Here is a 69,215-nt window from a genome sequence, read left to right on the forward strand (position 1 = left end):
AGGCTCGAAGGCTCAACACTTGACCTGCTGGCCGGCAGCATTGCTTCCACAGAGGACAGAACCTGAACAGCAACTAACTGGATGACAAAACACAGGGCGCGCCACAGCCGCAGCTCCTGGCAGTGCCCTCTTCGCTTTTCCCAAAGAGCTTTGCTGCCGGCAGAGCAAATGCCGCGGGGGAAGGCACGCTGGGGGGCTTTGATGCCAGCTACAAGGCTACCTTCTCCCTGATTTTCCCATGTCAGGTCGACACAGAGAGACTGGAAAAATAAAATAAAATAAAAGCCTCCAAGACGAACTCCCCACCCGGCCCTGCTCTGAAAGGGCAAAACCCTTCGAGATGCACAAGGATCGTGATTGTCTGCAATGTTGCTAACATTTCATCTTCCTCGAGACCTTGTTCATTTATCAGGATTCTTAAAACCCTTTTGTTCTGGAGCGGCTGGTGAGGACAGAAAACATTCTCTGTAACATCAGAGCACAGCTGTTCAGCAACAGAAAGACTTAAGGGGAAATCACTGGGAAAAAAAAAAACGGAACGGGTTGAGGGGGGCGGCGGGGAGAAGGCCAGAGACACACAAATACGGGAACAGTAAGTGGGGGGCTGAGGGGTAGCCTCGCAGGCCAGCACTGGCCACCACCAACAGCAGAGTCCCTATAAGCACAGAGCTCATGGCAGGGCTCCCCATCCCATCCTCGTAGGGTTCCCAGCAGTATCCCCTGATGCCCCAGCCAGGATCCCTAAAAATGCCTGACGTAGCAATACAGTTTTCAGTAACATTTTAAGGGTCAGTGTGGCTGAGGGGGCAAAATATAAGCTAGTGGAAAATTGTGCCCATCCCCTCCCCAGACCATCAGGAAATATTTTCTAAAAAGGGCTTTGATTGCTCCTGAAAAATCCAAGACGGAGTGAGGGGAGCCACGTTTAGGTGGGGCCGTGTGAGGTCACAGATGACAGGTCTGGAATCCAGGACTCACTTGTGGCTCTTTATTCTTTATAAGAATCCTTCAGCACCCCCACGCACTTGGCCAAGGAGAATCACACTATGCTTATAAAATGCAGGAATACAAGCATGTTCTTTAACATCTTACGGAAAAGCCAAATCCTTAAAAGGGGTGAAAGAGAGAAACTAAAAACTTAGAAAAATTTATCTTTGGAAAATCGACTCAGGATGTCGACTCCAGCCGCTGGGATGCAGGACACAGGTCAGACACTCGCCCCCAGGAATTCCACAGAAGTTCTCATTTCTTATTTTATTTTATTTTTATTTGAAAAGGAGAAAGAATGAGTTCTTCTACTTATGGCTTCACTCCCCAAATGCCTGGAACAGTTAAACCCGTTGGGTCAGGGCCAGGCAGAAGTCAGGAGCCAGAAGCTCCATCTGGGCGTCCCACATGGGTGGCAGGGACCCAAGGATATGAGCCATCATTGCTACCTCCCAGGGAGCTGCATGAGCAGGAAGCTGCAGGCAGAAGTGAGGTCCCTAACACGGGACATGAGCATCCCAGGAAGCGTCTTCACTGCAGAGCCAAATGTCTCCCATGGGCTTTTCCAGTAACTTCACGGGCGTACATGAGAGGCCTCGCACACACGGAGTCCTTATAGGTGAAACTGTCCGATTTGGGAATCGCTTTGAAGTCATCCAAACAGAAGGAGGAGACTGTGCTTACATATAAAAGATGACTGGCCATAGATGATGCTAAAAATTGTCAAAGCTCGGGGCTGCCTCTAATGGCTAGCTCATCCTCAGCCTGCAGCACTGGCATCCCATATGGGCACTGGTTTGGGTCCTGGCTGCTCCACTTCCAACCAAGCTCCCTGTTAAAGGCTTGGGAAAGCAGTAGAGGATGACCCAAAGCCTGGGGACCCTGTACCATCATGGGAGACACAGAAAAAGTTCCTAGCTCCTGTCTTCGGGTCAGCTCAGCTCCAGCTGTTGCAGCCTATGGGGAGTGAAGATCTCTGTCTCTCCTTCTCTCTGTAACTCTGCCTCTCAATAAATAAATCTTAAAACAAACAAATAAACAAACAAAACCTGCAAAAGCTGAGTGAGTATGTGTCCCAGAGTGGTACAATATTCCCTACTTGTGTCTCAAGTTTTCTGTAGCAAAAGGGAAAAGCAATCCAAACACTTCCAGGAGGGGCTCAACGGGGAGACAGCCGTGGTGGCAGCTCAGGGTCCAGCAGGGTCCAGCAGGAAGGCCTGCCCAGGAGCCCGAGATGGCTTAGATGCAGGAGAAAAGAACTGGACAGCCCACCATGGACAAAGCCGTGACACTCAGCAAATCACCTCACGTCTCCAGACCTGTTTGATGTGAGCACGTCTCTGCTCAAGTTTGAAGTGAGGCAGCGAGACGCACAAGTCCCTGACGGTGTTACCATGATGCGCTGTTTAGGGACATGTTACAGAACTTTCTGATCGAAGCTTGAAAAGAACTTCAAATAGTTCATGAACTAGAATTAAGAAGGCAAGTTAACATTGGTGCACAAGGCTTTGGAAAGCCTTGCATAGTTTGTTTTTTTTTCCCCCATAATAGACATTTTTAAAGGCCATTTTGAAGACCCCCTGGTATGTATGGATTCCAACCCCTTTTTTTTTGGCACCCAAACAAATGTGTTCTTGAATTTCATTTCCCACCAACTTTTGGAAGCCCCCCTGTGTTCAGATCTCACCTTCCACTCAACGAGACCATTACGATGTATCAGAAAGGCTCTCTGAGGCTGGAACAGCAGAGCAGCCTAGCTAAGAGCCCAGCGTTTTGTGAAACCCTTCTTCCCCAATTCATCTGTGGCTTCCAAGCCGAGTGGCTTGCTATGGTAAAAGGTCAACTGACTCGAACTTTCAGAATTTGAGGAAATGCTTCCAAACTCCACATTTATGAGTTGAATATTCACTTGAGAAAAAAAAAATTCTTTAGGTTAGTCACAAAATCAAGGGTGCTCTCTCAAAACCAGGACCCTACGCTCCCCACTTAGCAAGCAAGACATACAACGTCACGGGTGATCTTGCAGGGTTCTGGTTGAGTGCCAGGGCTCCGGGGGGCTGGAGAGGTGGGCAGAGGGTATCAAGCCCATTCAAATGCCCTGGCAGCTTCTGGGACACACATTTTCTTTGCTTTTTAATGGATGCTTCCACTTTAAAAAAAAAAGTTAGTATTCCTTGGGGCCGGTGCAGTGGTGAGCACGTTAAATCCTTCACCTGTGGCACTAGCATTTCATACGGACGCCGGTTCATGTCCCGGCTGCTCCACTTCAGAACCAGCTCTCTGCTTGTGGCATGGGATGGCACTGGGGGGGGGGGGCAGCCCAAAGCCTGGGGACTCTGCACCCATGTGGAAGAAGAGGCTCCTGGCTCCTGGCTAGCCTCCGCTATGGCCATTAGTGGCCATTTGAGAAGTGGGTCAGTGAATGGAAGATCTCTGAACTTTCCTTCTTTCTGTAACTTTGCCTTTCAAGTAAAAATAAATAAATCTTTTTGATCATCCAGCTGCTGATTCATCCCCCCAAATGGCAACAACAGCAGGGGTCGGGTGATGCCAGAAGTCAGGAATAGAATCTGGGTCCCCCCCACCCCTAAGAGAGGGAAGACTCCAGGTTACTGCAGCCATCGTTGCTGCTTTCTGGGGTCTTCACTCCTGGAAACAGGAGTGAGGACTTGAGCCAGGCATCCAACCCCAGCCCTCTAAGGTGGGATGCTGGTGTTCTAGTTGGGAAAATAGGATCGGCAGGGACCACTCATTTCAGTAACAACTTCATTCATGGCTCCATCCAAGCAGAACCAGTTCCTCACTGTTCTATCTCTTTTTTCTGCACCCCAGGTGAACACACCATACAAATGGCTCATCTCAGGCCTGATGCTGAAGCTGTGCCTTTTCATTGAAAAGTCAAATTTACAGGGCCCGGCGCGGTGGCGCAAGTGGTTAAAGGTCCTCGCCTTGCACGCCCGGGATCCCATATGGGCGCCAGTTCTAATCCCGGCAGCCCCGCTTCCCTTCCAGCTCCCTGCCTGTGGCCTGGGAAAGCAGTCGAGGACGGCCCAAAAGCTTTGGGAACCTGCACCCGCATGGGTGACCCGGAAGAGGCTCCTGGCTTCGGATCGGCATAGTATCGGCCCGTTGCGCTCACTTGGGGAGTGAATCATCGGACGGAAGATCTTCCTCTCTGTCTCTCCTCTCTGTATATCTGACTTTCCAATGAAAAAATAATAAAAATAAATCTTAAAAAAAAAAAAAAGAAAAGTCAAATTTACAGAGAAAAGGAGAGACAGAGAGATTATGTTCACAAAGTCATTTTAGTGAAACTCCTGTCCCTTCTTAATTTTTCAGGCAGGGGTTGGGGAGGAAGAGGAGGTGTCAGGAAAAGGGGATGTGGCCATGGAGCCTGACCCCACCGCCCGGCATCACAGCATCACAGCTCTTTGCCCGTGCTGCCCCTCAGGCCTCGTTCTCCTCCTCTGGCAGCAACTGTCACCCCTCACCCTCACAGCCCCTCCTCCTGCAGACCTGGGGACCACTCTGGCATTGTTCCTTCCGGCCAGCGGCGTCTCTCCAAGCTGGGATTGGTACCCCAGAGATTCCATCACAATGCAGGCATCCCAGCTATGTCAGCGTGACTCACACTGCGCTATCACATCCACATGGCCCCAGCAAAGGCTGGGTTCCAGGGGAAGGCCATTTGGAACACCGCTGGGTGCCTGCTGCCTGTCAAGTCATCTTTTTTAGGGTTGGGCCAGGAAAGCCACAGCTGATGTTTTGTGGAACAATGGAGATAAGGTGCACATTGGAAGCCAGGGGGGTGGGGAAGGTTTTTATGGACACACACACACACACACACAGACGGCCAACGTTAGTCAGATTGCTTTTCTCCCAAGGAAAAAAAAAAGTGTTGTCATGTTCTTCCACATAGTTCTTTCACTGGACTTCACAGCAGAAACAACCTCCTGAAGTGGAGTGTTCAGGCTGTAGTCCTAACAGTTTCTGTGAAGCCTGCTGGGTCACTTGTAAAGCACATGGCCCTATTGAACACTCTCGGGATCCTCCAAGCCGACCACTGTCCACGCCACACTTACGTTCTCCACCCTAGACGGTGCGCTGGCTAAGTCACAGCTTGTGATGCCATCCCAAATGACAGCTCTGGCCGGTGTCTCCAATGCTCCACTTCCAATCCAAGCTCCCTCCTAATGTGCCTGGGAAGACAGCAGAAGGTGGCTCAAGTGCTTGGGCCCCTGCCACCCTTGTAAAGAATCCAGATAGAGTTCCTGGCTCCTGGCTCCCAACCTGGGTCTGGCTCAGACCTGTCTTTAGGCAGTGACCCAGCAATTGTACTTGTTTTCAAATAGATAAATACATAAAATCTTTCTGATAAAATTCTATACCCTATATTCATCACAGGCCCTGCAGAAAAAAAAAAAAAAATCTCTGCTCCCAAATGCTTTCTGGATTCTTCGATGTTCATGCCTCTGACACACATTTATTGCCACATCACTCCAAGGAGACCAAGGAGAACAAGGAGCTTGTCACACCAGCCAGCCAGCTCCCGGTTCTCTGAGCATAGTCTGCACTCTCCCGTTCTGTTCCTAGGCGTGGCTGCATCCTGCTTTTCCCCCTTTGCCTGCTTTTCATGTCGTCACCAAAAGTCCAACCGTGGGGGCAAGCCACAGTGTGCCAAGCCACAGTGTGAGGGCAAGCAGCCCAGGACTCAGAATCTCCCCAGCTGCCACCTCCTCCACGCTTCCTCAGTCACCCAGGGTTCCCTCTCTCGCATCCCCATAACAGCGAGGATGCCTCAAAGCCTCCTCGTTTACATTATAGTAAGAGTTCCGTACACACCTGCTCCCCTATACAGTGAGGTTGTGGAACATACAGCCTTCAAGATGTTTATTTTCTTTCTTTTTTAAGATTTATTTTTTTGGAAGGCAGAGTTACAGAGAGTGACAGAGCGAGAGAGCTTCCATCCATTGGCTCACTTCCCAGATGGCTGAAACGGCCAGGGCTGGCCCACGTTGAAGCCAGAAGCTTTAATGGAGTCTCCCATGTAACAGGGGCCCAAGCAACTGGGTCACCTTCCGTTGTTTCACCTAGGCCATCAAAAAGGAGCTAGTTTGGAAGTGGAACAACCAGGACACAAATCGGTGCCCATATGGATGCCAGCACTGTAGGCAGTGGCTTTATCCACAATGCCAGCCTCTTATTTTCTTTCTGGGAGCACTTAACTATAATAGAGTCAGGGCCTTGAGTTCATTCTCCCACTGACACACGGATGCGCAAATGCTTTTTGATGGCGCATGACTTTCAAAAGCAAACAACTGACGAGGAAGGGCACTCAGTTGCCCATCCTCAGAGCTGAGTGGCATTCTACACTTGCAATGAACGAAATAAATCTACACGCCCTGATATGGAAAGATTCCGAGAGGGGTTAAGCGGTGGCCTGCAGTGCCAGCATCTCATATGGGTTTGTGTCCTGGCTGTTCCACCTCAAAGCCAGCTCCTTGGTAGTGTACTTGGGAAAGCAGTTGGAAAGATAACCCAAGTCCCCAGGACCCCACCAGCCCCTTTGAGAGACTCAGGGGGAATATTCAGGCTCTTAGCTTTGCCCTGGCCCAGCCCTGGTCATTGTGGCCATTTGGGGAGCGAACCAACAGATGGAAGATCTCTCTTCTCTCCTTCAACCTGAAACTGTCTTTCAGATAAGTAAATACATCTTTTAAAAAGAACTGGAAAAAAAAAAGCTAAGTTACCAGTAGTAACATGTTTGACATGATCCTATACAGACTTTCCAACTCTCGGATTAAAAAAGAAGAAAACCATTAAGGGAAAATGCTGCGAAGTGGCTGGACAGAAGGCGCTTCACCTAAGAATGCTGGGCAAGTGAGAAATCCTAAGAAGTGAACCACACGTCCTTGAATCATTTATTTGAGGTTCATGTACGTTTCTTTTCCAGCCTCTTGTCAGTGCAAATCCTGCTTCTAAGCGTAGACATGCCGGTTAGAGTCCTGTACCATGTTTCATGAATAAGCCACTCTCCCACACCGGCTACGACCTCTAGTCTCATTTTCTTTAAAGTACACTGAGAACTTACAAATACGGATGTAGTCATTTGAATGCCTAGTGCCGAAATATGCCAGGTAGAAGCTGTGTGGTCTACACAAGTTAAATGATCTCTCCAGGCACCAATTTCTAAGTTGCGACATAGGGTGCAATTAGAGGATGTGAGGCTAACTGAGAAAACGGGGTGATTCCGCACAAACAATGCCTGTCCCAGTTGGGGTTCAGCCAATTGATGAAGCGTCTTACGTAGCTGTCACCATAGCACAGCAAGAAGGTCGAGCAGCAGCACCTCCCAACACGGGATTCTGGCTGTCTTCTTCATCTGCTGCAAGGACTCTCCACACACATACACACCAGGAAGAAACAAATGCCCTGACATGCTGTCTAACTGAATGGGAGCCTACTTCCAGGTCTTTTTCTAGGGGGACTGGCAACACCAGGTTTAGCAATTCCGTTTCTGCTCAAAGGATGTTATAATCTAATGACAAAGGGAAGATAGTCATGAAATAGAATGGGCCTGGCACACAGGCTGACCAGCTAAATCCTCATCTTGCAAGTGCCAGGATCCCCTATGGGCAGTAGTTAGGGCCCGGCAGCGTGGCCTAGTGGCTAAAGTTCATATGGGCAGTAGTTCATGTCCCAGATGCTCCACTTCCCATCCAGCTCCCTGCTTGTAGCCTAAGAAAGCAGTGGAGGATGGCCTAAAGCCTTGGGAACGGCACTGCTCTGGGAGGCCCAGAAGCTTCTGACTCCTGGTTTCAAATGGCTCAGTTCTGGCCACTGCAGCCACTAGGGAGTCAACTAGTAAATAAAAGGTCTCTCTCTGTCTCCCCTCTATGTAAACCTGACCTAAATTTCCAACTTTCCAGCTTTCCAATAAAAATGAAATGTAAAAAAAATAATGATAATGATAATGATAATAATAATAATGAAATGCGTGCCCGGCTCAGCAGTCTAGCAGCTTAAGTCCTCACCTTGCATATGCCCGGGATCCCATATGGGCACCGGTTCTAATCCTGGCAGCCCCAATTCCTTCCAGCTCCCTGCTTGTGGCCTGGGAGAGCAGTTGAGGACGGCCCAAAGCCTTGGGATCCTGCACCCGGGTGGGAGACCCAAAAGAGGCTCCTGGCTTTGGATTGGTGCAGCTCTGGCCATTACGGTCACTTGAGGAGTGAATCATCAGAGAGAAGATCTTCCCCTGTCTCTCCTCTCTGTATATCTAACTTTCCAATAAAAATAAAAAATAAATCTTTAAAAAAATCATGAAACGAATATCATTGTGAATTTTTTGGTTGTAATGACAAAAAAAAATTGACAAGGTAATTTAAATAGCAAAATTTTTAACGGGTTAAAGCGGTGGAAACTTCCAGAAGTCAGAAGGACTTCAGGAAATACTTGATCAGGCCCCTGGTTCCAGTTCCTTTGATTTTTCTCAGTTCTGCCTTACTGTGTGGTGCAAATCTGTTAAGAAATAGGACTATGAGCAAACACATAAAATTAAAGCAATAATAATAAGGTAAAACCCTGTAGCATTTAGTGCCCAGTGGAGTATCTCTCCTTTCAGCTTCATTCTCTCACGGCATATTATGCCATGGACAAATTCAAGATGAAGGATGGCAGATGCCACCAAGAAAGTAGGAAGAGTTGCTTAGGCCCCCTGCCCTGGCCTCTCTCTTTCTCTCGTTCTCTCTTTTTGCCCCTCCCCTTTCCCCAAGACCAGCAACTCAAAGGGCAAACCATGACAGAGGGAAGCTAGTAAGCATTGGGCAAGAGGTCTGGAAAGCAAAATTATGCCTCTGCTTCTGCTGTCACCTATCCCAGGGATTAAGCAGCGTTGAGTCCAGCTGACTCGCCTACTGAGACTTGAAGAAGATCTTGTCAGTCCCCTGTCCACCCCGAGATTCTGTGAAAGCAGTGCTCTCCTAACTGCACAGTGGCCTCTCTGGACAAGAAAATATTCCATAGAACCAAAGTCACGTAAAAAAATCATAAGACCTGCGAGTTGCCTTCAGACATTAGAAAAACTCCTCAGTTACCCAGAGGGTAAATTTGCAGTGTGTCAGGCTCCAGGGGACGGGAATCAGATCAATAAGCCAAAAGCACAGAGAAGGCGTTGTAGCTACTATCTTCATGCGTGTTCGCAGCCCTGTTACTAGGCGGATGTATCTCTATATTTGTTAGGCCTTCCACGTGGACAGATCTCTCATCATTATCCAATGTTCTTTCTGACTCTAGAAACAACTGCTAAAGTCTGTCCTGGCTGCTAGGAGTAGGCACCTCAACTCCTTTTTGGCTCTTACTTGCACGGAATTATATTTTTCTACCTTTTACTTTAAGCTTATTCATCATTTTTGTTTTGTTTTTTAAAGATTTATTTATTTTTATTGGAAAGTCAAACATATAGAAAGGAGGAGAGACAGAGAGGAAGATCTTCCATCTAATGATTCACTCCACAAGTGACTGCATTGGCCAGTGCTGCGCTGATCCAAAGCAAGGAGCCAGGAGCCTTTTCTGGGTCTCCCACTCAGGTACAAGGTCCCAAGGTTTTGGGCCATCCTGGGCTTCATTCCCAGGCCACAAGCAGGGAGCTAGATGGGAAGTAGAGCATCCGGGACATGAACTGGTGCCCACATGGGATCCTGACACATGCAAGGTGAGGACTTGAGCCACTAGGCTACCACATTGGGCCTGTTTATTGATCTTGGAATCTAACGTGTGTTTTGTAGACAGTGCAGAGGGATCTTTTTTTTTTTTATTATTTTCCTTTTCGTTGGGGTGTCTGGTCTATTTACAGGCAAGTTCATGACTGAAAGAGAGGATTTCTGTTTTCCATTCTGTTCTTTGTTTTCTATATATGTGGTTTTTGTTCTGTTCCTCCATTACTGTCTTCTTTCATGTTACATTCACGTTAGCGTGCCATTTTAATTCTCATGTTTCATTTCCCATTTTTTAGGTTGTTTTCTTAGTGGGTCCTCCGGGGATGACAATTAACATCTTAATTTAAGACTATCTAATTTGCATTAATATAAATACTTTCCATGCTACACAAAAACGTGAGCCCTCCATTCCAGCATTGGCAAACACATTACATCATTATAGATTGCAAGTACATCAACAATAAATAATGGCTCGAGTATTGATTTTTGTAATTGTTAGAATGGGTAAGAACTAAACTGTTATAAAACAAAACTACATTGTGTTGTCTTTTTAATAGTTGCCTCCATGGTTTCACTTATCAATGATTTTTGTGTGTGGGGGGGGATTTGAGTTGCTGTTTAGCAACTTCTTTCAGTATTTTTTTTTTTGTAGGGAGGGTGTGCTACCAACGAGCTTTTTCAGTTCTCATTCCTCTGGAAGTATCTTAATTTTATCTTCATTTTTAAAAGGACAATTTTGCCAAAATTTTAAGCTAACTCTCATCTCTCAGATTTATTTTATTTGAAAGGCAGTGTTACAGAGAGAAATTGACAGAGTGAGAGCTTCAATCTGATGGTTCACTCCTCAGATGGCTGCAGCAGCCAGGGCTGACTGCACCAGATGGAAGCCAGGAGCCAGGAGCTTCTGTTGGACCTCCCGTACGGAAGCAGGAATCCAACTTCTCAGGTCATCTTCAGGGGCATTTCCAGATGTGTTATAGGGAGCTGGGGTAGAAGTGGAGCAGCCGGGACTTGAACAGATACTCACGGTGGCAGGCAGGGGTCTAATCCACTGTGCCACACATCCTGGCCCAGACTGTCACTCTTGCAGCATCTTACACATCAGAAGCCAGAATCTGAGGGTCTCCACGGCTTCTGTTAAGAAGTCAACCTCAGCTTACTGAGGAACCCTGGCAAATCATGAAACCATGAGTTGGGTTTTTTCCTTTCTTTCTCTCTTTTCTTTAAGATTTGCTTATTTTTGCTGAAAAGGCCAATCAGATTTATGGAAAGAAGGAGAGACAGACAAACAGACAAATCTTCCATCCACTGGCTCACTCCCCAAATGGTTGCAACAGCCAGAACTGAGCTGATCCAAAGCCAGGAACGAGGAGCTTCTTCCAGGTCTCCCACACAGGTGCAGGGTCCCAAGGCTTTGGGCCATCCTCGACTGCTTTCCCAGGCCACAAGCAGGGAGCTGGAAGGAATTGGAGCAGTTGGGATATGGACCAGCACCCACATGGGATCCCAGTGTGGGCAAGGCTAGGACTTTAGCCATTAGGCTACCATGCCAGGCAGTAAAATAAACAAACAAAAATCTTTTTTTTTTTTTTTTTAAATAATCTCAGCCCAGCGCAGGAGCCTAGAGGTTAAAGTTCTCACCTTACATGAACTGGGATCTCATATGGGCACTGGTTCTAACCCCAGCAGCCCTGCTTCCTATCCAGCTCCCTGCTTGTGGCCTAGAAAAGCAGTCGAAGACAGCCCAAAGCCTTGGGACCCTGCACCCATATGGGAGACCTGGAAGGAGTTCCTGGCTCCTGGCTTCGGATTGGCGCAGCTTCAGCCATTGCAGATGCTTGGGGAGTGAATCGACAGATGGAAGATCTTCCTCTCTGTATCCTCTCTTCTCTGTATATCTGACTTTCCAATAAAAATTTTAAAAATAAATCTTAAAAAAAAATCTTACATGTCCACAGAGCATGTAAAATATATGAAGAATTCCATGGAAGTGGAAACAAAACGATTATACATTTCACTTAGCTTTATTTCAGCGCTTCTCCTGTTGCCAGGACACAGTGCTAAACTTCCTGTAAACATCTATTCTTTACAACCTCTCTACTGTGTAGATGCTGCTATCCCATTTCACAGACAAACAAGTGGAGATTCGGAGCAGAGCAATGACATATCCATTCCTCACACCATCCTAGTGAGTTCCCATTGGTGCGTGGCCTGGTTACTGAAGGCCCCCTCCCCACGCAGGGGCGGCTGGCAAAGGAGGTCACTCATCCGAGCAGAAACAAACTCCTTCCTCATGCGTTATCAGACCCACTAGTCTGTTCTCTGGGAACAAACAAATTACATGAGGAAAGACAATCTATTGTCTAATTGGCCCAATTTATGGCTGAGCAAATAGTGTGTAACTTTGGGCCAGTGCAATGGCTCACTGGCTAAATCCTTGCCTTGCAAGGCCTAGGATCCCATATGGGTGCTAGTTTGTGCCCCTGCTGCTCCATTTCCATCCAGTTCCCTGCTTGTGGCCTGGGAAAGCAGTTGAGGACGGCCCAAAGGTTTAGAGACCCTGCACCTGCATGGGAGACCCGGAAGAAGCTCCTAGCTTCTGGCTTCGGATCAGCTCAGTTCTGGCTGTTGCAGCCGCTTGAACAGTGACCAACAGAAGACAGATCTTTCTCTCTCCTGTACCTCTTCTCTGCAAATCTGTCTTTCCAATAAAAATGAATAAATCTTTATAAAATAAAAAGTGTGTAGGTTGAAGTTTCAAGAATGAAGTCAGCTTCCTGTCTAGACTGATACCTTCAGTGGATGCTTGCTCCAAGAGGCTGGGGTAGGAGAAAGCAAAGACGGCAGTCCTTGAGCTCACTGTGTACATGGTCATTGCCTTGGCGCATGCACCTGCTATGTTCTGAAGCTGCTTCGAGCTGCTTCTCATCAGCCCGCACATTGAGACAGTCCCTACATACTTGAATGAATGCGGATGGGTGAACCAGTCAGGACCCAGACACCCTGGCTCCTGGCTTTGGACCAGCTCAGCTCTGGCCATTGTGGCCACTTGGGGAGTGAATCAGTGGACAGAAGATCTTCCTCTCTGTCTTTCCTCCTCTCTGTATATCTGCCTTTCCAATAAAAATAAATAAATTTAAAAAATAAAAAAAAAAAAGAAGTGGAGCAGCTGGGATACGAATCGGTGTCCATATGGAATGTTGGCACCACAGGCAGACACAGGTCCCCGGAGGAAGATACAATAAAGAACCTAGCTCAGGGTCTATCCCATGGTAAGATGGTCACTAAATCAGCTAAGCTCAAACTTGGACAAAGATGGCTTAATTTAAGAAAGAAACCTAACCCAGAGCTGCTAGCCAACAGGGCTCCCTAGGGGTACCCCGGCTCATCACCAGTTGAATGTCTGAGCAAAGACACCTTGTACCCCCCTCAGGGACTCTCTGCGGAATTCCTCCGTGACAGTGGAATGGGAACCTAACCTGGAAGACCCATGAAGTTTCCTTAGGAACCTCCAAGCTGTGGCCTCAGCCAAGCCTTGCCTCTAGTTACCGTTGTGGCAAGTCAGCTTCTGGTCCTTTTCCTTGACACATCTACTCCATCCCAGGTCCAGTACCACCGTCACAGCACCCTAAAGAACACAGCTTTTATCTTTTGCTGCTGTTTATTTTTTCTAAGTTTGTATAGAGTCCTGTTTAGAGACTACCCCAAGTGTCCTTACTCATTCTTAACTGCAAGTTTCTCATTCTCAGGACTCACACTTGGAAAGCACGTGCAAACATGATTATGTCATGGCGAGCAGCCTCGATTCTGTTGGTGTGCACAGAGCATAAGTGAGCAGTTTCTCACAGGATCAAAGTCCCGAAAAGTAAGGCCAACTTGGGTGAGTGAGGGGAGAAAGGGAAAAGCTTTCCTTGCTTGTTCCTGGCTATTGACACAGGCTGGTGCAAGAAGGAATGTCTTGTCTCGAATACTGCAACGCTGGGAAATACGCTTTCATTAGACTTACTTGGTCTGTTTCAAAGCATGTGTCTCCATGTGCTCCAACCTGGGTTCTGTCTGAATTGTAGGAATGAGCAGTAGGTTTAATTTGATCTATCAGCAAGGATTCCCTTAGGTTCCCTGGAACCATGTGATATTCCAATATTTTGTTTCTAAAGCTCTAAAAGACTTCTGTGCTCTTCTGTTAGTTTAAGACACAGAAAACACCATTTTCCATTGGCCGACGACATGTACCAAGAACCCACCTACAAGAGGAGCTGGACGTAAGGTCTTAACCCGCGAAGAGTTATTACCTCTCAGATCCCACGGAGGTGAGAACACATACCTACGTCCACAATTTCCAAACTTTTACAGAAAACATAAAACGTATTCAAAGAAGCCACACGGCTTTGATTGCTATTTCTGGTGACAATGATTTTTCCAAAGTCACTGGAATTTTAGAGTTGGGAGTTCAAAGGAATTTTCACGATATTCATTTCTATGGTTAGGTGTTTTTGCAGGTGAGGGAACATGGACCTGAGGGACAGAGCAGCAAGCAGAAAGGAAGTGTGGCTGCTGTGCAGGTGACAACGATGTCACCTCCACGCTACTTTCTTCATGAGTTCTAGGAGGCACCCAGCCGCAGGTTTAGAGGTCTCTGGGTGATCCAGAAAAAGGGGGGGATGTACCACTGTGCCTTCACATTCCCTAACTAAGGCAAGGAAACAGTCAGGGATGCTTGGTCAGATGAAGCACGGTTTGTTCAGACGACCTGATGCTCAAGCAGGTGTTTTGGGACTGCAGCTTCTCCAAGGAAGGAGGGAAGGCTGTCTTGGGATGTGGCGGGCAAGGATATGGCTCCATGTTCGGCTACCTTAGAAGATAAACTGAGCCTCAGACGTAGTAACGTGGGACTCACGCATCCAGCCAGCCGGCTCCAACAGAATACTGGAGCATTGGGGAAATCGCTTTAAAAAACATGATGGGATCCGAGTGATGGTAACTTTACTAGAGTTTTAAGACAAATTTCTACCTCTTTGTTTTAAGGTAACTTTTGGGGGAAGGTGTGTGAAATGGCACCATAAGCTACACCTCCTGTTTTACAGTTGGCTGTTTTTTTTTTAATAATCCACAAAAGTGGGTTATTCCTCCCCATACTTTATTACCAGATAATTTGCTGCTGAGGAATGGGAACTGTATTATTCAATGCTTTCTCTTTCCCGCCTGTCTTTCAAAAAATATTTTTTATCTGCCACACGACTACTGTAACCCCAATGTCTAGCCCCATGTTTGACACGTAGGAAGGGTTTAATAAAATAAATGGAAAAAAAAATTGAAAAAAAGTCAAAGGGATGGTCCAAAGCACAGAAATCTCAGCAAAAATGATTCTTCCATTAAAACCACTTCAATTCTACCTTACAAATGCGCACCACGCCCCGACACACCCCCAGGTCTTCTTTTAACACCTGTGTGATCTCTCTGCATGGGTAACCTTGATGAACACTAGACAGCATTTCAGCTTGCACACTTGCCGACACTGAAGTCATATTCTCTGACTGGCCCGATGGCATGAGGTCCCCCTGCGTCCGGCTCTCAGCAAGCCTGCCTCTCATCTACCAATGGGAAAGACTGTGACATTAAAATCGGAAAGATTTCCACGGAATGAAGCTTCCCAGACTTGGTGAAGTCTTAAACGTCTACATGGAAGGTCGGGCTTTGATTTTTGGGCAGTTGATATGGTTTTCATCCCCCAGTGAAACTAATTTCACATTCCATTCCTGAGTTACTTCAGATTGTCGCTGGACGACAGAAAATGGCTGGTAATTACCCTACCAAGAGTGACCATATGCACTTTGCTTACGCAAAAGCAAATCTATTTTGTTAGGGCTACTTTAAATATAACATCTTACTACAAAAAAAAAAAAAACATGACAAGGACAGATATTCGTAAGAAAGGAGGGTGTAGAGAAATCTGCTATATGCTGGTTTGCTGGAATCCCACAACACAGGCTGTGAACTGATGTCTGCTATGACTGAACTTCCCACACCGAGGGACCCTGGCGAGAGCTGCCTGCAGGATGGCCTGTACAGACCTCACTGACAATCTCACTCCCACTCTCGCAAAATATCTTTTTCAAATAAAGTTTCCCAGCCCTGAACACACTGTGGTGCTGGAACGCTAGACATATAAGAGTTTGTCTGAAACCTCATGGAAGTTAATCCACACCACGTGCGTCCCAGCACCTTCGTTCACCCCAGAAAGGGTTTGGGTCCCAAGTATGCATCTGCCTGATGGAGGGACCCCCATTGGCTGCCCTGCAAAACGGAAACCTATGTGGGCACAACCAAGGGAAGCTTCTGGAAGCCAGGCAGTTGGATTCAGGAACTTCTGGCTTCCCTTTTTAACTGTTTCTCCTCCCCAATGGGGAGAGGAATACTGCTCTGTGTGTGTGTGTGTGTGTGTGTGACAACTCTACCTTCACAAGTGCTAGGTTGCTAGGTTGTCCCTTCCTAGACCACCCACCTTCACGTTTACAACTTGATCAACATTTTACAAAGAAATTACATTACACTCATTTTAAGACAGAGGAGGAGGAAGATTATCACTAAATGGGGCATGGAGGAATTCACCTCCACACATCACAACACACACACAGTTGCTCTGGGTTTATACAGTTTATGGGACCACAATGAAATTGTGACTTGAGACTACTAAGAAGAGAAACAAATTTGAATTTTCTGCCCTCACCGGACCTTCCCCAGGAATCTCCCCATCCCAGATTCGTGCTTTTCTCAACTATTTACACAACGCACAGGCACAGACTTTGCTCAAGTTCATGGAAGAGCAGATACTCTCCCTGAAAGCTCAGCATGGAGGAAATGCACTGCTCCTAGCTGAAATGCAAACTGGCAGGGGCTGCCCAGCACACCCCCTGCCCAGCACACCTCCACAAAGCTCTCGCCTGGCAGGGGCTGCCCAGCACACCTCCACAAAGCTCTCACCTGGCAGGGGCTGCCCAGCACACCCCTGCCCTGCACACCCCTGCCCAGCACACCTCCACAAAGCTCTCGCCTTCAGGTCAATCCTGAAAGAGTGGGGACCCAGTCTCTCCAGACATGTACATTTGAGAGATTTCAGAACTTTTCAAACAACCTGTTTCACATTTTAGAAATTCATTCTTTTTTTAATGCCAACTAAAGAGCACCAGGAAAATCATTTCAAAAAAATTGCAAACTTACCTCCTTGTCATGTGCCACTAGGAGAAAAAGAAAAAAAGACTCAGCAAGGAAACTATTTCTCCGTTTTTCTATTAATTAGTTTTTTTTCTTTAAGTTTGGAAAACATGAATTCAGCATATTGTGGAATCATGGTATAAATTGAACTAACAGATGCTGGTAATCTTACGCTTCAAGATTGAAACATAAAATATTAACTAAAGAATATGTATTAGAAATTTTTGCATTATTATAATTTCTAAGTGAAATACAGCTGTGCAAAACCCAAAGAACAAGAACATTCAATCACACGGGGAAGTGGTGTTTTTAAGAAAGGAAGGACATGAATTAGAATAAAAATAAGGTGTTTAAGAAACAAATGAAATTGAGTATGGCTAAATATATATATATATATCTGGTGGTGATGATATTGACATTTTACAAAGAATTCACATCTGTAAAGTGCTTCAGCTCAACCCCCACAAACTGAAATGCCTGAGCTGAAGCTGGAGAGAAACTTAAAGGACATTTTTTGTCTTTTTGGTTTCTTAAGGACTTCTTTTGACTCCCTCCTTTGGAAAATTTCTCCTCATTTGTCCTGTTTCCCTGCGTTTGAACACACAAACCAGGCATTGCAAAAGCAAGCCCCTAGAACACAGTTCCTACAGACTTAGCCTCCAGAGCAGCTGTGGCCCCTTTTATTACAATAAAAAGAAAAACAAAAATTTTTAAAAATCCATCTCTTTTCCTTTTTCTCCTTTAGAAACCAAGCAAACAAACAAACACAAAAAAAAATCCCCTGGGTCAGACTAGCTATCACGAAACGAAAAACAAATAAATAATGAGTTAAAAATAGAGGGAATATGTTAAAACGAAGAAAGAAGGTACAGCTCAAAACCAAAGTCTATCAGCTTAAAAAAATAATTATTTTCACGATGCATAACTGATGCAAACAACACTTCACCCTTTCTTGAGAAACAAGTAATTCCACCTCAAATCCACATTTCAAAGTTACCCCTGGATTTAAACACGGCCCCTTCTCTCCCAGTGGGGAAACAGCTGGGTCGCCCTGTGTGTGTGTGCCTCATACATCTCCAAAGAGGCGCCTGCTCCTATTCAAAATTGTCCCCATGGGTTTAGAAAATAAATGACACAATCCGGCTTTCACTCTCTAAATTTAAAGTTTCAGGGGTTTCTTGCCCAAGTGGACGGAGGACTCCACTGCGTGGGCTCCCTCTGCACTTGGCAGTGTTCAGTTCTGCAAGTCTAGAAGGTTCTGCGTGCGTGCAGACGCCACATGGGTAGGCAGCGATCCGGAGGGGAGTCGCCCAGAGCTTTTTTGCCCCATCTATTTGTAGAACTTTGGGCGAGGGTTATTTCTGGACCGATTTGCCCCGAATACAGCAAAATTCGTCTGCCGTCGCTCACTTGTATGCCCAATGCAACCCGTGTCGCAGTCAGATTAAAACACGCAGGTGCCACGGGAATGGAGTGGGGGGCGGGGTCGGGAAGGCACAGTCGCGCGTGGGAGACTCGGGTGGAACAGCAGCTGCAAACTTCACTTCCCGACAAAACAGAAAAGCACCTGGATGTCCTCTCCGGGACGGAGGGTAAGGAAAGGCCGGGGGCGTGGGGGTCGCGACCAGCCACCGTCATACTGACTTTGGAGGTCCAGCTCACGCGGAACTGCACCACGACCCAAAGAAACACGTTTTCTTCCCCCACCCCACCCCATCCCCCCCGGAGCCGAAAGCGGATCCCGATCTTCAAGGCGGAAAAACCAAGTCCTCCGGAGCGGCGGGGGGCAGGGAGGCTGGGGCATTCCGGGCCGAGGGGGTCGCACCCCACCACCCTCCAACGCGGCGAGCTGGCCCGGCCCGCGCCACCCCCTCCCCCGCCGCTTCCTCTCGCTCTCCCAGCCCCTTCCCCCACGTGTGGGTGACGTCAAAATTCCGCGAAAAAGCCGCGTGGTGGCTCCCCGGGCGGAGGCGCGATTCCGGGGGCGCCCGCGGCGAGGTGGGGGTAGTGGGGGGAAGCAGTTCAGGGGGTCCGAAGTGACCGCTGTGCCACGAGCCAGGCGCGCCCCCCATCCCGGATCGCCTCGGAAACTCACTTTTCTAAAGTAAATGCATTTCCAGAGCTATTTTCGGCCGCGTGAGGCGTGTCCTGAGGCTGAATCAGACAGGAAGAGGGGGGAAGTTCGGGTCTTTTTCATTTTTTTCTCCCAAGGGAGGGGAGCGAGCGGCGAGGTGGGTGAACTGACGGCGGGCGCCGGCCTCCGGAACCCACGCGGGCCGCTTCTGCAGTCTCGGGGCTGCAGCCCCTGGCCCAGCTGCAAGCCTTCGGGCCGGGCGGCCTCTGTCCCACGAGGCCCGCTGCGCCCGGGCGCGTCGGAGGGATCCGGAGCGTGCTCGCCCCGGGGATGGCACCGCCAGGCCGCGGGGGCTTCGAGTGGCCGCCCTGCCCGCCCGGCTCCAGGGTCCCCCACGTTTCCCCCTTCTTCCTGCCCCCACTGCTACGCCCTGCTTTTCCTCCCTCCGCGTAACGGCTCCATTTCTCTTTCCGTGCCTGCGTGGGACTTAACTGTTCCTGAATAGCCTTGGGGCTTGGATGGTGGGACCCGCATCCTTGACCTGGAGAAACGCTGAAGCAACTCTCCTTGTGGCCCAGTGCGGCGGCGGGGCTCGAACCCACGAGGCTCGCCCGCTTTGCGCTGGGCGCGGGGATCACCTGGCCGGCGGGCATCCGCCAGGTGAGCTCAGGAGGATATGTGCACGTTGCAGGTTCTTGCAAAATGTGCTGCACCCTGCACCTAAAGGTTTTTGTGTGCTTTCCAACCGAAACTCCAAAACGCAAGCCGTGGCGGGGCGGGGGACGGGGAGCCGGCCCGCGATCGAATAAAAGTCCCCTAAAACTTGTGTTCTCTCAAGTTTATCGATGATCCTACAAAGAGTCTGACACCCTCCCCACCTCCTTTAAGGGGGCGAAAAATACGGAAGAACCATCGTTTTTATTCCCCCTCAGTGACTTCCAAGGCACAGAACCCAGGCGCGTGCGCTTTTTTCCAAATCCAAATCTACACTCAAAAAGAAACCGCGCCTTTGCCCAGCAAGGCAACGTGCTTTTTCCCGCGTGCTAGGTGGAGGGCTCGAGAACAGATGAGGTTTGAACACGTGGTTGGAGTGGCCACCGAAGGGGAAATCGCAAGTTTCCAGGGCAAGCGCTCCGGGGTACTGGCTGCCAGTCCCTGCACCCTCACGCCCCACCCCACGTGCTGGGGACCGCAAAGCGACCGAGGCCCGGGTGGGACGGATTCTTTGCGAAGTTCACGGTCGCGAACTGGCCGAAATAGGAAGTTAATGAGGGAAGGAGGGGCACTGCAAGCGGCGATCCGGCCACGAGGGAAGCTGCGAATCTCCCGAACCTGCGAGTCTCCATGAATGGAGAGAGGGCCGCGGGGGAGGGGGCACCCGCTGGGACCCTCTTGGCCCCTCCTCTCCGCCGGCCCCTTGCGCCCCCCACCCCTCCCCCTGGAATGTGCCTGTAAAGCAAGACGGAGGGTGGGGGAAGGGGAGCGGCAAGTGGGGAGGGGGGACGGCTGGTTCCCCAGACTGTGGAGGACCCGCCGCCACCCAGGCTCCGTCCTCCGGGTGGGCCCGACCCGCGCGGGCGACCACCCTCCTCTTCCCCGCCCCCGCCGTCCGACTGCCAGAGCCGAGCAGGGGTGGGGGGGGATGCTTGCTGGGGCGCTCGCTTGGAAAGGGGCCTTTCTCGGGGAGTAGCTGGGAGCGCTCCCCAGCCCCTGTGTCTGCCAGTCGGGGGAGGCGCACGGTGCAAAACACCTCTCCCTCTTGCCCCCCACCCCGGATAGTTTTGATCCACTCAAAGGTGGCAGAGGGGAAGTCTGAGTAATCCCTTTATGGGGTCTTAAAATATAAGTGCGCGAGCGTCTTTCTCCGCAGTGACTCAAAAGCGCCAGCCGGGCAGTTCAGGTTGACTAAAATCAATAGGTGGGGCGACGCGGCCCGACCCGAGTGTCATCCACCGCTCGAGGCTGTTTCAGTTTGAGTTGGTGACTTGGGTGGTGCAGGGAGCTCTTTTTCTTCCCCAAAGCTAATGGCTTCCACTGCAATTAGACATTTTCTCCGCCCGCCCCCTCGCCTCCCCTTTCTTTCCTTACAGGAGACGGGAACCCCATTCCCGCGGCCGGGGATCAGATCCGAGGCGCCCGAACCCCCCCTCCTCGGCCTCCGCCCGCTCCGGTCCCCGCTCGCCCTCCGCCTTCCCCTGGCTTCCTTTTGATGTAGCGGGGAAAGCGTCCCACAAAAAAAAAAAAAAAAAGTAATCTGCCCGGTAACAATCAGCGCGCAGTAGCAGGAGCCCCAGAGCTATTGGCTATGCAAATAGAGGGAGGGGAGACGGCGCCCCAAACTTACTCACCCTTTTAAAGCGATATCCCCCTCCCCACCGCCACCCCTTCCGTCCCACCCTCGGGTGAGGGGGCTGGCTCCGGGGCCCGAGCGCAGCGCGCGCACACCTCTGGTCCCTTCGCTCCCCCTCCTCCGCCTCGCTGGGAACCCAGTGAACACTCAGCCGGCCCGGCCTCCCCCGCCACGCTCCCCGCGGCTCCCAGCGCCCCTGCTCGGGGGGCCCCCTTTCTCGGAGCGGCGGGCGCAGCAGCAGCAGCAGCCTCGCCTGTGCCCGGCTCGCCCCGACCCACGCCACGCTCGCTGCACGTGCCAGCTGAGCCCAGGCGCTGGGGGCGCCCAGCGCGCACCCCTTCCTCCCCACGTGAAAAGCACCCAAAGGCAGGCTTGCGGCGGGGGGTGGCAGGAGGAAGCAGGCGAGGAAGCGCCACTGAGTCCCCGGGAGAAACAGCCTTGACCCCAGGATGCGTCCGAGCACGTGTCGGGGCTGACCGCGCTGGCAGCGTCTCCATCGGGAGAAAGCCCTGGCTGGCTAGAGAGGCGCGAACCCAGAGGGGTCGCTGAGGATGCAGGCGAAGGACCCCGCGCGGGGTGGCCGCCAGGGACCTCGGGGTGCGAGGGGGCAGGGAAGAGGTGGTGGTACCGGCGGAGGGGGGGGAGCCTGGGCTCGTCCCTTCCTCGCCCCCTCCCCCCACCCCGGGCTGTTTCCTAGAAAGCGGTATCAACGCGGCCACGCTCGCGCAGACACCTCGGGCGGCTTGTCAGCAGATGCAGGGGCGCGGAAGCGGGTTTTTCCTGCGTGGCCACTGGCCGCCCCGGAACCGCTGGCGGCCCTGCCCAGGGCCTCCCGCACCCGCAGCGCGGCGCCGCGTGGCCGGTGGCGCCTGTAGCGCCCCCGTGAGCATCCCGCTTTCCGTCTGAGGGTCACACTCCATCCAACCAGAAAAGCGGGGGCCCCCCTCCCTCCTAACACCCACTCTTTCCTCCTCTTCATCTCCACCAACAGCTGCAAGGGGGCAGCAGTGGCGGGTGTTGGGGAGGGGGTGGCGGGCGACAACGTTTTTTTTTTTTTTTCTAGTCCCTTCCTCTCCGCTTTTGCAACAGCTAACGAGGTTATCAGGAGCTTAAACCTCCAAGGCACAACCTTCACCTCTGGGGGTTGGTTCCTAAAGCCACCCTCCCCCTCCCCCTTCATTGTCACCTAAAGGAGCTTTCTAAATGGAGCTTACCCACCCTCCACCATCTGCCCTCCTCCGTTCCTGGGGCTGGAATACGTGGGCAGAAATATTAGCATGCATTTCCAATAAAGCACTATTGGAGGGTCGTGTTTGGGGTGCGATACATCCACAGGAGTGTGCAAAATCAGAGCGAGTGAATAAGGGAGGGGGGCAGGATTTTGTGGGTTCCCCTCTCCGGGGCCCCTGGCATGCGGAGCTGGATGGAGCGAGGGCCTCGGAGCTCGGCGGAGAGGGGTGGGGGGAGCGCGGGGGCCGCGTTTGAAGTTGGGTCGGGCCAGCTGCCGTTCTCCTTAATAACAAGAGGGGAAGGGAGGAGGGAGAGGTTGAAAGGAGGAGAGGAGGGGCTGGAGGGGAGGGAAGGGGAGGAGGAACCCGAGAGAGCGAGGAGTGGGAGGAGAACCAACTGGCCAGCCAGCTTGCGTCACTGCCTCAGAGGCGAAGGGAGCGAGCTGGGGAGAGCCAGACAAGTTTGAGGGGAGGACGGGCGCGAGGCAGGCGGCCCCCGAGGCTCCGCTCGCCCACCGCCCAGCCCTTCCTCTCAGCTCCTCTGCTTCTCCCGCTGCCCTTGCCTTCTCCCCACACCCCCACACCCCGAAAATCTCCTGTTTAGCCAAAGGAAGGAGGTAAAGGGAACTTTTCCCCCCTCCCCCTCAAAAAAAAAAAAAAAAAAACTTTTTCAGTCCGGAGAAAGTAGGAGAAGCAGGGGTCTCCCGGCTGGCCATGGAGCTGCTGTGCTGCGAGGTGGACCCGGTCCGCAGGGCCGTGCCGGACCGCAACCTGCTGGACGACCGCGTTCTGCAGAACTTGCTCACCATCGAGGAACGCTACCTTCCCCAATGCTCCTACTTCAAGTGCGTGCAAAAGGACATTCAGCCCTACATGCGTAGGATGGTGGCCACCTGGATGCTGGAGGTAGGTCTGCAGACGCCCCCCCCCCACTCCCACCCCGCTGGGATCCTAAGTCTGGAAGGGAGGCCACCCTCGCGCTGGCCTCCCGGCTCCGCGGCGCGAGGTCGTCCCGCGCCCCCGAGCGAGACGCGTGGCCGCATTTCTGTTCCTGTCCGGATGGGGGGAGGAGGAGGGGAGAGGAAGAAAATCTGGGAAAAATGAGGCTGTCTTGGGGCCGGGAGTTGGGGGGGGAAGCATCCTGCACGCATGTGGCTTCCTCGGCGCCCCCCCCACCTCCCCGCGCGCCTCCGCCACCGATCACTGGGGAAGCCGCGGCGAAGAAGGGGATAGGAGTTTGAAATAGGGGGCTCCGGGTCCAAAAGGAGCCCCTCGTGCCGCCCCCCCTCCCAAGCCAGAGCACGTTCCTCAGGTCCCCGCGTGTGGTCGCGACTCCGCGTTGGCACTTCAGGGGGGAGGGGGAGGGAAAGGGGGGAGAGGGAGGAGGAGAGAAACGGGGAATTCGGCAGCCCCGGAAGTCGCCTGGAAGAAACGCGTGTTTTAGGGGGCCCCCCAAAGAACCCCCGCTTCAGCCCGGCTGCAGCTCTGCGCCCTTGCGAGCCCCGTGCCCACGTATGCAGGGCTTCGGACCTGCCGTGGTTTCGCCATGTTGCTTTCCAAAAGACTCGGGCTGCTCAGCCCGGGGAGCAGTCGCCCGCACCCCCCCCCACGCACCCCGAGACCTCGACTGCCCCTCTCGGTCGCGCCCCGTCCCCCACGACTCCCGTGCCGACCCCCGGCTAGTGAGGGTTACTCACGGTTTGGCTTCTCGGCGGACTCCGTGAGGAGAGCTGGGTGGGGTAGGGACGGGTGGGGGGAGGAGGTGTGTGTCACGGGGAACGCGGGGCACCGTTCAGGGGGCGGCCGGAGCCCCCACCCCGGCCCTCCGTGACGACCCCCGGCCGCGCTCGGTGGTCTCCGCGTCCCCGTCGCCGCCTGTGGGCCGCGCGGCCGGACGCTCGCCGCGGCTCGCACCCGCCTCAAGTTTCCCCTCAGGATCCGGAGCCCCGGGGGTCGAGATGCAGTCCTTTCTGGCCCCCCAAACCTCCGTTTCGGAAAGTCGGGATCCTCTCGGGGGTTTTCACGGCCAAAGGATCCTCCTGGGACTTTTCCTCGATTTTTAATTATTTTTTGAAAGCGGCCCCCCCCCCCCCCGCCTTGCTCCGACTGCCGGCGCCGCGGCCGCCTCCACCCTCCCCCTCTCCGCCGCTCCCCGCCCAGCCCCCCGTCCGCGGCCCCTGCGCCGCGGGGAGCCCCCCGCACATTTTTTTTAATTGTCGGAAAGGATAGAGCAGGGTCCGGGCGTCCGAATGGGACCAAGAAGTGGCCCCCCGGAGCCTCCGGAATATTTTTATTGATTTTTTGAAAAGATGACGAAATCCAAAAAAGAAGAGTGTGAGTTTAGAGTGCGCGGAGAAGCGAGCGGCCAAGAACGTCCGCCCGCGCGCGCCCGCGCCTCCCCTCCCGGCCCCCCACTCTCCACACGCCGCCCCTGCGCCCCGAAAACAGAACTTGCAGAAATTTCCAGACAAGAAGCTTTTCCATCCTCCTCTCTGTCTCTCTCTCTCTCTGCTCGGTGTCCCCCACCCCTCCCGTTGCCCCACTAGGTCTGCGAGGAGCAGAAGTGCGAGGAGGAGGTCTTCCCGCTGGCCATGAACTACCTGGACCGCTTCCTGGCCGGAGTGCCCACTCCCAAGACCCACCTGCAGCTGCTGGGCGCCGTCTGCATGTTCCTGGCCTCGAAGCTCAAGGAGACCATCCCGCTGACGGCGGAGAAGCTGTGCATTTACACCGACAACTCCATCAAGCCCCAGGAACTCCTGGTAAAGCCCGCTCGCCCCTCGGGGGGCTCGGCCCCGCGCCTCCCGCCCCCACCGCACCCCCACGCCACGTCCCCCCTCGAAGCCAGCACCGGGCCACGTGCAGCACCCTCGGCGGCAGGATGGCCACACCCGTTTTCTGCGCTCCTACTGTGTGCCCCGCGCGCGCGCGCACTCACAGCCCTCAGGTCCTTGCTGTGGGTGAGAGTGCCCCAGTGGTGCTGTGCGTGTGCGCGCAAGGGCGTAAGCACCCCGCTCGTGTGGGGATCACACTTTTTCCAACATCACCAACATGGAGGCCCCGCTCCCAGAGAGCCACGTGTGAGATGGAGTTCAAGAGCCATGTCTTCTAGAATTGGAGACACCCTTAGGACCGGCGCAGCCAGAGCTGGCTTGGCCTTGCAGGATCCCCGAGAACTCTGAGTCCCCTTCTCCACGCTCGTGGGAATGGGGGGTGTCCTGCTCTGACGGGGGATTGTTTTTCTGATATTTTATTTTATTTTTTGTGCCCCCCCCACACACTTCCCACCCGAGTCGGCCATGTTGCAGCAGCCCTGGAATGGCGGAGGCGGCTCCTGAGGCCCAGCTCCAGGGGCTTGCACACCTTTCCCTCCCCCACCGCCCGCCTCCTCCCTGGCGGGGGTCCCCAGGCCTCCTCCAGGCTCTGGCAGCAGGCTCGCCGGAGCCCTTTGTGAGCCCCTGGCCTTCCCGGGGCTGTGCTGACACCTAGCGGCAGACATGCGCGGGGCCGGGAGGGGGAGGAACGGCCGGCCGAGGGGGAATGACTTCACCTTTGAATCGCAGCCAGGCCGAGCTGCTTCTGCTCGGGTCCGGAGGCCCAGAAAGGTGCTTTCTGCTGGGAGCGCTGCTTGCTTCCCTCGCGGGGGCCACGCCAGCGCTTTGCACTCGCATTCCGCTCTGAGGAGCCAGGCGGGGGGGATTGCAAAGCCATCTTTGGGGTGCCCCCAAACCTTTGCAAAAATAAATGAATAAATCAATAAAATTTAAAAACCCAGGCAGATATTCAAGCTGGTCAAGAAAAACAAATTTTTCCTTTTTTGCATACATTAAAAAAAGATTTATTACTCATCCTTACTGGAAAGGCAGATTTACAGAGAGAAGGAGAGACGGATCTTCCATTGCTGCTTCACGCCCCAAGTGGCCGCGATGGCCGGAGTTGAGTTGATCAGGAGCCAGGAGCCTTCTCCAGGTCTCCCTCGTGCAGGGTTCTAAGACTTGGGACCATCGTCCACTGTTTTCCCAAGCCACATGCAGGGAAGTGGCTGGGAAGTGAAGAGATGGGGACATGAACCAGCACCCACGTGGAATCCCAACGCTTGCAGGCGAAGGATCAGCCAGTTGAACTATCACTCCAACCCCCCCAGAAAAAAAAATTTTTTTTGAACACAGTTCCCTATGGGAATCTCCATAATACAGACACGGGGCTGGAGACTGGGTCATTCCGTGTCCCTGGGCAAACTTCCTCCCTGGACCCCAGCACCTTGGAACCCCCATCTCCACCCGGCCTGACCCTTTGGCCGTCACCGAGGGGTGAGACAGCAATGGTCCCTGCCCCAGATGTGTCAAAGGGGAAGGTTTTAAAGAGCACCAAGAAAAAATGGCCCTCTGGGCACCAAGTAGCAGCAAGCTAACGGGTTGCTGAGGAGTCAAGCCAAGGAACCCTATTTTGAGTTTCATCTGCCTGCATTTTTTTTTTTTTTTACCCCAACGAGGCTAAAAAAGACAATGAGTCCAGCAATAGAACCATATACAATAAATTACTTCCAAAGGGCCGCGGCGACCTTGGCCGCACAGCTCACTTTCTGGATTGGCAGGAGGCCACGGTGGAGGTCAGGGCTGGCTGGGGTAGGGGAGCCGGAGCGGAGAGAGTGCGATCTTGGCACAGGCTACCCGGGCCTGCCGGCTTGTTTTCCGGGGAGCTACGGGGCGCCCCTGCAGGACTTCAAGGCTGGGGAAGTGGCGGGGAGGCGGGAAGCACACGGCACATGGCAGCCAGCAGACATCACACTCAGCCCCTCTTCCTGCCCCTCCTCTTCCTCTCCTCCAGGAGTGGGAACTGGTGGTGCTGGGCAAATTGAAGTGGAACCTGGCGGCCGTCACCCCCCATGACTTCATTGAGCACATCTTGCGCAAGCTGCCCCAGCAGAGGGAAAAGCTGTCCCTGATCCGCAAGCACGCTCAGACCTTCATTGCGCTCTGCGCCACCGGTGAGGCTTCCTGGGGGACGGGAGCAGGGTGCAGGACCGGGGGTCCGAGGGCGCAGGCTCTCCCACCTTCAGCCACAGCTCTGTTCTTTCTCTCTGCCGCACTCATAAACGGTTTATGGGGACAGGTGTGGTAAGGGAGGGGGGAGAAATGAGTGCCAGGTGGAGTATTCTTTATGATGTCGAAAGTACCCTTTGAAGATTATATATGCTGCTCCCGAAGTGGGGTTTAAATCTTTAATCTCCCGGGGAGGAAAAGGGTGGTCTCGGAGATAAGAACAAGAGGAAATGGGCTGGGGAGGTAGAGGGGAGGGGACACCAATACAGGTGAGAGCAAGGAACAACATCACGGTGAATTTGCAGCTGGCCAGGTAAGTGGTGGGCAAGGCCAAAGGAATTTCCCCCTCCTCTCGGTAAGGTATCTGTGGCCTGGGGCACCTGCTTGTCTCTGGAGGCAAGGAAGAGAAGATCCCATTTTCTGAGTTCTGGGTTCTGCAGCCCTCACCGCCCCACAGTGGCCATGTTTGATGTGGGCCGTAGCCCTGGCCTTGGCCATGGCAACCAGGGAGATTCCGCAGCAAATCTGGCATGTTGGCTTTGCCTTTTCCAAAGCAACTGGAGAGATGGATTCCGTGTTGCCCCATTAGCCTGGACCTGGCCATGTGTTGTAGAGACCTGGGGATCACAAGTGTGGGTTGGCAAGGTCAGGAGCCCAGGTGGACAGGCCTTGGGAGGGGTGGTCGCCCGCCCTTTGCAGGAGCAGCTGGATCTTCTCCGAGCAGCAGGTCGCAGAGGTCACGGACTTCAACCTTGTAGCTATTCTTAAGGTCAGGGCTTCTCCCTGGATGACCTAGGACAGCCTGTTGAACCCCTGTGAACTCCAGCTGCACTGCCCCCCACATGCACAGGCCTCCCCCGTCCCTGGGAATCCCTCAGGTCAGGGAAACTGTTGCGAAGGAGATCTTGATGTTTCTGCTCCCTCAGGAGCGACCCCTCCTCCTGGCTGCTTCTCATTGCTGCCCGGGTGGGAGCCACCCTGCACCCCTCTGCTGGTGCACTCCCACTGCCTGGGGCCAAGAGGCATCCTTTGGCCTCTTTCCTTGTCCAGCTGCCTTACTGGGCCAACTAGAGGTCGGGGCCCTCGGTGACCCATCATTTTGTCTCCCAGGCTGGGCTGGGAGAGGGGTCAGCCCTCCCCGTGAGCTCCCCCACCTGCCCAGCTGTGGACAACTCGTTCTTACTTTGACCTTGTCCACTGACAGGGTCCTTCCGGGGTCCCCGGGGGTGAGGATGGGAAGGGGTGCTGAGTGGAATTTATCAGGCCTGGGCAGGTCCTCGGGCTCTGTGTGGGCCCATTCTCTGAGGCTGAGGCTCCCATCCCCCACCCATGGCCTTCTTGCCCAGATCCTTGGCGCGGCTGCCAACTCTGGGGCCGGAATTGGGAGTTTGAGATTCGGAGACAGGGACAGAGCCCAAAGGGAGGCCAGGGCAGGCAGACGGGCACTGCCTGGTGTGGGCGCTGTGCAGGGGGGCGCGAAGCGAGGGTCTTCCTTCTGCGGCCAGGGTGGTGGGAGCTGGGCGTGACTCTCCTGCATGAAGCAGGTGTGGCACGTAGAACATGGCCTAGTACACTCGCCTGCCTCCACACACCCCTGCCACAGCCGCTGCCCTAGAACAAAAGCATTCTTGAGCTTGGAGCCCACCTCGCGGGGTAGGGGCGGTGGGGAAGGGTCCCCACGGGACTGAGTGGCCGGTGTGTGGGCCAAGAGGGTTGTGAAAGAGCTGGCATTGGTTGTGCAGGGGGTGGGGACCGGGTGTGTGTGTGAAAGGGGAAGAGGACGGGGAGGGGCCCATGGATCCTAGAGGGGTAGCCAGAGGTATGCTGTGTCCCCCCCTCCACCAACTGCATCTCCAGCGGTGGTTTGAGGCGGGGGGCTTGAGCTGCCCAGCACATCACCCTCCCGGCTTGGTCCTGGGGAGCACAAGCATCCCTCCTCCCGTGCTTTGGGTGGTGGGAGGTTAGCCCCCACCGCTGGTTGCAGCTCAGCTTGTGATTGGGAGCCCCTAGATCTGCTAGGGGGAGGACTCAGGCAGTGACATTGGCTTTGGACTGGACATGGGGGTGGGCCTTTCCCTCCCTCCCCAGCCCCCCTGCCTCTCCCTGCATCCCTATGCTTTTTTGCATCAGCGACTCCCTTGGGCTGCAGCACCCTCAGGCCCCTCTGGAGGCCCGAGTTAATCCTCCATGCTTCACTGTCTGTAGTGGTCCCCAGGTCAGAGCGAGGCTGTGGGTGTCCGGAGGGGCTGGGACCCTTGCCCTTGAGCCAGGATGGGGGATCCACCATGGTGTCAGCAGGAGGGGCGTGTTTCCCTCCGTGAGCCCCCCAGGCAGCATCACTGGCATCGTACAGGAACAGGCCGCCTCCACTGCGCCCACCCAGGCCCGTGTGGCTGAGTTGGCTCAGCATGCCCAGGCCCTCCTGTCATGGCGTCACTCTGGTTCCAGTCCTTGCACTTGGGTGGGGCACCACTGACCTGGGCTTCCCCCTCCTCTCCAGCCAAAAAGCAAGCAGCTCGCTTGTTCCCCCTAGTGGCGAAGAAGAGCAGCGCTGCCCTGCTTGTAGCAGGCGGCCTTGGGATCCACACAGCTCTGTTTTTGGGACCCAGGTTTAGGGCACCAGGCCGTGCAGTGGGCGCGGAAGGGCAGACGCTGAGGTGATGAACGTGAGGGCACTTCTCCCTGCCCCCTTGCCCAGATCCACCTGTGAGACCTGTTTGAAGCTCTTCAGATCAGCAGTTCGCGGGCCACGGGCACCTGCATGACCAGGGCTGTGGACGCCTGCTGCAGCCGTCTCGGACACTCCTCTGCAGAGCTGGGATTGTCCTGCTCTCTCCTCGGCCTGGTGGGCGCTGTTCTGGGTAGTGAGCCACCGGCACCTGTTGGGGTGGCCAACCCTTGCCTGTTTGCTCACTGGGTGGTCTGCAGGCCACTCCTGCTCCCCTTGGGCCTCACGTTCCCCTGTTGACAATACAGCCTCCGGAGGCTTCGGGGACTTGAAGAGGTCGCTTCGGGCGTGCAGACACACCTGGATAATGAGGGAGCAGTGGCTCTCTGCCTGTGGCTTGGGGGTGCTGGGGCACCCTTCTCACTCCTGTAGGTGCTGGACACAGTGGCCACAGCTAGTCTGGAGGGGAGATCTGTGAGGAAGAGGAAAGTAGCAGATGGCAATTTTTTTTTTTTGCATTTAAAAAATAAGGTTTGTTTATTTGATAAGATGGAGTTAGAGATCTTCCATACACTGGTTCACTCCCCAGATGGACACAAAGGCCAGGGTTGAGCCGATCTGAAGCCAGGAGCTTCTTGCGGGTCTTACACAGGTTCAGGGGCCCCAGGTCCTTGGTCATCCTCCACTGCCTTCTCAGGCACACCATAAGGAATTGGACCAGAGGTGGAATAGCCAGGACCTGAACCGTGGCTTACCCTGCTATGCCAGCCATAGCATTACCCAGGCTCTGCGCTCTTATGTGCATTTTCTTAGTGAAACCTCTGATAGTGTGAAGTGGGTGCACTGAGCCAAGTCCCTCGTGTCACAGACACACAACATCACCTGTAACTCGGTAGGACGCATTGTGTCAAATGCAGTGGATCTCGGCCTTCAGGAGAATGGTGCCTTTCCTGGGGTACTGGCAGGGTTGTACATTTTCAGGGGAGTCACCTGGGCTGTCTGACACAGGGAGGAACCCTCTCTGCAGTGATTGGATTGGACTAGGTCCCTGGAAGGGCATTCCCTCTGCCCTGGCACAGCCCACCTCCACCTGCGGGGCTTCCCATGTGCTGAAAGTAACAGTAGGCTTTGCTGGCAGTGAGACCCCAGAGATGGACATGGGTAGGGTGTGATTCCTGGTCCAAGGCCTGGGAGGGGGAGTGTCAGGGATCCTTGCTGAGCCCCTCTCTGGCCAGATGCTCCCAGGCCCGGTCTATGTGGGCCCAGGGCCATGGGCTGGCTGCCTGCCCCTCTGATGACTGTCACAGGAGGGGGAGCTTTCTCCCGTGACCCATGTGGAAAAGACCTACAGCAGAGCAGGAGGCAGGGGGGCCTGGCTTGGTCACACCATCCCTGGGGCTGGAGGAGACCTAGGAGGAGTTAGGGATAGTTGGAGCAGGCTTTGGGTGCCACCCATGCAGCTCTCTAGAATGGACAAAGTGGAGAAAGCTAAGGGGACAAGACAGAAGGACAGATGGCCAGGCTGGCTGTGTGGCCCTGGGATTCAGAGAAGTGAAAGGGAAGCCGGGTGCAGGTGCATGGTCCGTGATGCCCAGCGCCATCTCAGAATGCCACCCCATGGCGCTGGGCTCACCCTCAATGAAGAGTGGCTTTCTTGGGGTGCCTGTACGGGACAGAGCATTGGGGGGGGGTGCTAAGGCGCGCTGGTTTGACGCCTGACCAGTGGTTGCCTCTATTCTGTCGTCCTCCCCCTTCCGTGTATTTTGTGCCTTGTTAAGCAGCGTAGAGCCATTGGAGTCATACTGAGCTAGAGGGAATCTGTGGGATTTGCTGCTCCCCCACCCACACCGACACCATGCCCCAGGAGACTGCGTGACAAGCGGGGACGTAGGGCCACCCAAACTCCTGGGTTTCTCCTGTGCAGCCTTAGCTGGTGCCCGCGTGCACTTTCTGCGGTCGCCGTGTGAGTTGAGCAGGCTGTGGGTGCTCATGAGCAGCAGTTGCGGGAGGAAGCTGTGGCCGTGGCTGGCTCCTCCTCACAGCGCGAGCGGAGCCTGCTCGTGGCTCCCCAGCACCTTCGAATGGAGAGCCGTGTGGTCTCCCAGGCTGAGCCCCGGGCCTCTGTGGCAATCAGAGAAATAGGAGTGGTGTGAGGAGGGTGCATTGACGCATCTTGATGCCTGTCCGAGGTCCTGCTCTCGGTGTCCTGAGGCTCCGTGACATTGGGACACCAAGTGCCTCCTTCATTTCCTTTGTGAAGTGGAAACCCATTGAGGGGCCGTGTCGGTCCCTGAGAGCTCGTTGTACCTGAGTTCCTGGGCAGCCCGCACCTGCACCCTGTACACTCTGGGTTTCCCCCACCTGCTTGTCGCATGGAGCGTCTCACTTACCCTGGTGTCAGACTTCTGTCCATCTTAGTCGCAGAGCAGGTCACCCTGCTATTCATCCTCACCCCACCCCTGGCGCGGGGGCCAAGCCCGGGGCAGGACATGTGCCTACCTCTCTCAGGGTTCCCATGGCACTTAGAGCCCTCTCTGCATCCATTGCGTAACCCAGATCAGCACTCCTCCTGCCCTGCCACAGCTTTCCTCATTTTCTCTCCATTTTTTCCCCCAAAAGATGTATTTTTATTGGAAAGGCAGGTTTACAGTGAGAAGGAGAGACGGAAAGATCTTTCATTAACTGGTTCACTCTCTAAATGGCCACATTTGCCATAGCTGAGCCAATCCGAAGCCAGGAGCTTTCTCCAGGTCTCCTACACGGATGCAGGGTCCCAAGGCTTTAGACCATCCTTTGCTGCTTTCCCAGGCCACAGCAGGGAGCTGGATGGGAAGTGGACATGAACCAGCACCCATATGGGATGCTGGTGCTGCAAGGCAGAGGACCAGCCAACCGAGCCATCACACCAGCATCTTCCTCATTTCCATTTGCAGTGGCCACAGCGAATGACAGATAATGAAAGGGCTTCTTGGGAAGGAAGCACTGGGAGGAGAGCAAGCATGCTCTTGGGGCAGAGGCCAACGGGGGCAGCTGCTCCGTTCCCGCTGTCCTAGGACCAAGTTCTTTCTGGATCCCATACCCTGACCTTCTGCCTCTCCTTTGCAGACTTCAAGTTCGCCATGTATCCGCCGTCGATGATTGCAACTGGAAGCGTGGGGGCAGCCATCTGCGGGCTCCAGCAGGACGAAGAAGTGAGCTCGCTCACTTGCGATGCCCTGACCGAGCTCCTGGCCAAGATCACCAACACAGACGTGGTAGGTGGCAGCCAGCGTCTGCGACTAGACCAGATGTCCACTCCCAGCTCGAGGGGGTTGGGGTACATGATCAGCAGCTCAACTTGGACATCGTGCGCGTGTGTGGTGTGTGTGTGTGTGTGTGTGTGTGTGTGTGTGTGTGAGTGAGACAAGCTCAACATCCAAGGTGGCACCAAATACAGCAGATGGGGTTCTCTTAAGGGTGACTGAGTCTGTCTGTCGGAAAACTCAGCAGGGAGGTACAGGGTGGTGGTGGGGAGAGGGCTGCTCGCTGCCTCTCCCCCGCACTGTGGGCTTCCCTGGGTGCATGCGTGGCAGCTGCTTTCCCGTTGCCGTGTACCCATCAGGCTGTCTATACCCTCCGTGTCTGCTGGAGGTCGCTGACGAGCCAGGGACCTGCCCTGTTCCAAGGGAAGGAACAGACCTGCCCTGCCCTGAGGAGCACCAAATCTCTAAAAAAACAGATTTATAGAATATCTGTTTGGATGCAGAAATTGTATGCACAGGGTCTTGAAGCATTGGTGGACAGTGTGTGTTAGGAAAAAACTGCAGATTTCAAAAGCTTTTGCACCCAATGAAACTCCCTCCCGTTGCATTTTCCACCAACTTTTGGAAACACCTGTCTCGGTCCTGCTTGGCATTTGGTCATTGGTGATGGAGTAAGCGCAGGTAACTGTGAGCTTTGCATTTCCCCCTCCCATCCTTTGGTCGGCTCAAAGGCTGGGACTTCTGGTTGCCACCACTTGGAGCTCCTGAGAAGGAAGATGCTGGGGTTCTTAAACCCAGCAGGTGGGAGACACACTCTGGGCGATGCGGAGACACCAGGGAGGGATAGTTGGTACGTTTCCCATTGGCTGGGTGGAGGGCGAAAGGCTGTAGGCTGGGGAGGGTAGGCAGTGACAGAGACAGAACATCCAAGCTCCGAACCCGGCCTGGAAGCTTGTCAGAGCACTTCTTGCTGCAGATCCTGGCCCCTGTGCATTTGAGAAAGGCCTTTGGGGCAGGGCAGGTGCAGGGAGCCACACAGGAACTGGGGTAGCACGGGAGATCCCAGGCCTGGGGCTGACGCCTCCACAAGGGAGGCTGAGCTTAGATTAAACCTCAGAGTTCAACGTCATACATGTAGACTTTTTGTCTCACTGACCCACCCACTCGTGTGGGCTTTACCTCGGTGTTTTTCTTTGACGTGTACATTTCTACTTTGTGAGGGTCTCCCAGTAAGACTGCTTTTCACACAGCTTGCTTAATTCCTGGAGTCCACAGGTGTCAGGGACCAGGAGTCTGAGCCTCAGGCACTGTCAGGTACAGGCGCATGGCTTGTCACAGTGGGCTAGGGATTCCACATTGTCCAATGCTAAAAACCAAGCATGGGCATGCTTATTGGAATAGAAAATGTGTTATGTAAAAAACTATTCATATAAAACTCTGAGACCTCAGTAAGTTCCAGGCTGGCCACTGGTCCCCTCTGCATCTCCTGGTCACTCCTATTGGATATTTCTTTAAATTCTAAGCTGCATTCAAATGTCTTTAAAAATTTCATTCATTTGAGAGCTAGAGAGAGAACTCCCATAATGGGACTACAAGTGGCCAGGACTGGACCAATCCAAAGCCAGGAGCCTGGAGCTTCTTCTGGGTCTCCCATGTGGGTGCAGGGGCCCAAGCCCTTGGTCAGTCCTCTGCCCTGAGCTGACACTTGGACACAGGTCTGCTCTGAGAATGTGTGTAAGGAGGAAAGCTGGAGCGGTTCTGGGTGAGGCTGGCTGTGCAGTTTCCCCAGGACTTGGCTCCTGGCATTCTCTGAAGAGCTGAAAGTCAGAAGCACAAGAAAATAGAAGGTCTGGCATTTAGAGCTCTCCATGAGCCTTTGGTGGGCTGTACGTTTTGTTTCCTGGGCTCTGTTGACCTGTCCTCCCCGCACCCCCCCCCCCGAGGAGTTGCAGAATTTTCCCTACATTTGTTTCTGCCAGTCTGTACTGAGGCTGCCGTCACCTGCTGCGTTGGGAGCTAGAGGAATGAGCAAGGAACCCTGCCCACGTGGCCTAGGGCAGCTAGGGAACATCCGGGGACCCAGAGGGGAGCATGAAAAAAAACCCAGCGTGGTAAAGACCCTGGGTGACTGAGTGTGATAAATTCTAAATGCAGCAGGAAGTCGGTGGAAGGCCCCCGCCTCGTCGGGCAGGTCAGGTGGGCCTGGAGCACAGGCTGTGAGCTGCGGGGTGTCGTACAGCCTCAGGGTGGGAGGGAATGCAGTACCAGCTGCTGCCAAGGTGAGTCTCGCCCATGGGATTCTCTGAGAAGTGGGTCAGGCAGCAACAGCAGCCGAAGGCAAGGTCCACGCAGGTAACACAGGTCCCCAGGGATATGGAGAGGAACTCTTGTTTGTAGGCACACAGTATCAGCGATTGAAAGGTGTCCCTGTGGTGTGTGTGTGTGTGTGTGTGTGTGTGTGTGTGTGGAGTGCTTGCTACCACTGTGCATTTACAAATGGTGAAGTGGTCAAGTTGGCCACAATAGGATAACCACACAAGAATGTGTAAGAGACATGGACCCAAGTCGTGGCTGTGACGAGGAGTGCACACACACGCAGAGCCATTGTCCCCTGGTCCTGGTGCACTGACCGATTACGGCTCCCGCTGGCCATGTCACTGACGCTTACTCATCCTTGTGATGTTCTCTGCCTCTTTGGGGGATGGACCTAGTCATACGGCAGGCATCGCACTGTCCACTGGACATCTCCTTGGTTTGCGTGCAACGGGCAGACAAGTGTCCCTGGCTCTACTGGCCAGTGGTAGATACTCTTGATGGGGATGGGGGCGGGGGCGGACAACTCTGAGAAAGTCGCTCCCCGTTGCTCCGACTGGTTGCCAAAATAAACCGGAACGCTTCATTCCAGAGAGAAAGCTGAGTGAGAAGGGCGACGGTTTTACGGGGAATAAAAGTCTCGGAGGGTGGTATATTTTAAGTACTTTTTCCTTCCAGCTATAAGAGTTGCTAAAAACAGACAGCAGCCAAAGAGGCAGCTCTGGCTCTCAGGGGTGGGAACTTGCCTCCAGCTTCCGTTGTCAGGGGTCGACAGGCTGGGGAGGAGGGACCCACGGCCGGTGCGGGTCCCCCAGTAAGCCTTGCCTGCTTCCTCACGCGGCCCCGGGTTCCTCTTCCGCCCCTGCCTGGTGCCAGCGTCCACCTCCCCATCTATACAACTTCTTGAACGAAACTCAATCTTGGCTTAGTTCTTTATCCAGAGCCGCTGGCAGAGTTGCCCGGCAGTGACGCCGGAGGGGAGGACAGAACAGGGGAAGGAAGGAATGGAGGCCAAGGGGAAAGCAGAGAGAGGAGTTAGCAGGAACCTGCCGCGGGTCCTCCACGTGGTGCCCAGCTACATCTGGGAGCCCGCCCTTGGCCTTGCACGTCTCGCTCATGAAGGTCCTGAAGTGAGAGAGCCATGACGTGTGATGTGCCTCCTTTTCTACCTGCGTGTCCCTTCAGCAGGGCTGCCCCAGGGTCCTCCCATCCTGGCTGGCTGGTAGCGCTCAGACTTGCAGAGCCGGGCTTTTGAGCATGTGTTGGTCCTGCACACCCACCATGCTCTCCCACCCACTCCCAGCACCCAAGGCTGCAAGGGCACCTGTCAGGATCTGTGGTGGTGGACTTCCCTGGGGCCTGCGGTCAGCAGCCTCCTGCAGGCTTGCTGAGAAGGAAGCTTGTAGCGGGGGAGGGTGGGATAGGACCGCGGCCCTGTCTCCTTCTCTTGCCTTATGTTTTTTTTTTCTTTCCTGCCGGCCTCATTGGGTATGCAAGGAAATGAGCCCAACCGCCTGCGAAGAGAGGAAGAATGAGATAGCTTCCTAAGTCGTCTCTGCCTGAGTTGGCCCGGGTCTGGAGCTCATTCAGCCTTTTGTGCCCCTGTTGAGTGCTGTGCGTGTGTGGTGACAGTGGAGGGATGCAGTCGCACTGCGGGCGAAGGCTAGGAGTTCCGTCCGCCCATTCATGCGGGCAGAGGAGGGTGCAGGGCAGGGGAGCCTGAGCCAGCACGCAGAGGAAGTCAGGGGCCCTCCGGGGATCACAGACGCTGCTCTCAGGGCTTGGGGGCTGGGGAGCGGGGCGGGGGCGGGGAGGAGGAGAGCTGGGCATCATCAGAGGAGCTGGAGGCCTGCCCGACCTCCAGTGCGGCAGAGTGCCACCTGTCTACGGCTGGCAGATGGGCATTAAGGCTGTCCTGTTTGTTTATCAGCTCCATGTGGGGTGTCGAAGCAAATGGCTGCTGGGAAGCTGGGGTCCCAGGGCATACCTCAACGTGGGTGCGGCTCTCCTGCCCGGGGCCATTTGGGCCGCACCCCAACCCTTCTCCTGGAGCTTCATTCTTTTTGTGCCTCTACTCTGAGGCCTGATGGCACAGGGGTGTACTGGGAGAAACCTGCGGTGAGGAGCCCTTTGGGAAAGCCAGGCTCAGCTTTGAACTTGATGTCCCTTGAAAAGCAAAGCTGCTTGATATCAGCCCCAGCTGGGAAAGAAGGACATTTTGACCATTTGATCTCTGAATTCTGCGATGCTGGGGCTGTTGGGACAGTGTTGTCTGTAATGTTGCCCTCATGGGAGTATATTAATCCTACTCGTGTGAGTCTCCAGTACAGGCCCCACGTGTGGAGTTTCCTGCCTTCTTGCTTTGGGCAGGAAAAGAGGTGTGTAGAGTTGGGGTGTGTCCCCTTCTCCTTCTTCTCTCGCTTTGCACCTGCTCAGACAACAGGCCCACGCTCTTGGGCGCCTGGGAAGATTCCCTGCCATGCTCGGGCTGTGCTGTTGATGGTGTGAGCTGTGGCTCAAGGGCGCAGGGAACCATCAGACAGGAAGCCCCATCACCATCATCTCTTTCAAGACAGGGTCTGGGTGCAAGGCAGCCCAGCTTATTAAAGTGGTGTTGATAATCAGTGAGCAGGTTGTGGGGAAACAGTCATTTATTTGGTGAAAGAGAGAGAGATCTGGCATCCACTGGGTCATTCCCTAGGTGTTCACAACAGCCAGGACTGGGCAAGCTCCAATCCAGGAGCTTCGTGGGGGCGGGTGGCAGGGACCTGAGCCTTGGGCCGTCTTGCATTGCCTCCCCAGGGAGTTGGGTGGGAAGTAGAGTAGCCAGGACCTGCAGTGCCAGCATTCCACATGGGCGCCAGTCTGGCTGCCGGCTGCTCCGCTTCCCATCCAGCTCCCTGTGAATGCTTGAGAAAGCAGCGGACGGAGGATGAAGCCTCAGGCCTTGGGCCCCTGCACCCACGAGGGAGACCCGTAGAAGCTCTTGGCTTCTGGCTTTGGGCTGGCCCAGCTCCAGCCACTGCAGCCACAGGGGAGTGAACCAGTGGATGGAAGGTCTCTGCCTTTACAATAAAAATAAATAAAATTTTTAAAGATTTACTTTTATTGGAAAGTCAGATATACAGAGAGGAAAATCTTCCATCCAGTGGTTCACTCCCCAAGCAGCCACAATGGTCAGAGCTGAGCCCATCTAGAGACAGAAGCCTCTAAAGGGGCTCAGGCAGGTACAGGATCCCAAGTCCTTGGGCCAACTTCCAAAGCTTTTCCAGACCAGAAGCAGGGAGCTGGATTAGAAGTGGAGCAGCCAGCACTTGAATTGATGCCCATATGGGATTTCTGCACCATAGGTGGGGAAGATTGGCTTGCTACACCACCATGAACTTCCTCCCCACTCCCCTCCCTTCCCTCGGTCCAAAAAAGTTTAAAACTAGCACGTACTAAAATGTAGGTGTCCCTAGAAGTGATACTTACTTTGGGAAAGAACCAAGCATGTGGGGTGGACAGGACCTCGGCTGTTTGCTATCACCAGTGAAGAGGCGATACAAAGTAGAGGCTGTGCCCTGAGCACTGGCTGCCACCTGCGGACTCCGGCCCCCTTGGTCTAGGGTGGCATGGGGCTTTGGCTACTGGGCTGGCTCTGTGTCTTGTTTCTGTCCCCAAGACCAGACACATAGGGCACCCTCCTCCAAGCTAGAGTAAACACCACTCCCCTGGGTCAGTTGGAAGAGAAGTCCAAAGAATTCGCTTCATAGCTGTCATTTCTTGGGTGACGTCTTAGCCCCTCAGGTCGTCTCAGTTGCTCTCTGTTGTCGCATAGATAGGGGAACTGAGCTCTGAGACGTTCACTTAGCTGCTGCTCACAGAGGCGGCATGTGGGCACAAAGACCACCCTCCCTGTCTCCATCATCCTTGCCACTCCTGTGCTGTTCACTTCTGCCCCGACCCCTCGTTTGAATGGGGTCCAGATGAGAGGGAAGGAAAAGCACGCGAGGGGCTGTTGAAGTTTTGTCTCTTTCACCTTAACTCTTAACTTTATGGTAGATATTTAGAAGCTGTAGCGAGAGCGTGAGTTCACTTCTCAGAGTGAGACACCTGTGCGTGCATATGGGGAAGGGGCACGAGTGAGGGAGCTGGAAGCTGTGGCGAGGCTCAGTTGGCTGTATTTGCCACCCATGGGTGCTGTGCTTCAGCGGTGGAGAAGGGCAGAGGAGAGAGGCTGGGAAAGAACTGCTCGGGACCCTCTCTGTGGCTGTACCTCCCTGCTGGTGGCAGCCGCGACTTTGCTGGTGGCAGCCGGGACTTGTCGTTGCATTCCGCGTCACCGGCTGAGAGCAGCATCTGCCCCGGGGCCAACACACTCCCCAGTTCCTCTACCAAATATAGAATACTAAAAAGCCGTGTTGCAGCTTCTCCCTTCCTCCCGGATTGGACTGCCCAAGGGTCCAGAAGGCTTTGTAAACATTCTGCATTGTATTTTTTTTTTTAATGAGAATTAGATGGGCAGTAAATTGGGATCTTTGTTGGGCTTTGTTCTCCTTGAAAGAGGAGGGTCAGGCCGATTTCGCCCACAGTCTCTCTCTTGTGCCCTCCAAGGTATCCAGGCACCGGAGCTTAGAAAAATGCATAGGAAGATAGAATGAAAACCGAACTGTGTCTTAGTGCCAAGAAATCCTGGGATGGATGTTGCCTAGCCCTTACCTGTTCCGGACTTTTTGAGGATGCTCGTGTGTGCGTGTGTCCCTTCCTTGAAGCTTCACCCATGGCCTTTGCTGTTCACTCTGCCACTTCCCATTGGAGCAAGCTGGATCCAGTTGGTCACTCGATGACGACCATAAATGGAGCACTCAGGCCTGAGCTGCTCACACTGGGAATCCCCCAGGCTCCCGCTGCTGGCCGGGGGCCTCTGCTGATGGGAGTTCACTTCTCTTCACTATTCCCACTGAGTTTTCTTTTCTTTTTCTTTTTTTTTTTTTTTAAGATTTTTGTTTTATTGGAAAACCAGATCAGATTTATGGAGAGACAGAGACAAAGATCTTCCCTCCACTGGTTCACTCCCCAAATGGCCACAACAGCTGGAGCTGAGCCAATCCAAAGCCAGGAGCTCTTCCGGGGTCTCCCACGCACATGCAAGGTTCCAAGGCTTTGGGCTGTCCTCTGCTGCTTCCCAGGCCACAGGCAGGGAGCTGGATGGGAAGCGGGAGCTGCAGAAACATGAATCGGAGCCCATAAGGGATCCTGGCGTTTGCAAGGCAAGGCTTTATCCTCAGACCTCGCGCCAGGCCCCTCCCATTAATTTTTCTACTGGAAATTAGCATAAACCCACATGGGTTGCCTTGCTCGTGCTCTCTTCATAAAACATCTCTGTGCATTTGGCACAGCTGCTGGGATGCTCCTGACTCTACTTCCAGTTCCAGGTTCCTGGCAGCAGCCCAGGCCAACCCCCACAGCCGCTGTGGAAATACCTGGGGAGTGACCCGGCGGATGGTAGATCCTTCCGCCCCCCCCCCCCACCTACTGTGTGCCCCAGGCTCCCACTGACTCTCAGGTGTGGGCCCCTGTCTCTCCAGGATTGCCTGAAAGCCTGCCAGGAGCAGATTGAGGCCGTGCTGCTCAGCAGCCTGCAGCAGTTCCGTCAGGAGCAACGCGACGCAGCCAAGACCGAGGACGAACTGGACCAAGCCAGCACCCCTACGGACGTGCGGGACATCGACCTGTGAGGCTGCCTGGAGGGCCGCGCGCGGGAGAGGCACGCTCGCCATCTGTGCTCTCCTCTCTGGTCATGTTTGCGTTTTTTTGTGTTTTAGGATGAAACTTTAATGGGAAAAAAAAAAACCTGTCCCCTCTCCCCCATGTTAGAGCAATATTTAAAGATCTGTTAGAAGTGAGAGAAAAGAGAAAATGGTCCTATCAAAATAGCATCATTAAAAGCGTTTGGTGACTATTCAGAAGTACAACATAAGGGAAACCCTTGTATATGCGAACAGGTGTTGTGGGACTGTGTCAGACTAGGAGCAGTGCTTACCGGAAACCCTGCGGAGTAGCTAGAGAATCTGTCCGTACGCCTGCAATGCGGGAACAAATTAGAAGAGACTCTCGGTCGGTCCTGTTATGAGCTAGCGCATCCACACCCCTCTCAGTTGCATTTCAAGGAACTTGTGTACGCCATTTATGGCATGATTAGATTGCCAAGCAATGAACTCAACAAGGAATTAGGAATTGGGGTGGGAGGGTGGGGAGCGTGGTGGGGAGGGAGTACCCGAAACAATCTCATGACTGAACCGTGTTGGATGGGAGAAGCACCCCCAAGTCACTAACAGGGGGGACTCTCCACCAGGTGTCACACCCCTGCGGTGGCTGCTCGCCAGGCACAGGTGGCTCCCCTCCTGAGTCTGGTGCTGGGTGACACCCCCTGCTTCTCCCGAATACCGCACCGCGTCATTACATAATAGAGAAACACAGCTTTGGGCCGTAACCAAAAGGCAGAGGGTGGGATGTAGAACGGGAATTTTTTTTTTTTTCTCAAATCTTTAACTATTTCAAAGAGGGTCAAGTGGCATCCCCTTAGTAGGATTTTTTTTTTTTTTTTTTTTTGGTGCTGATTGGCATGTCTGGTCCACAGTCGAGCATTGTTATAAACCATTCCATTCGAAAAGCACTTTGAAAATTTGTTCCCGTGGGTTTGATGGGATGGTTTATGCAAATCAAGCTGAATTGTCTTTTCCCCCTTTCTGGCCCCCCTTCCCACCATGTCCCAGTTGGGGTGCCCCTTTCCTATACCGGTCTCAGTCCTGGGGTTCCCCAGCCATCCCCCCTGACATTCCCGTCACGACATTCCTCAGACAGGCCCACCAGCACAGCTCTGGGACCCTCTGGATGGTGCAGAAGGATCTTCCTCCTCTTCTATTCCAGCTCTTCTCGGGACGCAGAGAGAAGAGTGTGTGCTGGTACCCAGACAGACAGCCGAGCACACGAGTGTGCCATCCGCTGCCTTCTCCATTGCGTTTCACTTCACTGCAAAGTTGTATTCAGCGTACTTGAACATGTTGGGGTTTTTTGTTTGTTTCCTCTCCACTTCTTAGAGGCATTCGGTTAGCAGAGAGGTTGGAGCATTGCCTTTTTTTTTTTTTTTTTGCACAATGGTAATTGACAGGTGATGAAGCTATTACAATGTTTGCCTCTTTTTTTAAGTGAAAAAGAAAAACATCAGAACAAGGCTATGTTGAAGAGTTATTTTATACATAGATTGTCTTGTTTCGTAGGATGAGGGTTGAAGACGGAGAAAAATCTAAGGTCTCTTATTTTCATTTTATTTTGTTCATTTTTTTTTTATTATTATTATTTCTTTTTTGCGCTGCTAAGAAGCGGAGATCGTCCTTTTCTCACATTAACAGTACCTAGCTGTAATGTTTTCACCGAGTGTGCTGCTATTTTATAAACATTTTTATAATATATTATTTTACTGCTTAAATTCCAAGTCCTGAAGTAGGTGGTTAAGATACAAGTTTCTTCATACTGGAAAAGCCCTCCTTTGTATGTTTTCTTCCGGTAGCAAATTCATGGTTAGTTTGGGGGTTTCTTTTTCTCTTCCTTATTTCCTCCCCGCCCCCCTTCTGGTCACATTCTTCTGACAGTGCATTCTTTACCTCAGGTTTACTGGACAGAATTAATAACTACAAAAAGACAGCGACTTGCATACCTCACAGCTCACACTTTTCTAGTCGGGAGGCAGGCAGGTGCGCCGGAGGCAGGCTGGATGTGGCCCGGACTCAGAAACCTGGCCGTGCTTAAAGACTGTCAGGCTCCCATTCTAGCTCCGGTGTGCTCCTCATGATGAAAACAAAAATGTATTGAACCAAGGGACACCCCCCCCACACACACACACACACACACGCACGGGCTTTTTCCTCCCCTGCAAGGTGCGTAACTCGGATATTGTACCCAAGTAGATGAGGGAATGATGGTTTGCGCTGTGGGGAGCCTGCTGGCAGGTTGCAGGGCAGGGGTAGAGGGGTGCTGCTCCCACGGGCTTCTGCACCTGTGCAGGGTTCATGCACTGCACGCTGCCTGCCCCTCTGTGTCTGTCTGTCTCCATCCTGGCACAGATCTCACCACCCTGTGTCCCGTCTGCGGCTTGAGCGCTTGGCGGGCAGGCTGGGCTTCCTCATTCCAGCTCTATCTTCCAGCCGCGGCAGGCAGGGCTAGGACCCGTGTGGTTTTCGGGGTTAGCACGGAAGGATAAGACGGGAGATAGGGCTGCAGAGTGGCCTGGAGGGGCCCACTTCTCTGCGGAGGCGAGATCCCAGCCTTAGAAGTCAGGTCTTCTCAGGAAAGTGTGGTGCCTAGGTAGCAGGAGTGGCTCGAGTTTGAGAGAGGAAGGTTGAGCAGCTGGTATTGATGGAGAGCTTTGGGAAGATGATGCACTGGGTATGTTCCCTGAGTGGGGACCAGCCCAGGAGCATAGGCAGAGGCTGACTCCTGGGGTGAGCCGTGGCCCCCTGCTGCCGCTGCTGCAGTCCTAGCTTCCTCCCTTCCTTCCAGCAGCCTCCCATGGTGTCGTGTCTTTTCTAGCTTTTTCTCCTTCCCATCCACATGGGGTGGCCGAGGTGGGGGTGGGCTGGCTTTTCTGCCCATTTCCTCAAAAGAAAAACCCTAAATTTTCTCGAGGGTCAGTTGCCCTCTCCGTGGGCCTTCTTCCGCCTGGTAAGGAGTCTTCTTCCCAGAGAGGTTCAGCTCTGCCCATGGATTTGAACCTGTTCTTTCTCCCCCTTCTCTTTATCTCATCTCCCGAGTGTTTCTGATTATTTTCTTACTTTCTATCTCTTTTTCTTTTTTTTCCTGTTCTCCATCAGTATGGCAGGGAGTGAATTGTTCACAACCCTGCCCACCTCACACCAGCCTGCCGAATTCTGGTCCTTCCCCTATCTTGGCCCAATAAAACTATGGGGAAGAAATTATAGGATGCCAAAAATACATGCTGAGCAGGGAGAGGCCACGCAGGTGCGTAGTGGCCCAGGCGGGGCGCTTCTTGGGAAGGGGAGGGTGCTGCTCCGAGGAGGGCACAGCAGGTTGTTTGGGGGGCTTACAAAAGCCAGAGGAGACTGCTGCTGGGCTCCCAGGGCACCACTGCTTGGCCGTGGCCTGGTACGTCCAGGGTCTTTCCAGACTTTTTCTTGGCGCCCAGGTGGGGGCCCAAGGAGAGGATTGGCTGAGTTTCCCCAAGAGGGGCTGAGAGAAGAAAGATGGGTTTGCACCTTATGCCGTGTAAATATCGAGTGTCTAGTTTCAGAAGATGATACTGGTTAGTGTGGGGTTGGAGATGTGGGGACAGGGAGGATGTCAGTGAGCTAGCTGGCTGCCATGCCCAAAGGATTCCTCAGTGTTTTTATCTTTGAGACAGTCTGACCTTGGGAATAGCTTTAAAAGAGAGGTTCGTGCCTGAGACGATCAAGTCCCCCATTAGCCAAGAAACCCAGGCTGCGGTGCCACGCCTCTGGCCGTCCGTCCACACAGAGTGGGGTGGGAAGACACTAGAAGAGGTTCAGGACCTGCCGTGCCTCGTGGCCTTTCGTGATTCTAGATCCTCAGCGAGCCAGGAAGAGCCCCCCAGCCTCTGACCTCGGGTGGTGGTGACATGTACATACCGCGCTGCCCGCCACTGCAGTCAGATGCCCTCGCCTGCAGACCGCTTCGGGGACACCAAGTGCCTTACTGACTATCGCCTTACACTTCGCCGTGTCTGTTGACAGGTGCCTGTCTTTGCAAACGGAAAAGATATCTGTTTGACTTTTGAATTGGTTTTAGTTTCTTGCCGCTGGCCAGCTCCTCCTTCTGCAGCAAGTCACCAGGCTGTTATTGGTCATTCCTCCGTGATGCGTTTTCACCCTTGTACCGTGTACCTCAGCTTGCCTTCCCTCCTTTTCTCTTTCAGTATTTCCTCTCAGACTGATTTTTTTCCTTTTTATCCTTTTATTACTATTATTATTATCTTTTTTTTTTTTTTTTTGCTTTAAAACGAGTGTGATACCATATCAAGTCAATGTTATTCTCACAATGTACTCTATAAGAGGTGTGTGGTTGTTTATTTTGGTCGGGATGTTAGCAAGTGCTGAAGTAGCGCGACTCATGTGAGCAAAGGTTTGTAGGAAGGAGGGGAACATGTGTTGGCGATCGAAGGTGGTGACACGATGTCAGCCGCCTCCGGGCGAGCTCTTCTCTGTTCAGTGTTAAAAGTGTTTTTGTTTTTGTTTTTGTTTTTTTAAAGAAAGAAAAGTAATAACCTGTTCTGACTAGTTGAAAGATGGAATTGAAGATGGAATTGAAAACGGTTTGGGTTGCAATTAGGTTATGCTATTTGGACAATAAACTCACCTTGACCTACTTTCTCTGGCCGCTTGCACTTATTGGTAGAACAGCGTTGCTCAGAACAGAACACCTGGTGGGGGGCAATGATGGGGCCTTGGCATAAAGGACACCCCTGGACCTGCATGGGGACCTGCTGCACCTCTCTGCTCTCTTCTTGCCACCCAAGGAACTGTCAGCAATGGATGGCCTTCCTTTCAGAAGGTGCCACCAGCCCTCCATGCCGTCTCCCGACTCGGGGTCGGGGGCTCTGAGGAACTCCATCTCCCACCTGCAGCTTTTGTCACAGCTCTTTGTCTAACTCCTGATCTTCTCCCTGTATCCCTCCCAGGGGAGGCCTGGGCTGCAGCTGACCTTAGGGAGCTGGGATGTGGCCTGGACCCTTACCAGACCCTGGTCCCTGCTGCTTGGGGGCCTTAGGACCTCAGACCATCTTTCCCTGGAGTGATGGCAGGGGAATGTTGAGGGAGATGGCTGAGCCATTTTTTTTTTTTCCGGTATTCAAATACCTCTTTTTCTCTCCGGTCCCCGTCCCTGTCCATGTCATTGAAGGCTGTCTCCCGGGTTCATTCTGCACTGAGTTCAAGCACTAAGATGAAAACTGGTCACTAGGGGAGGCCAGGAAGTCAGAGTTCCTACCCATCTCAGTCCCATTCATGTGTGTCTCTGTCCCTTTTATTTTATTATTATTATTTATTTATTTATTTATTTATTTGCTGCACAATACTTGAAGCCCAGTGACAAGGCGTTTGCTTAGCTCACAAAACTGCACTGCGAAGGAGCAGATGAGCAAATGCAAATGAGCCCAAGTTGCACGGCAGCTTAGGTGTGGGCAGGCCTTTGCATGGGGCGCGGGGCAGGTGATCCCAAACAGTGGCGTTTAAGGAAATGTGCATGTGGAAGCAGCAACGCTTGGAAACACTCGAAGGAGAGTCTGACCTTTTCCAAAAATAAAGGTTGGCAAGTTGAGGTTTTTTTTTTTTTTTTTTTTAATGAAGGGAAAATATTCAAATAGGCAGCTTGAAGAGCACACACAGTATAATGGATTTTAAACACTATAAACACAGATGCTGCTTTCCCCAAATGGAGTAAACTCAGCCGCAAGCGCAGCCTGGGATGACCACTTCTCTGGTTTTTCATGCGGCTAGGGGAGGAGGAGAGAAGCTGGAGATGACTGGTGGCTTTCTCTCTCTCTCTCTCTCTCTCTCTCTCTGATCCCTGGGGACCAGCCTGCTGTCTGCAACTGACCACAGCCTGAGTGAGCCAGGACTGGGCAGCCTGGGAAAACAGCAAGACCAAGTAGGCCTTGCCTCCGTCTGATTTCGAAGGCTCATCATTCTCCCTCCAGCCCCCAGTGTGACCTTGGCTAGTCAGGATGTCCCTTTGACCCTCTTAGCCCCAACCGCACCGGGATAACAACATCACTCCAGATTCATTTGCAGGGGTGTACCTGGAGGTTTAAACATAGGGCTCTTCCAGTGCCGGGCACTAGGTGGCACCAGCGCCCCAGTGGGGAGTCAGCTGAGAAAGAACGCCAGAGCAGGCCAGGTGTCCCCACACCTCCTGCAGGCAGGACCCCCCTCCTGTGCATGGGGGTGACAGCTGGCAGTGCCCCCTCCCCGCCTCAGGGCTCCTGCCAACCGCCACGTTCTGCCTCCATCTGGGCTGGCTGGTGCTGACTCATCACCTTTTCTGATCTTGCCCGCCTCTAATCCGGAGATGGCAAGCTGGCAGCCTGCAGACATAATTAGTTTGACTCCCACAGTGATTGAAATTGTCTGGGACTCGCTTGCCAGCAGAAGATGAGAGCTTTCACATGAAAGTCGGGAAATCGGAGTCCTGGCAACCGCAGGTCTGCGAGGTGGCAAGGGTTGCGGCGAGGAGTCTGCCCGCTCTCAGCCACCCCACTCGCTGCCACCGCCCGTGTGGTGTACAGCCCCACAGCCTGACTGTCTCTGGGAGCCTGGGGAATCCTACCCTCTCACCTCCCTGGAGACCAGAGGACCCCGGAGCGCCTCCCTCCCCTGCCATGCATAAAGCATGCACCTCTTTCTTCCTTGTACTCTGTAATTTTCTCTCTCTCTCTCTCTCTTTAAGATTTATTTATTTTTATTGGAAAGGCAGATATACAGAGAGGAGGAGAGACAGAGAGGAAGATTCACTCCCCAAGTGGCTGCAAGGGCGGAGCTGAGCTGATCCGAAGCCAGGAGCATCTTCCAGGTCTCTCACGTGGGTGCAGGGTCTCAAGGCTTGGGCTGTCCTTGACTGCTTTCCCAGGCCACTACTACTACTAGGCTACTGTACCAGGCCCTCCTCTGTCTCTTAATGGGATTTTTGCCTGTCACGTAACTAGAGGGCAAAATTTAAAACAAAAAAAATTTTTTTTTTAAATCTGAGAGGCCGAGACAGAGGAACAGAAAGACTTGCTATGCCAGCGCCAAGCCAGGTCTCCCACATGAGAGGCAGGGACCCCAGTTACTGCTGCCTTGCCTCGGGCTGCCTGAGCAGGAAGCAGGAGCCATAGCTGAGACTAGAACCCTAGCACCCCAAGATCGGCTGTGGGTGCTTAACTACAAGGCTGAAAGACCCAGGATTTTGAAATTTCTCTGAGACCCGGCCCCCCCAATCCTCAGGCCGACCCTGAGCTTCTGGCTCCTGGCTTCTGATCTGCTCAGCTCTGGCCTTTGTGGCCATCTGGGCGGTGAACCAGCAGACGGAAGACCTCTTTCCCTGTCTCCCTGACTCTCTGTGGCTCTTTCAAATAAAAATAAAACAAAAAACAAACAAACACACAAGTTGAGCATGCTAGCTCAGTCATCCAAACCTGAAACTTTTTTGGACATTGGACACTGCTCAAAAGCTTTCAGTTTGCAGATTATTTTATATTTGGGGATGCTCAATCCAGTAACATCTGAGCAAATATCCCCAAATCTACACAACACTGCGCGTCCCAAGCCTTTTAGATAAGCGCTGCTCTATTCGCACTTTTTTTGGAAAGTCTTCGCATATCAGCAGTGCTAAAAACAGTCATAGAAGGTCTTCAGGAAGTTCATGAGAATGGAAAAGAAGTGCATTTTGGGGAAACATCAGTAAACAGATTCCAAAGTGTTTTGCATGAATATGTTTAAAAATTTGTGCTGATGTATTTGAGAGGCAGAGAGTTGAGAGATGAGAAAGGAAGATGACAAGGCCTGGACAGGGTAAAGCCCAGAGTTGACCCCATCCAGCTTGCTCGAGGAGGAGGCATGGTCTGCTGAGCCATCACCAGTACGTGCTAGGTTCCACACTGGGAAGAAGCTGCAGCCAGCGGCCGGAACCAGGATTGAACTTGGGCATTGCGCTAATGGGACACAGACATCCTAATAAGTTGCTTAAACACTACGCCAAATGCCCATCCTAAATATATTTCTTTTCATTTTTAAAAATATTTATTTTGTTTATTTTTATTGGAAAGTCAGATATACAGAGAGGAGGAGAGACAAAGAGGAAAATCTTCTGCCTGCTGATTCACTCCCCAAGCGGCTGCAGTGGTAGGAGCTGAACCGATCCAAAGCCAGGAGCCTCCTCTGGGTCTCCCACATAGGTGCAGGGTCTCAAGGCTTTGGGCCGTCCTCGACTGGTTTCCCAGGCCACAAGCAGGGAGCTGGATGGGAAGCAGAGCTACTGGGATTAGAACTAGCACTCATATGGGATCCCAGTGCGTGCAAAGCAAAGCCTTTAATCACTAGGCTACTGTGCCAGGCCCTTCTTTTTTTCTTTCCTTTTTTTTTTTTTTTTTTTTTTAGGATTTATTTATTTATATTGGAAAGGTAGATTTACAGAGAGAAAAAGACACAGAGAGAAAGAGCTTCCATCTACTGGTTCACTCCCCAAGTAGTCACAATAGCTGGAGCTGAGCCAATCCGAAGCTAAGAGCCAGGAGCTTCTTCTGGGTCTCCCACGTGGGTGCAGGGTTCCAAGGCTTTGAGCTGTCCTTGACTGCTTTCCCAGGCCACAAGCAGAGCGCTGGATAGAAAGTGGAGCAGCTGGGTCATGAACCGGTGCTCATATGGGATCCCAGCGTATGCAAGCGAGGATTTAACCATTGGGCCATTACACTGGATCCTTAACTATATTTTCTTAATTCCGTTTCCCATGAAGTCTTTGAAGTACCTTACGCCTTCCCTACGTCACTGCGGGTTCCAGCTGATTGAAGAGACTGGAAAATGTGCTTTGCTCTATCATTTCCTCCTGCCTTAGTTGTCCAATGCTGCAAATGTATTTCAGGGGTCAGAGCCAAGAGCCCATGATTTTACAGCCTAAATGTCTTTTCTTTTCCTTATCGTTCAGTGAGGGCTCTGCCAAGGCCAAGAGCTCTGGGCTTCCCCATCCGTTACTGACTACGTCATAAACAGCATACTCTCCCCATGCCAAGGAGGGGCAGCGTGCTGTCTTGGGAAAAGAGGCTCGTGGAAGCCAGGAGACTTCAGGTGGGATCCTTGTGTGGGATTGATGCCTTTCTGTTTGTTTTTGTTTGTTTTCCATAAAGTAGGAAAACTTGCTGGGTGATGAAAGGATTAAATGATTGTCACTTCAAGTGCCTGATCCCTGGGAAACTTCAACGAGAATCAGCTCATCAGAATACACGCACCGAATCGGATGCTGTGTTCATCCCTCCGATAGGCCTTGGAGATGGAAGGGAGAGTTTGGAAAGGTAGCTGGAAGCCCACGCAGCCGTCTGCGCATGCGGGTGGAGGTGGATTGCACACCACACCGGTGCAAACCGGAAGCATTTACAACCTTCATGACTTCCCCTTCCCTTGGTGCTGCTGCCATTCTTCCGTTAGTGAATTTGGGCTTGCTGGGCTCCACGGCAAGCCATGAAAAAGGATTAGCGGCTGCCTGCATGCAGATGTTGCGGGGGGAGTCCCCTGCAGTACACCCAGTGGAGAAGGCATCCCTTGACTGCCCCTCGGCGGAGAAGTGGCTTGAGCGGCAGATAGGCCAAGTGGGGGCCTGTGGTGACAGATGTCAGATGTTGGCAGAGAGTGGCTGCCAACACACATCTCTCTCCACCTTCAGACAGCAAGCTGAGGGGAGAGCCGGGGACAGTGGGACTGGCAGACCCCGCCCGCTTGGAGCGCTGGTCGCGTCTCTGCCCCGGGCTCTGTACGAAGCAGATGGTTTCCCTTGTACTCATGACTTGCTGTTGGCCAAGAGATGCTGTCCTCCCGTCTGGATGCGACATGTAATCAGTGATGACAATGGGTAAGAAATCCCTGCCAGAAGTCCGCACGTTCTCCTCCTCTTCTGTCGATATGAACTGTTTCATATTCCAACCTTTCAATTGCTTCTGAAGCAACAGAAAGCATAAGGCGAAACAGTGGTGTTAGAGTGAGAGGAGCGACAAGACCACTGCTCTCGGTTGGTCCTGAAAATGTGGTCGTCAGGCTGATGCCATTGTTCGGGTCCATTTCCGGGCTGACTTGGCATCCTCTCGCCTGTTCTGGGTGGTCTTGGAGAGCTTTATGTTAGAATCATAAACTGACAGTATTAAGAGAGAATCTAGGGCCTGGTCCTCGCCTTGCACACGCCGGGATCCCTGATGGTGCCGGTTCTAATGCCGGCAAACCCGTTTCCCATCCAGCTCCCTGCTGTGGCCTGGGAAACCAGTTGAGGACAGCCCAAAGCCTTGGGACCCTGCACCCACATGGGAGACCCAGAGGAAGTTCCCGGCTCTTGGCTTCAGATTGGCACAGCTCCGGCCACTGCGGTCACTGGGGGAGTGAATCAATGAATGGAAGATCTTCCTCTCTGTCTCTCCTCCTCTCTCTATGTATCTGTCTTTGCAATAAAAAAAAAAATCTTTTAAAAAAGTGGACATAACAAATTCCAAGAATACCCATACCCATCTACTACAGTCTCTTTTCTCTTTCTCTTTTCCTTCCTTCCTTCCTTCCTTCCTTCCTTCCTTGGCTCGTCTGTCCTCACTGCTCATACGCTGTCCTCTGGAACCTGCCGTTACGTTTATGTTTGCTTCACTCCGCATGCCTTCTCCCTCTACGCTTCCCAGCTGCCTTAGCCTTCACTTCCTTTTGCAGTTCCGAGTTGCAGGAGCACCTGTTGGGTTGAATGAATTGACCTCAAACTTCCAGAACATTGGTGTGGAGCAGCTGTGGGGTCTGTGTATCCTGCGGCCATCTGGAACCTACCCTTGTGTCCTTTTCCACACATTCAGAAATTCTGGGGGCTGTTAGAGACGCCAACCTCAAGTGCAGAATCTGCATTTTCACAAGATCCCTAGCTGAGGGTCTTCATACTTTGAAAAGTGCTGTTTAAATGTCTGTTCTCAAAACTGGTTGAGGGGCCATCACAAAGCTCCCAGAAAACATTCTGTGTGAAAATACAGTGTGTGGATTCTTTTTTGCACTAAAATAATCTTCTTCCATTTCATTTTCAACGAACTCTTTTGAAATATTCAGTAACTGGGGATGAATACGGGGTGCAATGTGGCATTCAAAAGTGCCTGGGGGGTTTTAGTGTATTGGTGGGTGTGGAAACTTCTGAATGAGCTGTGACGCCCCTGACCGGCACGTGGGCGGGACACTGCTTAGTTTCCTGCATCTAGATGGTACATCTCTTAAGATAACATCATATGGGGCCCGGCGCGGTGGCGCAGTGGTTAAGGTCCTCACCTTGCACGCCCAGGATCCCATATGGGCGCCGGTTCTATCCCGGCAGTCCCGCTTCCCTTCCAGCTCCCTGCCTGTGGTCTGGGAAAGCAGTCGAGGACGGCCCAAGGCTTTGGGACCCTGCACCCGCGTGGGAGACCCGGAAGAGGCTCCTGGCTTCGGATCGGCATAGCATCGACCGTTGCGCTCACTTGGGGAGTGAATCATCGGACGGAAGATCTTCCTCTCTGTCTCTCCTCTCTGTATATCTGCCTTTCCAATGAAAAAAAAATAATAATAAAAATAAATCTTTAAGATAACATCATATGGCCTACCCTTTGTATTTCAGAATTGATGCGAAGGCCAAATGTGATAAAACACACAGTGTTCTGGAATGCATGTCTATATGAATCTTATTACCTCTTATATCACTTTCCTAAGTCCATCTTCCTGTGTACAACTACAATTCAAGGAAACAAATCCATTTCCAAATGTAAGAATTTAGGTAAAAATCGAAGCCAACTCCATGGCATGCAGCCTAAGCCTAAGCCTTGCAGCGCCAGCTTCCCATAGGGTCACCAGTTCTAGCCCCAGCTGTTCCACTTCTGATACAGCTCCATATTTGTGGTCTGGGAAAGCCGTGGAATCTGCTTCAAGTCCTTAGACCCCTGTACCCACATGTGAGACCCAGAAGAACCTCCTGGCTCCTAGCTTCACATAGACTCAGCTCCAGTGGTTGTGGCCATCTGGGGATTGAATCAGTGGATGGAAGATCTGTCTCTCTATCCTTGTCTCTGTAAATCTGATCTGTTCTTCCAATAAAAATAAGTATATATCTTTTTTTTTTTTAAGTGCAGAGACACAGGCGTCAAACAGAAAAGAGAAAGAGTTCCCCAGAGAGCAGATGGGTGGGGAGGCTAAGGTGGCTGGGGAGCCTCTGGGCAATGGGCCCGGGCTGTTTATATTGTCTTTTGAGAGGGGTCCCATATACAGAAGGGTCCATTGGTGGTGGGCGTTTGCACAAAGTGTTAGCAATGTGGAAAGTCCATGTGAGGGCCTTATCCAAGCAACAGACTTTCCACCAGCCTTCAGTATATCTCCATCCAGTTTTAGTGCGTTTGAGGGCTCAGACCTCAGTGACCTAATAGGGTCCATCAGGACCTCAGTGAAGTAAATTTTTAAAGTAGTATCTTGTTCATCCCTCAAATCTTTTTTTTTTTTTTTAATTTACTGGAAAGATCTGCAGAGAGATCTTCCATGGATGGTTCACTCCCAGGAGCCAGGTGCTTCTTCTTGGTCTCCCATGTGGGTGCAGGAACCCATGTACTTTTATCTGCTGCTTTCCTAGGCCCATGGGCAGGGAGCTGGATGGGAAGTGGAGCAGCCGGGACTTGAACTGGTGTTCATGTGGGATATTTAATAGTTTCTAACATCCACCTGACATCACGAAGCTTTAACTGTTTTGTTAGGCTATTCCAGTTTACCTTAAGAGTTAACAGGGGTTGAAGGAAGTGTCTTAAGAAGCTGAAGGTTGTTAAGGACAAATTACCCAGCTGCCCATTGTTAGAAAAACCATCCTGCAAGGGAGAAGTCAGCATTGTAGTGCAGCGTGTGAAACTGCTATTTGCAATGCTGGCATCCCATACGGGCGCTAGCTTGAGTCCCAGCCTGCTGTGGTTCCAATCCAGCCAGGGCCTTTTTATATCCTTACTAGCGTGGGGAATGTTCGGGGAGGGAATACGAAATTGCCCGAGTGGATGGGCCTCTAATGGCTTTCTCACTGGCCTTGGTAAACCTTCGTCTCTGGTGGCCAGGTGTTTTGGGGAAGTGCATGGGGTCAGAGAACAGGAAGTGTAGTAACACTGGTTGGACTGGTCTTGTGGAATGCAGCAGTAAGTCCTTGGCTGAGGAATGACACGTCCTGGCCTGTGATTTTATTCAAGACATTGACAAAAGGATCAAGACCGGAGAGATTTATAGCCGGAGGTGAAGGAAATGACTAAGGCGAACTTGAATATCAAGATCGTTTGCGTGTCAAGTGTGAGTAGATTGTGGACCAAGCTGAGTATTAGACCACGGATGAGGCTTAGGCTAGAAGCATGAAAAGCAGGCTCTCCTAAATTTCCTTAGGGAAATCTTTATCAATGAGCTGCTGAGTCGCTTCCCCAAGGTTACAAATCGATGCAGTTCACCCCCTTGGGGACACAGTTTGGTGAAAAATCCATCACACGGAGAAGCTATAAACACTGCTCCCAGCCTCAATCCGGCCCAACCCCAAATCAAAACGCCTGTTTCCTTATCTACCGAGACTGCAGGCTGCACACACTTACCCGGGCAAGAATCCCACAGCCGGCTCCGAGGGCGGGGCCCGCACGCACCTGCGGCGAGCCAGTCACAGCCTGGCGCGCAGGGGCGCACGCGCCACATCCCGGGGAGGGGCCTCGTCCTTCACCCAGTCTCCGCCAAGCCGCCGGCCTTCTCCGGCTCTGACTGGCCGCTCCGGCTCTGACATAGAAGGCCATCTCGGCCAGTAGCTGCGGAGCCGGCCGGCCGGCCTGGGAGACTGGCGGAAGTCCGTGGGCGAGGGGATCCCGCAGTGCAGGAGCCGCGCGGCCGTGGGGCGCGGTGGCCTGGCCGAGGCTGCTTGGCTTCTTCCGAAGATGACGCGCTTCGCCTTGACCGTGGTCCGGCAGTGAGTACCGCTCTCTATCCGTGTCCTGGGGGAAGGGAATCTCGGATTTACCATCCTGCTTGTCCCCGCTTGCTCGGGCAAGCCCTCGGGAGGGCTGGCTTGGCCGGAGCGACTTTCCTGGCTCTTGCTTTGGGCGCCCTCGTATCCATTCCTCCTCTGACCCCAGCTACGCAGGGTGAGGAAGGCGAGGGCTGGAGGGTCCGTGATGCAGCCCTCTCACCCTCAGCCTGGTGCCTTGACTGGAGGTGGCCAGCGGTCCCTGGGTACCTCCCGGGGTGCCGCGTGTGCTGCGCAGCGTGTTGCCGAGGGGTTGCGGGTGGCAGAGCTGCTGCTCCGTGGCTGGCCACCTCCCACTGCCTGCTCTGTCGCCTGTCCTGTGCCAGGGCCGTCAAATCCACAGGTGTACTGCTGAGGTCTGCTCCCCCGCCAGCCCCCTCGGACACACACACACACACACACACACACACGCACACACTTTTGACATGTCACCTGTTCTCCTTTTCCATCTCAGCACATACTGAGCAAGTGTTAACTGGGAGTGAAAAAGAGCAGTTTTTTTTTTTCCCTCTCTCCCCCAAGTGAAGAATCACTTGGGTTAGAATCAAGGCTCAGGAGTCGGGCAGCCTGGGCCCAGGTAACCCAACTTAATTTTAATTACCTGAAATACCAATCATCATGCTGGGCCTTCATTCAGTGAGGGGCGGGGAGGGTGGATTTTGGGGTTCTGGGGCTCACAGCCTGTAGGGGGCTCACGCCCGGAGAGCAGGTGGATGGGGCAGGCTCCAGGTGGGTGTTGAAGCCCTGGGGAGATGGGCCCAGGCTGTGATGTTGATTCTCGGGAAGGGTCCCCGGACACAGCAGACGGGCCACAAGGATATCCCTTTTTTACAAAACGTCCGAGCAACATGGCACGCCCACAGGAAAGGCCTTCTCGAGTGATGGGCGCCCACCTTCAGGTAGCGATGTTATCAATGAGCTGCTTTAAGGCCTCAGTGAGCAGTGGATTCCAGTGCAGGGGGAGGGAGGCACGGGCAGGGCACTGAGGGCAGCACTCCGCCTGAGGGACCTGTGAGGAGGCTGCAGTCAATAGTTGGCTGAAGTGGATCGTGTCGTTGAGTCCGTGCTGACTGCCTTATGCTCATTATTTATGTATTTTTTTTAATTGGAAAGGGAGATTAATAGAGAGAAGGAGAGACAGAGAAAGGTCTTCCATCTGTGGGTTCACTCTCCCAATAGCTGCAGTGCCAGAGCTGAACCCATCCAAAGCCAGGAGCCAGGGGCTGCTTCTGGATCTCCCAGGCAGGTGCAGGCTCCCAAGGTTTTAGGCCATCCTCCACTGACTTCCCAGGCCGTAAGCAGAGAGCTCGATGGGACAGGGTGCTGGAAGTGGAACAGCTGGGACAGAATGGTGCCCATGTGGGATGCCGGCACTTGCAGGCAAAGGATTAGTCAGTTGAGGCATCTTAGCCCCACTGACTTGCTTCTCTCTATGTTGTCAGTTCCTTTTTTTAAAAAAATGAGATTTATTATTTTTTATTTGAAAGGCAGATTTATAGAGAGGTGAGACAGAGAGGAGAAAGTTCTTTCATTCATTCACTGGTTCACTTCCCAAGTGGCTGTGACTGCGGGAGCTGAGCCCATCCATAGCGAGGATCCAGGAGCTTCTAGGCCTCCCACGTGGCAGCAGGGTCCCAGGGACTTGAGTCATCCTCTGCTGCCTTCCAGGGCCATAGCCAGGGTGTTGGTTACGAAGTGGAGCCACAGGGACACAAACTGGCACCCATATGGGATGCTGTGCCTGGAGCTGGAGGATTTGTGAGTTGAGCCATTGTGCTGGTCCGTGTCAATTCCTTCTTGCTGAATGCTAGTCATTGCTTTGGATAATAAGGCAAGCAAATAGTATTACCTCATGTCTAGTAGCTGTGTGTGTGTGTGTGTGTGTGTGTGTGTGTGTGTGTGTGTGTGTGTTTATAATGCTGTGCTGCTTGGTTTTCTGAGGATAAGGTTGGTACACCCCAGTATATCCTGAGCTGGGTATGTTACAAGTGTGTGTTCGCTTTCAAATCACTGAGAATACAAGACTGTATATTACTAAATCTTAAATTCTAATGGCAAGTGAACTAATCGGTGCAAGGGAATTGGGACATGAAGGATGCTTAGCCCCAGGCCTATAAATGGCCGGTCATAAGACTTGGCTGCCCTCGCCTCCACGCAGGGATTCCTGCAGGGTCAGGTGTTCTGTTTGGGAGCTGGCTCTCACCACACACTCTGAGAACGAGTGGTGTCATTCCCAACGCCTCTAAAACACATCCCTCTGACCTTTCCGCTCCCCCGTGTCTCAGGCCAGACGTGCGGAAGGGAGTAGATGAGTAGTAACGCTATTTTAGCTGTCTCCTTTTCCGCCTCCAGAACAAACTCACTTTTAAAACACGTGCTTCAGGCATTTATAGAAACCTCTCCCGTGAAGCTCATCAGAGCTGTAAAACTAAGCTTGGAAGTTATATTTTCGGAAAAACTCAGTTTTGGGGTTTTTACTCTAATATTTATGAAGTGGTTTGAAGGCAGAGAAAGATCCGGCTGCCGGTTCACTCCTGAAGTGGCTGCAACAGCTGGGGCTGAGCCAAAGCTAGAGGCTTCTTGCGGTTCTCCCACGCGGGTGCAGGGTCCCAAAGCTTTGGACCATCATCGACTGCTTTCCTGGGCCACAAGCAGGGAGCTGGATGGGAAGCGGGGTAGCCAGGATTAAAACCGGCGCCCATGTGGGGTCCCGGTGCGTTCAAGGCAAGGACTTGAGCTGCTAGGCTACCTTACCGGGCCCAACTCACATAGTCAGCAATCAGAACAGTTCTTTCTCTTTCTCTCCCTCATCTTCGTCACATTTGTTGATTTTCCTTGCAGTGTTTTCTTTGTACAGACCTGAATACGTGATGTTTTACTCCTTGCTAAAGAGGAAGCGGGCTGTGCTATTATCTTCTCTACATAAGGATATTCTGCAATTTTTCTGCTTAAGTCATGCTAGTGTCTGTATTTATTTTCTCTTTTTAGAGGATAGTTACATGACCCATTGGATAGATGTATTTACGTTCATTTTTTTAAAGCCATGGTTAAGGAGAAGAGCTGCTTGCTAATTGACATTTGGGTTATTGGCGGTCTTTGGCTATTAGGAGTTAGACTGTGGACGTGGCCCTTCGGTGCAGTGGTTAAACCACCCCCTGGGACCCTTGCAGCCCAGAGGGGGGTACCCAGGTTTTAGTTCTGGTTCCAGCTTCCTGGGAGGCCCAGGCACTTGATCCCTGCCCCCCAGGTGGGGCGGGGGTCCGACTCCTTGCTTATACTCACCCTGGCTGAGCAGGCGCTCACGAGTGAGCCAGTGGGTGGGCGCCTCGTCTCTATCTCTGCCTCTTAGATACTTTACCAAATATTCTTTTTATTTATCTATTTTTGTTTGAAAGATTTACAGAAAGGAGGAGAGACAGAGATCTTCCATCCATCCTTTTACTCCCCTCATGGCTTCGATGGCCAGAGCTGAGCCAATCTGCAGCCAGGAGCTTCTGCCAGGTCTTCCACACAGGTGCAGGGTCCCAGGGCTGTCCTCCACTGCGTTCCCAAGCTGCAAGCAGGGAGCTGGATGGGAAGTGGAGCAGCCAGGACGAGAACCAGCACCCATGTGGGATGCTGGCATTACAAGGCAAGGCTTAATTGCTATGCCCCAGTGCCACTGTGAAATTCTTACCCCGTTGTTATTAGCTTTGAATAAATTGTACTCTATGTGTTAGGTTGTGAAGTATTGTTAGATTATAAAAATATGGAGATCCACAATATCTTTATAGTATCTTTCCTTGTTGGTATTTTTTCTGTCTTCTCAAAAATAACATAGTTTGGGGTTTTTTCCTCTTTTTTCTGTTTTAGTGGAGAGACAAGATTGAACAAGGAGAAAATACTTCAAGGTTGGTATAAGCTGCTTACGATGTCAGCCTTCCCTTTGGTGTTCAAGCTCTGTGAACGAATATGGCTTGGTGGTGGGTGATAGTGGTGGGTGATGGTGGGGGATGGTGGTGGGTGATGGTGGGGGATGGTGGGTGATGGTGGTGGTGGGGGATGGTGGGGGATGGCAGGGGATGGTGGTGGTGGGGGATGGTGGGTGATGTGGGTGATGGTGGTGGGTGATGTGGGTGATGGTGGTGGGTGATGTGGGTGATGGTGGTGGGTGATGGTGGGTGATGGTGGTGGGTGGTGGATCATGATGGTGGTAGTTTAAGTGGGTGGGGTGCTGAGACAGTACTCACCCGGATTGGAATTGACTGGAGATGACAGAATTCAAGCCTTCTCAGCACAGAGGGAGGCTCCGCACAGCTCTGACCCCCAGGAGCAGAGCTCGGGACGGCGCTGGATGTGAACACACTTGCCAGTGTCTTTGCTCATCCTTTCTTTTGCACCTCAGACTTTCCTCCTGGAGTCTGTTCTCCGAGAGGACGGATGCAGAGTTGGCGGGAACGTTCGTTTCCCTCCATACAGGATTCTAGGCTGACGGCGATGTCAGCTTTGGAATTTTCTGGCTATGCTTGTTTCCATGAAGACCATGGTAGCCAAGTGGCACTTGCTGGAAGCTGGTCTTTCTTTATAACCGCATTTGAAATCATCTGGTAGCCTAGAGTTCTTCTTAGAATATCTAGGAGGGGTTTAACTATCTGTACACTGTGATTCCTTTATTTGTAGATTTACTTCATTTTATAAAGATTTATTGAAATGCAAAGTTAACAGAAGAGAGAAGGAGAGAAAGATTTTTCCACCCACTGGTTCACTCCTCAAATGGCCTCAGTGATCACTGCTGGGCCAGAATGAAGCCAGGAGCCTCTTCCCGGTCTCCCACGCAGGTGCAGGGTCCCAAGGCCTTGGGCTGTCCCCGACTGCTTTCCCAGGCCGCAAGCAGGGAGCAGCATGGGAGGCGGGGCTCCTGGGACACAAAGCAGTGCCCATATGGGATCCTGGTGCATTCAAGGCAAGAACTTTAGCCACTAGGCTACCATGCCAGGCCCCAAAATATGTATTTTTTTTTAAGTGAGGAAGACCGAGAAGAGGAGGGCAGGGGAAAAAGTGTGGTTCTAACACCGAGTATCTGGAGAGTGGATGTAAAGATGGCAACCTCCTGCAGGTTGATCCTTCTGCCCTGCCACAGGCCCTGGCAGCCCGTGAGGGGACGGGCAGAGGCAGAGGGGACAGCTTCAGTGGTTCTGACCGTGACCACTGTCGGATTCCCACTAGGCAAGCACTCTTGGGAAACATCTAACACCTCAGCCTTCCTAGACTTGTGGCCTGATTTGATGGTGTGTGTCGAGTTAACGTGGGAAACGATCCCAGGCAGCACTGCGGTGGCTTCTCTTGTCCCCGCTGTAGTTTGCATGTCTCACTGCCCGCTGTTGAGCGTGGTCGTCCCCCCTCTTCATGCCACAGGACAAGGAGTGGATGAACCACTTTCCGAAACGGGATTCCAGCAGGCGGCGGCTGCGGGTGCCTTTCTGCACGCCGTGAGGTTTTCACATGCTTTCTCCAGCGATCTCACCAGGACCAAACAGGCAAGTTCAGGGGCAGTGCCTTCCCGCCAACAGGTTAGAAGTCTCGGCAATCGCGTGGACTTCAGCAGAGTCTAAGACATTGCCTGCTGCCCCTCGGCTCCCCCAACACAACGCGTTCCTTCTAATAGCAAAATTAGAATAGTTTAGGAAAAAATGCCTTGAAGAATACAGGTAAGCTAACACGAGCAAGCAGGCCATCAGAAACAAAGGCATCAGGTGCCGGAGTGGCTGGGTGCGGTCGAGCCGTGTCGCTGTGCAGAACTGTGCAGAAATCAAGGACACGCTAGGAACGTCCGTGGGGACAGGTTGCTGTCGGAGTGATGCCTGGGGTGTTAAACAGCCAAAGCAACCAGTAAAGACTCCGTGGAAGCAGATTTTTAATTGAGGAACTGTGAGAGGTAAAATTTTACCTTCCCCCGAGGCAGCTAGCAAACATGGGGAAGCATGTGGAACGGCTGTTGGCAGACCTTGGACTTGGCGCTGCGGACCCAGGAGGAACGGGGCTTTGTCCTGATTTGGCAGCTGGGTAGGGAAATCCCCCCTGCACGCCCCTGCACCCCTCTTTTTCCCCATCCCTCCTCGGCCAGTAGTCTCAGTGAGTGGAGGAGGCGGAGCTTCTTGCCGTTTGGGGAGTTCACGGCTGAGCCCAGTGGGTAGGCTTGGGGATATGTAGGGATCCCCTTAACTCTTACTCGGTCGGGGGGTTTGCATGCAGCTCTTGGGAGAGTCGCTGGGGTGAAAAAATTAAAATATTCTGAAATGAAAATTTCACAATTTAGGACCAAGAGCAGACTAAACTACGGAAGAGGCCGGGGCCTGCTGAGACACAGCAGGACTTTGGGAGTGAGCTGTGGGAAGACGTGGACGGGAGCAGGAGGAGCAGGGTCTCGAAACCCGGGCGGCATCGACCTTAAAAAAAGTTATTTCAGATACAGGGTCTTTAGTCAGGCTTTCTAACTTTTTAAAAAATGACCCTCTTATGCCTAGGTGAACAGTAACGTTGGGAACTTGCACAGAGAACCATGCGCAGTCAACAAGAACCAAATGCTAGTTGTAGACCTACAAACAGAAGTGAAACGAGTGCCCAGTGGCTGGGCTGGGTGCCCGTTTAGACAGACTGGCCTGGGGAAGGATGGGCCAGGCGATGAGCCCTGGAAGGTTTCTGGTTTACACGGTCCCAGCTGTGCTGTCGAGTGCCCAAAGGCGCGAGGGCCGCGTGTCGGTGCCTGGAGTGTCTGTTCTGATGAAAGCTTATGTACCAGAGCGGGCTGGTCTAGATCCACGAAGCTCTTGGCTCAAAAATAGGTGAGAAGAAAGCATCAAAATCAGGCGAAAGGGGGCAGAGATGCACTATGCCCTCTTGGCATTTGAGCAAGAAAAAAGTGATTTTTTTTTTTTTGGTAAGAAACTTGTTTTTGTTTTTAGACTATGCATGGTATTTTGGAGAAAAGCAAATTCTGCAAAGACATGACAGTGAAATATGATTCCAGACTTCGAGAAAGGGTGAGTGGCATTCTGACAGGCTGTTCTTTGCCGTTGACGGGCAGGGATTGGCACCTCCCGCCCCCCACCGCCCCGTTTTATCACGTGACATGAAGTGGCATTTTCTCCTTATCTCCCAAGCAAACGGCTTTATTATGCCCATTTCCCATCCCAGTTAGGAGTCGGCGTGGAGCTGTGATTTAGCCAACGCCGCAGTGAGCAGTGTCAGAAGTAAAGCCTGAACGCCGTCCCTTCTAGAACAGTGTGTTTATTCTGCATGTCGTGCCGGCAGTAGGCTCGCCAGGATCCGTGCTGCAGCTGGGCACAAGTGTGGCGGGCAGCTGGGCGCAAGTGCCCCGGGCAGCTGGAGCATTTCTCAGGAAGTGCTCTGCGTGCCTTGCATGTGGTCCCTGGTGGAGTTCAAGCCATATACTAGAGTGAGTGCCAGTGAGTGACATGGCAGCGTGCAGAGGCACACTCTGTCCTGGAGAACCAGGGCTCAAATGTGCTCAACAAAATGTTCTCAGCTCCTGGGGACTCCGAGCAGGGTGGGGCATCCCACGAGGAACAGGTGTTCAGACCGGAGTGGACCTCTGCTCCGCGCTCAGCTGCGTCGATCCCCAGGTGTATGTGCGAGAGTTTTTCACTTAGATTCTTTCTCTTTCCTTCCTTCTCTACTCCCTCCCTCCCTCCCTTCTCTCTCTTCTCCGTCCATCCTTTTCTTTTTTTTTTTTGAACTGTTAAGCTGCAGATGATTTTTATCTTTTCATTGCAAAGGCAAGAGTTATGGAAATAGAGGAGAAAGCGTTTCCATCTGCTGGTTCACCCCTCAAATGGCCACTGTGGCCAGAACTGGGCTGATCCGAAGCCAGGAGCCAGGAGCTTCTTCCAGGTTTCCCACTCGAATGTGCAGTCCCTAGGGCTTGAGCCGTCCTCCATTGCTTCCTCAGGCCGTGAGCAGGGAGCTGGATAGGAAGTGGAGCTGCCAGGACACGGACCAGTGCCCGAATGGGATGCCAGGGCCACAGGCAGAGGCTTACGCATAAGCTAGGTTCCAGGACATCCATCCGGATCTCCCACATGGGTGCCAGGGGCCTGAGTTACTGGGGATATCATTTGTTTCCTGCCAGGTATGTTATCAGGAAGCTGGATTAGAAGCAAGGAGTTGGGGCCAGCATTGTGGGGTAACCAGTGAAGCCTCTGCTTGAGACACCTCGTCCCATGTGGGTACTCTGCTGCACAGCCCCACCCCTGCCCTCACGACCTTCAGTAATGTTCTCCCATAAGGCCTGCTCAGACACAGTGTGCAGCTCCAACCGGTGACGCTGCGTCTTCTCAAGTTCAAGGCCCTGTGGACTACATTCCCACGAGCAGTTCAGAGGGAGGCAAAGTCAGCTCCTTCCTGGGCTGTTTGCACACGGACTTCGCATCCATTTGCATAACCTTTATCTGTTGACCCATTGCAGAAGTACGGGGTTGCGGAAGGCAAGGCCCTCAGTGAGCTCCGGGCAATGGCCAAGGCGGCTGGCGAAGAATGCCCTTCCTTCACGCCTCCTGGAGGCGAGACGCTGGATGAGGTAGGTCGTGGCACTAGGCGCGGATGGCCACGTTGGTGCAGTGGCTGGCATCAGGAGGGCCAGATCTCCTTTGTTCTGTAGGTTAGCTGTTTGTAAGTCAAGGCCAGGTATCTTGAAAGTTCTGGATGTCCAAGAGCATGATGTCGTGTCTTTGCTTTTAAGTTATCTTGTCTTCCTGGTAAGTTGGCTGGTCATCGCTGGTAACGAGTTAAGGAAATGTGTCCTCAGATCATTCTTCTAAGAACAAGCCCTTGGGGGCTGGTGTGTTGGTGTTACTAACGGGTGAAGTGGCGTCAGTGATGCAGGGAACAGGTGCTGGTTCCTGCCCTAGCTACTCCACTTCGGGATCCAACTCCCTGTTGCTGTTTGTGCTGGGGAAGCAGCCAAGGCTGGCCCACGTGCACGGGGCCCTGCCACTCACGTGGGAGACCCCAGTGAAGTTCCTGGGCTTTGGACTGGCCCGACACTGGCCATTGCAGCCATCGGAGGAGTGAACCAGTAGATGGAAGATCTCTCTCTCTGTATCTCTGTCTCCCTCTCTCTCTCTGGCTTTCAGAATAGTTAAATACATCTTTAAAATATAAAAATAAACAAAAGTCCTTTGAGTGTGAGGCAGTGCTGTGAGCCACGGCAGGTGCAGCTCTGGTCCAGGCTGGGTGGGCGGACCGCGCAGGAAGCAGAGTACTGGGAAGCGTGAGCTCTGCAGCCTCCCGCCTCTGGGGGGCGCTGTTCAGTGATGGTATCACGGCATCTGCGTGCCTGTCCTTGTTAGAGAAAGATCACAGCTCTGCCAGCTGTGAAGTGCTTGGTCAGGGTTCCCCAGCCAGCGCTGTCTCCTGGCTCTCTGTTGGCCCTGTGGAGGCCGTGAGTCAGCGGTGGGGAAGCGTGTCTGCCTGCCTGGGTCCCCAGCGTGCTCCTGGAGGGCTAGTGGGGCACCTGCTCGTGTGTGTCAGCTGTTTGTGTGGTTCTAAAGCCGGTCTAGAGAGACACCCCTCGGCTGTCTTCCATCCACAGGTTCACTCCCCACACGGCCGCAGTGGCCGGAACTGGGCCAATCCGAAGCTGTGGAAGCTGGGGGCTTCTTGGGCCATGCTCTGCTGCTTCCCCAGGCCGCGAGCAGGGAGCTGGATGGACGGAGAGTGGAGCAGCCGGTGTCCGCAGGGGCTGCCGCGCTGCAGACGGGCTGGGTCTGCTGTCAGCTCATGGCCTTCACCTGCCATTGCTTTCCTTCCAGGTGAAAACGCGTGGGAAAGACTTCTTTGACTCTCTCTGTCAGCTCGTGCTGGAAGAAGCGAGTCAGAGAGAGCAGGTTCACGAACCAGGGGCGCCCAGCCTGGAAGCCTCTCTGGCCGAGAGGTTCCCTTGGGCAGCAGCGCACGGGCCTGCCTGCAGCCAGGGCCAGGGTGGCAGTGATGCTCCCGGCCTGGCAGCCAGCGTCCTGGTCGTGAGTCACGGGGCGTTCATGAGGAGCCTGTTCGGGTACTTCCTGACGGACCTCCAGTGCTCCGTGCCGGCTGCTCTGAGCAAAGCCGAGCTCACGTCGGTCAGTCCCAACACGGGCATGAGCCTCTTCTTCGTGGACTTGGAGGAGGGAAGAGACGCCAGGCCGGCCGTGCAGTGCGTCTGCATGAACCTTCAGGATCACCTCAACGGACCGGGCGACACCCACTAGGGTGCCCGCCTCCCTCGCGGCCTCGTGCCTTGCGCGTTCTTGCTTCATTTCTGTCCTCTGCTCTGGCTGCTGGGCGGAGCTGCGCAGCGGGCTCCGGGGCTCCAGGGGGCTCCAGGGGGCTCCAGGGGCTCCAGAGGCTCCAGGGACTCCAGGGGCTCCAGGGGCTTCAGGGGCTCCAGAGGGCTCCAGGGGGCTTCAGGGGCCAGCCACGCGGCACTGGGGAGCCTGGGCATCTTCCGCCACCGTTTGACCCGCCCACTCAGTCACATCCCTGTAAGTGGGTGCAGGTGCCTCACTGGTGCAAGTTGGGGGATTCTTTCTTTCTTTTTATAAATCTTTTTTTTTTCTCCCTCAGTGGCTGGAAAAATCTAGCCCATTTTATTGACTTGATAAGACACTAGACTTTTTTCTTTTCTCACAACTCCAGCCAGGGTCTGGCATAAAAAGCCGCGTATATCCTTCCAATGGAAAAATCACTACCACCATCATTTTATGTAAAAGAACATGATGAAGTGACACCGATTTTTACGCAGAAAGGAACCATTGGAGTGCTTTTTATTGCAGGGCTGGGGTGAAGTGGGCTGCTCAAAACGTGGGCGCACGTAGCTGTTGACTGCGGAATGCTCTCCTTGGGAGAAGGACTCACGGCATTTGATTGACAACATGATAGAGCGGCAGATGGCAAGAACAGCTTCTTCCGAACGGAACGTTGCCAAGAGGACGAGTCAGCAAAAGCCAGAAAGAAAAGTGTTTCCCTTAGAGGGCAGAGGAAAAATAAAAAGAAAAAATCACTCCCGGGAAAGCCAGTGGTTAATACGGCACGGTGCTACGGATGCTGCGACCGCTGCCTCCAGCAGATGGCGCTGGCGGAACTCGGTCCTTGGGAAATCCTGCAAGTGGAGGAGCTGGCAGCGTGGCTGCCTGCATCACTGCGTGGACGAATGCCGCGTCTCAGCCAGCAGGACTCATGCTACACGGACCCATTAAGGCGGGAACCAGGTGTGATCCACATTAACCTCGAGCCATCTGTCTCCGCGTCAGTATTACTCTTCCCTCATTGTGTCCAACACCGCTGATTCTGTCGGTATTAAAACAGGGCATGTGTTTGAGCCCTAAACTCAATCCACTGAGAAGGGCAAATGTGGTATCCGCATTCGCAGCACCCAGAAATAGAGAAGTTTTTATGTAAAGAAATAGAGCCGAGTCTTGCAGTCTTAGCTCCGCAGCGGCTCCAGTGCAGTGGTTCTGTGTGCGGGCACCTGCTCCTTGGGTCTTGCCTTGTGTGTGTAAGGAAAAAAGGACTTTGCCAACGCTTTAAAAACAGTATGGTAAATATCAGGATGTCTGTTTGATCTCACATGTTTGAGCACCATCTCTGTTGACTGTATGTAGCCTTAGTTCATGATAGCCACTATATTCTATGGAATAAATGCAACATTTTGTTTCCTTCTATGGATTTTTTTCTTAAAGATTTGTGTTTACTGGAAAGGCAGAGTTACACAGAAAGGAGAGACAGATCTTCCTCTGGGTCTCCCACATGGGTGAAGGGATGCAAAGGCTTGGACCACCCTTGATTGCTTTCCCAGGCCACAGGCAGGGAACTGGATGGGAAGTGGAGCGGCCGGGAATCAAGCCAGTACCCACAGGAATGGCGGTGCTGCAGGCAGAGGCTTAGCTGACTACACCACTGCACACCCCTTGCTTGTGGGTGCACTTTTCTGTAAAAACAGTGCTGCAGGGAACAGCCGTTTGCATCAATGTTTGTATTGGTCAAAAAGCACGCATCTCCACATTTTACAAAGCCCAAACAGCTCTTCAGGATGGCTGTACTGACCAGCCAGCAGTGCCAATGGCATTCAAAATTCCTATGTTAACTTTTTTTGAAAGAGTTACAGAAAAAGAAACTGCTTTCTGGAGGGGAGATAACCAGAGCCCTGGAGATGGGGCACACGTGGCCTGAGCCAAGGACTCTTCCCAAGGGACTGCCTTGGCAAGATCACACGTCTCAGTGGGGGTCACCCTGGCTGCTCTATGGAATTCGAGCGGTAGGGGGCGCCACAGGAGTGTAAGGTGGGAAGCTGGAAGGGGTGACAGCTGGGGTGGAACCGCCTGCACCAGATCAGACCAGTAACAAAGGAGTTGGGTGTTGAATGCAGAGTAACTAAGCACACATGGACGCAGACATTCACCCAAAGGCTCCGAGTGGCAGGTGTCCGTAGATCCTCTGTTCCACCCATCCAAGCCCTGTCCCTGTTGCCTGGACCTGTTAGACTGAGTGCAAGCCCAGACTGGGGGGAGGGCGGGTTGAGCAGGTGCTTCACTGGCAGGCTTCCCCGCCAGCCTCAGCGTCAGCGTGGTGCCTCTGCCGGCCCTTCCCCAACCTCAAGTCTCCCTTGCTGATCCTCCTTCCCTCCCCTGCTTACCCATCTTTATTTTGGGGATGCAGGTGCTCCTTTACTGCTTAAACACACACACACACACACACCCTTTAATAGACTATTGGACCTAACATTTTTGTGTTTTTCTGAGTATGTGAAAAGCTTTTTGTTTCAATGGCAGAGTGATAAGAGAGGGAAGAACAGCCAGAAAGAGAGCTTCCATCTGCAGGTTCACTCTTCTAACGGCCTCAGTGGGGTTACGCAGGTGGGAGCCAGGTGCCTGAAACTGCATCCTGGTCTCCCATTTGGAGTGCAGGGGGCTGAATGGGAAGCAGAGCAGCCGGGACGCAAGATGCTTGTTACAGTGTGGGGTGCTGGCATTGCAAGCGGCAGCTTACCCCGCTGCACAACACCAGTCCTGGATAATTTCTTCTTCAACAAAAAATGTAAAAAAGATTTATAGGAAAAAGGAGAGACAGAGAGGGAAAGATGTTCCATCTGCTGGTTTACTCCCTAAATGGCTGTAACAGCTGGAGCTGAGCCGATCCAAAGTCAGGAGCCAGGAGCTCCTTCCAGGTCTCCCACATGGGTGCAGGATCCCAAGGCTTTGGGCCGTCCTTGACTACTTTCCCAGGCTACAAGCAGGATGCAGGTGCACAGGCCTGCCCCCTGTGCCAGCCACTGATACAATGTTCAATTTTGCCCTCTCTAGATCCCCCTAGTGCTGCCCTCTTGCCCTCCTCTCCATTCCCAACATGCTTTTACGGAGTAATACCAAGGAGACGCTGACAGGAAGCTGAGATGCGTTTTATTTTTCAATGGAAGAACATAGGAGGGTTACTTTTTCATAAATATCTATAAATAATAGAGTGTGACAGGCAACAATATTCCAAATAAATAAATAAATATCGCCACTCACAAAGAGACACAAGAAGTGATGAGGGCTACCTCGGCTCTGCCCAGGTCAGCCCCCTCGTGGTGGTATTGAGTTTGGT

At 52.9% G+C, this 69,215-nt stretch overlaps 2 protein-coding genes across 2 annotated transcripts; both read left to right on the forward strand.

Annotated features, from left to right (window-relative positions):
• The first annotated feature begins 22,993 nt into the window (after window positions 1-22,993).
• On the forward strand, window positions 22,994-46,214 carry CCND2 (cyclin D2). Its single transcript, XM_040978755.1, has 5 exons — window positions 22,994-23,475; window positions 25,116-25,331; window positions 27,397-27,556; window positions 33,385-33,533; window positions 41,405-46,214. Exons 1-5 carry the CDS (start codon window positions 23,284-23,286, stop codon window positions 41,552-41,554), a joined length of 867 nt encoding a protein of 288 aa, XP_040834689.1. The 5' UTR covers window positions 22,994-23,283; the 3' UTR covers window positions 41,555-46,214.
• A 9,185-nt stretch (window positions 46,215-55,399) lies between these two features.
• On the forward strand, window positions 55,400-65,946 carry TIGAR (TP53 induced glycolysis regulatory phosphatase). The gene is made up of 6 exons (XM_040978999.1): window positions 55,400-55,538; window positions 59,448-59,485; window positions 60,990-61,111; window positions 62,537-62,614; window positions 64,060-64,170; window positions 65,405-65,946. Exons 1-6 carry the CDS (start codon window positions 55,507-55,509, stop codon window positions 65,840-65,842), a joined length of 819 nt encoding a protein of 272 aa, XP_040834933.1. The 5' UTR covers window positions 55,400-55,506; the 3' UTR covers window positions 65,843-65,946.
• The last annotated feature ends 3,269 nt before the right edge of the window (window positions 65,947-69,215 follow it).

This window comes from Ochotona curzoniae, unplaced genomic scaffold (assembly GCF_017591425.1).
Source record: "Ochotona curzoniae isolate NIBS_2020 unplaced genomic scaffold, NIBS_Ocur_1.0 contig_2927, whole genome shotgun sequence".
In the NCBI taxonomy this organism is placed as follows: Eukaryota; Metazoa; Chordata; class Mammalia; order Lagomorpha; family Ochotonidae; genus Ochotona; species Ochotona curzoniae.

Bases quoted from the DNA above. Each gene is read 5' to 3' on its own strand.
- CCND2 (XM_040978755.1), top strand. From the start codon at position 23,284: ATGGAGCTGCTGTGCTGCGAGGTGGACCCGGTCCGCAGGGCCGTGCCG. The intron at 23,476-25,115 runs GTAGGTCTGCAG...TTGCCCCACTAG, and splicing joins TGGCCACCTGGATGCTGGAG to GTCTGCGAGGAGCAGAAGTG. The intron at 25,332-27,396 runs GTAAAGCCCGCT...CCTCTCCTCCAG, and splicing joins TCAAGCCCCAGGAACTCCTG to GAGTGGGAACTGGTGGTGCT.
- TIGAR (XM_040978999.1), top strand. From the start codon at position 55,507: ATGACGCGCTTCGCCTTGACCGTGGTCCGGCA. The intron at 55,539-59,447 runs GTGAGTACCGCT...TTTCTGTTTTAG, and splicing joins GCCTTGACCGTGGTCCGGCA to TGGAGAGACAAGATTGAACA. The intron at 59,486-60,989 runs GTTGGTATAAGC...TTCATGCCACAG, and splicing joins CAAGGAGAAAATACTTCAAG to GACAAGGAGTGGATGAACCA.